The sequence below is a fragment of the Triticum aestivum genome, chromosome 5A (assembly GCF_018294505.1).
Source record: "Triticum aestivum cultivar Chinese Spring chromosome 5A, IWGSC CS RefSeq v2.1, whole genome shotgun sequence".
Classification (NCBI taxonomy): domain Eukaryota; kingdom Viridiplantae; phylum Streptophyta; class Magnoliopsida; order Poales; family Poaceae; genus Triticum; species Triticum aestivum.
This window is the reverse complement of record NC_057806.1, coordinates 1,128,742-1,200,356: the sequence shown is the minus strand read 5'-3', so window position 1 is coordinate 1,200,356 and position 71,615 is coordinate 1,128,742. Positions and strand designations below refer to the sequence as shown.

The following is a 71,615-nucleotide window of genomic DNA, read 5'->3' as shown; positions in this document are numbered from 1 at the left end:
GAGGGGAGAACCTAGTCCTATCAAAGACTAGCATCTTCTGGAAACCACCATCTTGCAGCAACAGGAGTAGTAGAGTAGCATAAAGTAAAGTAGTAGTAGTGTTATCAACCTGGGCCAGAGATCTTTCTCGACTCCCTGCGAGAAAGTAATCCCAAAGCCATACTATCCAGTTATCATCACAATCCATTACTCATCACAAGTATCCAGTTCTAGTTGTATCGATCGGGATACAACTCCAAGTGTCCGTTACCGTAGGACAGGCTATCGATGGATGTTTTCTTCCCTGCAGGGGTGCACCAACTTACCCACCACGCTCGATTAACTCCAACCGGACACACTTTCCTGGGTCATGCCCGGCCTCGGCCAAACAATACGCTGCAACCCGACCTAGGCTTAATAGAGAGGTCAGCACGCCGTACTAAACCTATGCCCCCAGGGGTCATGGGCCATCTCCCCAGGAACTCCTGCACGTTGCGTACGTGGCCGGTGAGCAGACCTAGCTACCTCCTTCAACAAGGCAGGTGCTTATGCAATCCAACCCGGCGCGCGCGGCTCAGTCGCTGACGTCTATTAAACTTCGGCTGATGTATAAGACGTAGAACGCCCATACTATGCCCACGTGATGGTTAGTGCTATTAGGCCAGAGGCCCCTCGGATCAAATATCCAAATCGTAGTGGATTAGGAGCACGCGGTAACAAGCAGAGACTCACGAAAGATGTGACCCCGTTTCCCCATCTCGAGGACTTGCAGCAAGGGCTAGGAATGCCCGACCACGCCTCATAATTATCTCGCGGGCACCTTCCAGGTCAACCCGACTCCACATCACTCGCGGGTACCCCTCAGGGTTGACCCGCCTTTCCAAGAAACAGCTGTAAAGTCCAAGTATCTGTGTGTCCAAACATCAAGGGGAAAACCCGAGGAATCACCCCCGGTGAATTCCACTCGATGTAATCATCAAGGTGAACGTAAGAGGAACCACCCCCGAGGTTCACACCTGAGGGTTGCACGACAGAGTCGTATCGAAAGTGGTTAAGGCGGAATCACCCTCGATGACCACGACCGAATAACTACACTACATGGTTAACATCAGAAGTGTTGTAGAGGTCTCACTCTCGGCACTCGATAGTAACCCAGTAGTGTCGAGCAGAAAGTGATGTGCGGTGTCGAGGCCTGGTCTTCGATCCCGTTGATCGGGCCTTCAATGATGAAGCAGGGGCAACAAGGACAAGGTGGGGGTCACTGATGAATCACTAACCAACCTATACTAAGCAGTTTAGGATAAGAAGGTAGGTAACAATGAGCAGGTTACAAAAGCAGGCTATGCATCAGAATAGGAGCAAACAATAACAGTAGAAAAATCTAATGCAAGGATGAGAGAATGGAATGGGCGATATCGGGATGATCAAAGGGGGGGCTTGCCTGGTTGCTCTAGCAAGGAGGGGTCGTCGTCGACGTAGTCGATCACAGGGGCGACATCGGTCTCGGGGTCTATCGGAGAGAAGAGGGGGAAGAAATAGTAAATATAAGCACACAGATGCAACGCTAAGCATGACATGACGATAAGCAGAACTAGGGTCGACCTAACGTAGTACTACACGTTGCAGACGGAGGGGATAAACATCCGAGGATGAATTCCCGACGTTAGGTGGATTTCGGACAAAGGAAAAGAGGGGGAAAGTTCCAAGTTCAGCATGCTAGGGGCATGTGACAGATGAGCGGACCACGTATCCGGATTCTTTGGATTTTTCTGAGCAACTTTCATGTAGAACACATTTTCATCGGAGTTACGGTTTAATTACTATGATTTTAGCAAGTTTAAAACATATTCTGAAATTATTTAAATTAACAGAAAAGGAAAATATGACGTCAGCAGAGTGTCAGCATGACATCAGCAGGTCAACAGACCCACTGACTGGTCAAACTGACCAGTGGGACCAAAGGGACCCACGTGTCAGCCTCTGTTGGCTTAACAGTGGATTAAACTAATCTAACAGGGTTAATTAGGGGAGTGGGCCCCCGGTGTCAGTGAGTGTTTAGGTTAATCTAATTAGTTTTATTTACAAATACGTATTGAGACTAATTAACAGAAGAGGGGCCCACATGTCAGGTCAACCATGCACAGTCAGCACAATTGACCCGGTCAACCAGTCAAGTGGGCCCGCGGGGCCCAGCTGCCAGTGACCCCGATGCGGCCACGTGGGCGCCATGTTAGCGCCGGCGCCGGAACAGCTCCGGCAAGGCTTTTCGCGGCGGCCGAACGCCGGCGAGCCTCGGGTTCGCGCTACGGTGGGTCTCCGGATGCGTAGTTAGGCGCGTTCGACGCGGCTCGACGTCGCGCGCATGACGGCGCTACCAGTTGGACTTGGGGATGGCCGGAACATCGCCGGCGGCGAGAGTAGCGGGGCCCGAAGCATGGCGAGCTCGCGCGAGACGCAAGCGGCGGCAAAAATGACGGCGCACAACTCCTACGACGACTACTCGAAGCGACGAACGCGTTGGTGAGCTCTGTGGACTGGGACGAGCCCTACAGTGAAGGTCGCGAGCTCGACAGCGGAGCCAGGGCACGGCAATGGCGGCACGGCGTGCACAGCTTGCTACGGCGCGGAAAGGGAGTAAGGACGGGGAGAGGAAGGGGGTGGAGCTCACTGAGCGGCACGCCGATGGCCCTTGGCGGTTTAGGAGCGCAGGGGAAGGCCTGTGGCTCCGGTGATTGCCGGTGACCACCGAGAAGGGGAAAAGGGCGATGCCGACGTCGCCGACCTCCTCGGCTCCAGCTGATGGACGAGAACGATGAAGCGGAGGACGGCGCACCTCCCAGGCTCAGTTGCCGAGCTCGGGGACGCTAGTGGCCGCGGGGACGACGGAAAACGGCGGCGATGGCGCTCGGAGGAGAGGGAGAGAGCTCGAGAGGGGATCTAGTGGGGAGAGGCAGTGGCGGTAGGTGAGGGGGGGGGGGTACTTGAGGCGTCGGGGCGTGGAGGCCTTATCCTCCTCGTCGACGGCGAGGTGGTTCGGCGGCGACGCGCGGGCACGCGCCCTGGGGCGGTTGAACAGGGGGAAGGGAGAGCGACCGGGGAGGTAGGTGGGCCGGCCTGCTGCGATGGGCCGAAGCCCAAGGGGAGGCCAGGGGCTCTCCCACCCCTTCTCCTTTTCTTTTCCTCTTTTTCTTTTTATTTTCAGCAGCATTTGCATTTTCTTTTTAGTTAATAATGACTTGCAAAATTATGCCACTGGCCAAAACAATTTCAAGAATTAGAGTGCACTGTCACAAAAATTTTGTGAGACTTTTGAAATAGTTAGCCAATTTTATAATTAAAAAGGCATTTAATTTATTGCTTAAACCCTTAGGTCACTGTTTTAAGTAGTTTAGACCACTTAAACCCTTTGCAAAAATGTTGGTTCACCACCATTATTAGTTGTACATTATTTGGCACATGATGAACATTTTAGTTTTCATGTTTGAGCAATTTTGAATTTCACTCGGAATTTGAAATTGAATTCAACTGGAATTAGAAATGAGAGAGAACCAAGGGTGACCAAACATTTGTTTAGCAAAATGATTAACTTAACCCCAGGGTTACTGTAGCATCATTACATCGGGGTGTTACAACTCTCCTCCTCTAAAAAGAAATTCTTGTCCCGAGAATTAAGAGGTAGAAGGGAACAAATCGGGTATTCAGCCCGGAGGTTATCTTCGCGTTCCCAAGTGGCTTCATCTTTAGTATGATTCGACCATTGCACCTTGAGGAACTTGGTAACCTTCTGGCGGGTTCGACGTTCAGCTTCTTCAAGAATGCGGATCAGATGCTCTTTGTATGTGAGATCATCTTGAACTTCAATCAATTCCGGATTCACTTCCCGTTCCGGATCCTTAAAGCATCGACGAAGTTGCGACAGATGGAAGACGTCATGGACGTGAGAGAACTGATGTGGCAACTCCAATTAATAAGCCACCAGTCCACGACGGGAGAGAATGCGGAAAGGACCAATGTAGCGCGGAGCTATCTTGCCCTTGACTCTGAACCGATGAGTGCCTCTCAACGGAGTGACACGCAGATATTTTCGGCTTGGTGCATACATATAGTATAATATGTGAGTTTGTTTATAATGTGTGTATGTAAACCGATATGTATTTACAGCGAAGGAAAGCTCTGACTTGAGCTGAGAATTGCCTGGAAGACATGCATGACGTGGCAGGGGGTATCCAGGAGAGAAGAGGACAAGGCCGCGTGGCACACGTGGTTAGCCAACTCCAAAATTGGATCTCATGACAAAAGGTAAAAAGAGGAGAGACAGCCACGCCGAGCACATGGGGAACGAGAGGCTGGCTGGCGTACAAGAGAAGAGAAACGCTACCTTCTTCTTCTTTTTGATCGATCGTGCCGTGGGTGAAGAACAAAACGAAACAAACCAAAACACCATGTATCCATCCATCATCCCTAAGGCCAACTCCAGACGAGACCTCATCCTGTCCGGATGCGTCTGTTTGGAGTAAAACAAACAAATCAGACGACCCAACACGCGGACGTAAACGGAATTTTATTCGTTTTATGTTCGCTTTCAACCCATCCCCGATCTAAATTTGAGCCGCTTTTGAGGTGAAAAGGACAGCGCACGGACAGGCAGGCCATGTGCGCGTGTCCTCCCCTGGCCTGCTCGTCGGTGGCACAGGGACCCCTTTTTTCTATCCGCCCCTTCCCACCCCTCCAGCCGCACCCCCTCCACTCTTGCCCCTCGCCGCCGCCGCCGCCACCATTGCAGCTGTGTAGCTCGGATGTGTGCTCGCCCAGCCCCCTTTCGGTCGATGCCCCCGAGCTACCCTACCACGCCCACCTGATTTACGCACCCGGCGGCCGGATTTAAAGCGGATCCGGTCGGGCTTGAGCTCGCCCTGAAGGCCACGCCGTGCCATGGACTGGCCGGGCACCGGGTCGGAAGGCCCCGACAAGGCCGCATTGAGGTGCTGACTCCGCCTATAGCCGCTTGAATCTACACCATCCGTGGTTCGCCGACAGATACATGAACAGCGGTCAGTCGGGCTCGGTGCTGGCCCAAAAGCTCATCGGCGCATCATTGCCACTCATTAAGTGCAACGACTGCCCAAAGTAGGTCTTACGCCGCGTGTCTAGAACGTCGGAACATCCCGCATGGGTGTTCATCAAGTGCTCAACTGATTGGGTATGTGCTACTTTAGTTTCGGTTGTGCTCTCGGATTTAACTAGTTGTGCTAACTTAAAATTTTAGAGAGAATTCCTTATTTGGCCCTTCCTTAAATTTTGCTTCCTTTTTTGGCCCAAAAAACGTGTTTCTTCCCTTTTCGACACTCTAACTTTATTTTGTTCCCTATGTGACACTTTCGTTAGCTTTGGCTAGTAACGATGTTAAGTCTGACCTAAAAAAACCATTTTATCCCTAGTGTAATATGTGACCCGATTATTTACATGCAAACACAGAGGTCTCATTGTTGAATAAACAAACAAAAAAAGTACTATGTGTATATTCATAAAAAAGTATTGCAAGGGAATAATAATAATAATAATAATAATAATAATAATAATAATAATAATAATAATAATATGAGTGAAACAATGATGACAATTTTTTTTTGCGAGATAAAAAGAACAATGACTACAGATCCAACCGATAAGAGCTAGCTTCTACCGATGACGTGAAGTAATAGACGAGCGTGCACTGTTCCAGGCAAAAATCGATTAAGCTACTAGAATAGAGGCTAGACATGAGACTGGATGCGAGGAAGCAACATCTACTTCTTTACACTCGAATAAAGAAAAAAGCACGCAAGATCGAGCCTTTACAGATCAACAATGAATGCATCGAGAAAGCACTAATCCAACTTACAGAAGCAGTCATGGAAGTTGGTTATCTTCTAAAATGTATTCTTGTGGTTATTGTTTTCTTTGGTCTTATTTTTCTAGTCAAAATTTGATGATTATTTTCATGTATAAAAAATCAATGATGGAAAAAGAATATCGGCTTGTAAAAAAATTTACACGAACAATATGCAGGCGGGATGTGTCTACGCGTTGGACGCACGGCCACCGCATCTTAAAAAAAGAAACAGACAAAATCCACAAGTAAAGAAACGTCCGTCTAGAATCGTGCGCTGGAGTTGGCCTAAAGAAAAAGATTGATCATTGGAAAGAGGAGGTAATTGGTAGGATAGGTAGAAAACAAGAATCGCTGAGTGGTAGGGTGCCCACCGTGGACGGTAGCCACGTCCGTTTCGCCTCGCCAAAAAAAGTATCGATTTTTTCGCTCGCTGCCACGTCCGTCCCTACCTCTACCGTCTCCTCCCTCCCTCCATCCGTGGACTCCTCCACTCCACCGGAGGCCGGAGCCGAGAGCGATAGATAGATACTTTGCTTTCCCCTCCCCTTCCCCCATCCCTTCCCTCTCTCCCAGGTCTCTTCACCACCACGCCGACGCGGCACCCGGCCGGAGGAGTTCAAGAAAGTCCAAGACCACTCATCAAGGGCGATGCCGCCGCGGCGGCCCAACACCGGCGGGGGCGGGGGCACCTCCTCGGCCGCGCCGCCGCCTCCGCCGCGCAAGGTCCCGCTCCGCTCCCTGCTCCGGGCGGCCTCCGTCGCCTGCGGGGTCCAATTCGGGTGGGCGCTGCAGCTCTCGCTGCTCACCCCCTACGTCCAAGAACTCGGCATCCCGCACGCCTTCGCCAGCCTGGTCTGGCTCTGCGGCCCGCTGTCGGGCCTCCTGGTGCAGCCGCTGGTGGGCCACCTCTCGGACCGCATCGCGCCGGCCAACTCCCCGCTGGGCCGTCGCCGGCCCTTCATCGCCGCGGGCGCCGCCTCCATCGCCTTCTCCGTGCTCACCGTCGGCTTCTCCGCCGACCTGGGGCGGCTCTTCGGGGACAACATCGTGCCCGGGTCCACTCGGTTCGGCGCCATCATCGTCTACCTCATCGGCTTCTGGCTGCTGGACGTCGGCAACAACGCCACGCAGGGGCCATGCCGCGCCTTCCTCGCAGACCTCACAGGTGCCACCGAATTCTCCGCTGCTTCCTTCCTTCCCCCTGATTGCTTCCTCTGCTTGCTTGCTTGCTTGCTGCTTTTACCAAAGGCAAAAAATTCGGGCCTGGGCGGTGCAGATTGATTCGATTCTGCACGATTGCTGCTTAGCATTCAGTTCAATTTTACACCTGTACTGGAGCACATACATGGTTCTTGGGGGCTTCACGATGGGGAATTCATTCTCCTGACTGATTGACAGATGAGATTGATAATTGGGATTCGCAATCCCTGCTACACGACGAGGGGTCAAGTGCAAAAACGATCCTCCTACCCATTTTTTTTGTTTAATATTCCTCGTCTCTCTCTGTGTGTGGCCGGAAGATTGCATTGCACTTGCACCTGCACACGAGAGAGAAAGAGGGAAGATCAATGTCGCTTTCCGCTTTAGGCCGAGAAAAAGGATTCTTGCTCCGTTGGTCGGCTTTGGCCTCTCAAGAATTCCTTTTTCTTCTTCTTCTTCTTCTTCTTCACATCATATTATTGAGTATTGTCAGCCAGCTGCCCTGTTTGTTACCAGCACACACTACACTACACAACAGACCAGACCAAACCTTTGAATACTACTATACTATATGCTGATGCCACACTAACAATGGGGACGTGGCACTCCATTACAGCGATGCAAACCTTTGAATAATCACGGGCGGTTGGTACAAATGTCGCCACCAAGCCTTGTCCTTTCCCTCCATACACCACTTCATTCATTTTCTATGTGTGCGATGGAGGATTGATGATGAAGGAGTGTGCGGGAAGCTCGGCCCGGCGGGTCGCTTTCGCCCTCGGATCCGGCCAATGCCGACCTGCCTGACCACGAGAGAGATATTTAAGCACTGCATTGCTACTACACTCTTTGCTTTCGTCCCTAACTGTTGCCAGATCTCGGATCTTAGGACACCCAAAGGCATCTTTGTTAACAGCCAGGTATTCTCAGAGGGGCCCCTGCCTGCCTGCCTTGACAGTGCTGCCTTGCTTCACTCTTTCGTCACGTGCACGGAAACATTACGCTCATGAATGAGATGGGGGGTGATGTGTGCTTGTTGTGGTAGCCACACACGCATTTCTGTCTTAAATGTAACATATATATATATATATATATATATATATATATATATATATATCTGAATTTATTACAATTAATTATACTTCCCTATTCAGAACATCCATTTATTCATATACCCGGCGTTGCTGTCTCCTGTTTTGAGTTTTGACAATCGAGTCTGGCTGCCCATTGCACATTGCACATTGATGATGATCAACAAGTGTGCGGGAAGCTACGATCAGCACGTCGCTTTCGCTCCTGGATCAGACCAGGCCAATGCAATGCCGACCAGCTTGGGAGGGAGACAGCTATTTAAGCATTGCAGTGCCAGATCTCGAATCATACGATGGGATGCCATCTTTTCTTTTCTTTTATTTTCTTTTCTTCTGTTTTTGTCAGCACTCAACGATGGGAGGGCCCCCTGCATGTTTGTTTTATTGATAATTGATTTCCTGCCTTACCGATGCTCTGTGGTGGCCGTGGTCTCCCAGTTGCCTGCCTGTCACTCTTTTAATGTGGTGCGACAAAATGTTTACACTGATGAGATGAGGGTGATGTGCTTTTTTCGTGGGCCACAACAGATTTTGTGCCGTAGCAAACACAAATGATCTGAATTTATTCTCTACTAAGAATATATAGCCATCACTGCTTTCCTGGTTTGACAATCGAGTTCTGCTGACACAAAATTTATTGCACAATCACTATTTCTGTGTCGTAGCCACACAAATGATCTGAATTTATTGATTTATTATCTATTCAGATTATATGACCATCACTGCTATCTTGTGTTTTGACAATTGAGTTCAGCTGACACAATCTTTATTACACAAGTTGTGAGCTTTCTCAGTGAACATCTGATCGGGGCCCATTTGCCCGTACAATCAAATCAGATGCACCCTCCTTAAACTTTCTCTGTTATCTGCTAGAATAGTGCTACGTAGTCCCAGCTTAGATGCATTTCTGCATGGTTAGCAAAATTTTAAATTGTTGTACCCAGCATCAACAGACTGTTGTCTGCCATGCTGTGATATAAGTTAGCTTCTTCCACCTCGAGCGTAAACTGATTTCTGACTGATCATTTATTTCTGTTTGCAGAGAATGACCCGAGGAGGACCCGGATCGCCAACGCCTACTTCTCGCTCTTCATGGCCCTGGGGAACATACTCGGGTACGCCACCGGGGCATACAATGGCTGGTACAAGATATTCCCGTTCACTATCACCGAGTCCTGCAGCGTCAGCTGCGCCAACCTCAAGTCTGCGTTCCTGCTCGATATCATCATCCTAGCGATCACGACATACGTTAGCGTGGTGACGGTGCAGGACAACCCTACTTTCGGAAGCGACGAGGCGGCGCCTCCGAGCAGCCACGAGGAGGAGGCTTTCCTCTTTGAGCTTTTCGGGTCGTTCAAGTACTTCACGATGCCTGTTTGGATGGTCTTGATCGTCACCTCGCTTACCTGGATCGGGTGGTTCCCTTTCATCCTCTTTGATACCGACTGGATGGGCCGAGAGATCTACCGGGGAAGCCCGGAGATCGTCGCCGACACCCAAAAGTATCATGACGGTGTGAGAATGGGCTCTTTTGGTCTCATGCTCAACTCGGTCGTTCTCGGGATCACATCTATTGGAATGGAGAAGTTGTGTAGGAAGTGGGGAGCTGGACTTGTATGGGGTGTCTCCAATATCATCATGGCTCTGTGCTTCGTGGCGATGCTTATTATAACATACGTTGCGCAGAACCTGGATTATGGACCTAGTGGAGCACCTCCAACCGGCATTGTCGCCGCTTCCCTCATTGTGTTCACAATCCTAGGAGCACCTCTGTCGGTCAGTAACAGAACTTTTTTCTTTGGCACTAATGTGGTTTTCTTTCCCTCCTATACATGTTATATGCATGGTCATGGTATTGATGATCCTTTTATTTTTGCCGTTGCAGGTCACGTACAGTATACCATATGCGATGGCTGCAAGTCGTGTTGAAAATCTTGGGCTAGGCCAAGGTAATCTTGCTTTTCACTAAACTGTTTGGCTGCATCATATTGGATCTGTGTTCTTAGTTCTTACATTTGTCCCTTTTTCCCCACAGGTCTAGCAATGGGCATTCTTAATTTATCTATTGTGATACCACAGGTATTTACTCCTTTTTCTATTATGTTTCCCGTTTGGAGTATAGTTGGTGTATATGCATATTTTATATGAAAATGTATCTGATTAAGCTTCCGGCTCCAAAGGAATTAAATGTAATAGCCAGTTGAACCATCTTAGTCATACAGCAATACTAAAAACTACTACTAATTCCATTGTTCTGTAGTCTGTACCTAATAACCAGGAGCATATGCATTCAAACTTGAAATCTTATAAAAATTATTATCATTTCCTGATCTTTCCACTGGTCTGTACCTATATAAACCAAGGAACCCTGTCTAGTAGGACAACACAAGCAGAAGCATGTGTTGTCTCAGAAAACCAAGCCCTTGAGCTTTTGCACTAGAAATCAATTAGCCGAATAACATAAAAACTAGAGATCTAAAAAACTAAGCCAAATGCTCTACACATGATCAACTTAGTTATAACCACAGTTCTCGGATAAAACATTCTAACAGTTCCTGCAGCCTTGAGAATGAGAAGTCCTCACGTTTCATGACTGCGTGCCTTATTTACCTAAAACTTGTGATCTGCACTAATTAGCAGAATTGAACCTGAAAACTTGAGTAGAAAAGTATAAGCATATGTTTTTTTAGGTGAAACACAAAAGTAGAAGCATATGTTTTTCTAGGGGAAACAGAAAGTTAACTGGAAGTGACCGTGCGGTACCTGCAGATCATCGTGTCGCTGGGCAGCGGGCCGTGGGACCAGCTCTTCGGCGGAGGGAACGCGCCATCCTTCTGGGTGGCCGCCGCAGCCTCGTTTGTGGGCGGGCTGGTAGCCATCCTTGGGCTCCCGCGAGCCCGGCTCGGACCGAAGAAGAAAACCACCCAACGATGATGATTCGAGTGAGCGAAGCGAGTATACAGAGACATTGTTATGTTGCAGACAAGGAAGGAAGGCAGGTTGGTCTCAAGTTGCAACCATTCATTCTTTGCACACTGGTTCCAAGACACTGGGAACGCTGCCTACACTACACTAGGCATGGGGGGTCTGTATATTGTCATCATCAAGTTGGGTTCGGTTCAAATTCAAGGCCAAAAGTAGGAGGGCTCTGGAATTTTCCTCCATGGGCCCTATCGTCGCCTTTTTTTCGCTTGTCGGTGTGAAACATGGTCGGTCATATGTTGTTGTATATCGGATATTTTGTCATTTTGTCGGAGATTATCAATCAAGCAATAAAAGTTGCAGGGTTTTGTTTGAGATTATTGTTGGCACTGGAGGTCCTCCCTGTCACTTGTTCATGATTTATTTCCTTCCTTCCTTCCTTTCTTGCACGACGATAACTGCCACACATGTGGGCGTTAAGGGGTCTGCCCACACGTTTTATATAGTGTCTAAAAGGACCAGCCCACACGCCTACGTGTGGGCAAAACAACTAGCATCCACACGCCTTTTTTTTCTCTTGCGGTCCTTCTCACACGTCTATGTGTGGGCAAAATGCATTACTCTCACACGATCTCCTCTCTCAGCCATCTACCTCACAGTCCTACACGCCCCAGCGTGACAGTCACCACGTGTCCCCGCAGTTGCCATGGTCTGGACCCTCTTCAATGTCCGTTTACCTGTACTTGCCATGTCGCCGAACTACAGTTGCTATGTCGGACAACTACAGTTGCCATGGTTGCTCAACTGCAGTTGCCATCTCAGGTCAAGTGCCAGATGCCATTTTGGACAACTGCAGCTATTGCCATGTATGATTTGGTTTACTATAGTTGCCATGATTTGAAAACTTTAAAGAAGTCAGCAAGGGGAAAGTCCGCTGCATTTTTTTTCTAGATTTTGCCTGGTCCAATTGAAAACGGCCGGAACCAAGGAAGTAGAGATATCTACAACCATCTGTTTTGCGGCAGCTACCGCTGTTGCGACTGTCTGAGGTGATTTCTTATCAACCGCAATCTCAACCTTCTTGTCGATGTTTTCTTCGGTTAACCTTCGTCTTTCCTTTCTCTCCTCCGTGTTCTCATTGTAGTACTTCTTCCACGTGGTGCCGTCTCCGACACCATGCACGCGTCCATACGACGCTCGAGTATCCACCGTGAGTCGTTTCAATATGTTCAACGCCCGGTTGAATGGAGTGTCCCACTTGGGCCTCGCCCACGCCTCAGACGGTGAGTCGCTTTCAGCCTCAATCCTATGCTGCTCTCTCTACAAAAGGCACAAGGATCGTTTACAAATATGCATGACTAGCTACGTGTAGTCGAATTGATCAGAAACTAAAATTACCAGCAGTCTCATGAACTCCGTCGTGAGCGCGTTCATCTTGAAAACCTTCTTCACTGGGTCCCAACGGTGCCGGGCCCTGAGGACGTCACGCTCCTGTGGGACGGTGAACTCCGCCAAGGGGTCTGCGATGCCCAGACTCGTGGCTTCCGCGTCCTCCTTGGACCATATGGACCTCTTTCCACCGTAACCACGGCTTCCGAGGTGGTGGCACCCAATGTTCCTCTATTGAAGCCCCTTCATGTACTTCGATTTTTTCGGCATCTTCGGCCTTGCAAGCCGCCTTGAATATTTCAAATTACTCTGCCGTGATTGTCGGATTATCCTTTACAATCTCGGAGTAGGGTTCCTTTTTGTCGATCCTTGCTTTCACCCTTGTTTTCCAGGCGGCCAACGCGTCGCTAAACTTGGACATGGCGTGTTTGTTTATCTTCTTCATTGTCGGGTCCTTATCTGGATCTTTATAATCCTTTTCATTTCGGCCCGGGAACAAGAATATCTGGTGCAGCTTCTTTAGGAGGGAGGGCCTCATATTATCTATCTTCTGTAGTTTCTCATCGCTGATGGTGGCGGTTGTCCATATGATGCAGCCTATTTGATTGCCGTAGCACGTGCGCGCTTCCTCGGGCGCGGTTGGCTCAAAATTGCCGTCGTCCACCGACGTGACCACCAGTCTAGTAGTCCTAAGTTTGTTAGGAAGTCGTTGCCTGTTTGCTTTTGGTTCTACACAGGCTCCACTCCCCGAGGCAGCGCCGGCCTCAGTCTCAGCGCCGGTCTCGATGCCTGTCGTGGTTTTGTCACGGCAGATGTCCTTAGCATGAGGACTTAGTCGCGAGGCCAACGCATCTATGTGGTAGCTTGAGAGGGGTTGAGCGGAATCGAGAGACGCAACACAAGACAGGGATATAGACAGCTTCGGGCCCCGGGAAACATCATCCGGTAACAACCCTACATGCTGTTTGAGGCTAGGTCTCATTATCATCATGAGGGAGTCGCCGTAAACCGGCTCTTCTCTTTGTGTCTAGCCCTAAGATTGTTTCTTCTTGCTTGTAGCTTGTCCCTCTTTGGGGAGCCCTGCCCCTCCTTATATATGTTGAAGGGGCGGGTTACATGTGGAGTCCTATTAGGATTAGGACTAGTCTATCTCTAATACAAACCGGATACAAGTCCTGGTCTTAATTCTTTGTAAGGTAAATATTTCTCATGCCTTTCCTCTTAAACCGGCCCACCATAGTATGAACCGGCCTTCTGGGCCTTGGGCCTTGTCATCCGTCTGACCCGCCCGCCGGGTTACCAGTAAGTCATAATGACCAAGAGGGTTGCTTGTAAACCGCCAGGTCAGGGCGGGTCGCCAGTAACTCGCCAAGTGTCAGCGGGGTCTTCAGATAAACCGCCAAGTCCGGCCGGGTTAACTTCCGGCCGGTTTACGCCGCGGGGTATATCCCCGACATTAGCCCCCAGTTTAATTTGGATTTATCCATGTTAAACTGATCCTGTAAAACAAATACAAGAACAAATTTGACAGACTATGCTTGTAAACCGGCATCTGATCATTCTGAAGTCCTTGTCATTTCCTTCTTCTAGAAAATCCGGGTCAATAAACCAGCTTCATACTCAAATTGCTGACGTTGGTTTCTCATAGAAAAATATTGTGAAGAATAATCCACTTGAGTCGGCTTCCAAAGCGCCGGTTTAAGAAATTTTGGTCTTGAAATACTCATCTGATATTCGGCCGGTTTGAAGATGTAGAACTTGCCGGTTTATCATTACCAAAATTGCCGAGTTATAAAAACTGATAATTCCGGGTCATGATTGTTTCTAACGCCGGTTTATGATTGTGGCCAACGTCAGTTCATGATTGTTGCCAACGCCGGTTCATGATTATTGATAATGTCGGGTTGTAGACACAAGGTCATAATAATTGGTGACACTGGGTCAATCTGGTTTGCTCAAAACAGAGAATTTGAAAATATTTCTCCGATAATAATATAATACCTGTAGCCCCCAAGTCTTGAGCAGAACAAAGTGATGGCTTAAGACTTGCTTCAATATAAATACTGCCACTTTTGAAGAAATCCATGTTGTTCATCCCAGTCACTAGTAAAAACTGAATACTCCATATTATGTAGCCCCCAAGGGCCGGGTTGTCATGCTTGCAGCAACCTGGGACTTTGTAATTGTCTGATGCTCAAAAACTTCAACCAGTGTAACCCCCAAGGGCCGGGTCGTTATGCAATAATAAGCAGGGACTTTGTAAATATAATCATGTAGACTTAAGAAGTGATGTGTAGTCCCAAAGGGCCGGCTCATTATGATGTGATGAGTCGGGTCTTCAATAAGGCCAAAAAAATGACTTTGCATTAGCCCCCAAGTGTCATGGTGCATGCTTGCAGCGACATGAGACTTGCATGGAATCTCAGTTTGAATAATGTAGCCCCCAAGTGCCGGGTCGTAAGCCTGCAGCGACTCGGGACTATTCCTTCCATTGTAGAATATATCCTTTGATAAAATAATAGCCATTGCGCTAAAGCGACTTTGAAAACCTCAATAATACCGGTTATTAATAACCATAATAAAATCCAGCCATGTTGGCTATTCAAGATAATATAATCCGGTATGAAAACCTTATTCATTCAATATCATAATGAAAATTCAGCCAAGTTTGGCTGCTTGAATAATATAACCCAATGATTTATAAGCGCATGATTCCAATGGTGCAATTCGAATATATACTGGCGACTTATAGTCCAAAGCCAGGCCGGTTTAATAAACACCGGTGGCGTATAATCATGCTTTATTCAACCTATTTCTGCATACAACAAGTTTAAAGTGTTCTGACGGTTTACCACCGGACGGGTCATAATGCCCAACATATAACCCAGGTTTATAACCAAGGCTGCACTTAAGAATAATCAAATATGAAATATATCATACCTGTGACATTGAATCACATTGTTGGTTTACCAACTTTTTGTAATAGGGGTAATAACCCAAATTTTGAGTACTGATAACTCCTTCCATATTGTGCCAGTTTATGATAAAACCGTACCGGGTTTGTGATAAACACCGGATTAACCATATATAATACTGGTGACTTGTAGTCAAACCAGACCAGGCTGATAGTCTCCGGATTATAACTTGATCGTGTACTGACAACTTGTAGTTGAAAGCCGAGCCGGGTTGATAAACACCAGTTTACTCCATAATAGGATGGTAACAGAAAATCAAACCGGGCAGATAGCCTCCGGATTAAGATTTGACCGTGTTCAGTCAATTTGTAATTTGATAGTCGAACCGGTTTAAGAATTGTCGGTTTAAAAACTCAACAAAAGAAATATTTATCAAAACAAAATTTCAAGCAAAGGCAATGATAAAACCATTTGCAAAAAGAGGCTATTGAGCCGATCAAATGGCGTTACCATGGTCGGACACGACCAAGCCCCCGATAGGCGTAGCTATGGTTCAAGTCAGCCAGGTCCCCAAATGAAACAGTGGCATTATGCCGATCAAAAGGCGTGGCAACGGTTCGAGTTCGACCAAGCCCCCAAGTGATTCTGTGGCCTTAGGCCAATCAAGAGGCGTGACTATGGTTCAGACGTGACCACAAGTCCCCAAGTGATGCATTGGCATTATGCTGATCAAGAGGTGTAGCGATGGTTCGGGTTCGACCAAAGCCCCCAAGTGATGCTGTGACACTAGGCCGATCAAGAGGCGTGACTATGGTTCAGGCGTGACCACAAGTCCCCAAGTGATGTTGTAGCTTTACGCCTATCAAAAGGTGTTGCTATGGTTCGGATACGACCAAGCCCCCAAGTGATCAATAATATGATAAGCCAATAAGGCAGGATACCCATGTTTGAACCGCGCATCATGGCAGCAGGTCCTCTTTGGCACCCTTTAACTTTTTGCAAGAGATAAATCCTTCTTGAACCGGGATTTTGAACCGGATATTGAGAGCTTCAAAGCTTTGTGGGAGATATCTTTCCCTTGAACCGGATTATAAACCGGAATCTTCATTTTCAGCCAAAAACTTTCTGACAGCCTTCCAACTCGAACTTGCGAGAAGTTAATTCCTTTTTGAACCGGACATTTTTAAACCGGATTTGAGCCAGATACCAAGGGCTTCAGCTTTGTGTAGGAGACAGGATTCCCCTTAAATCGGATTATAAACCGGAAGCATCATTGTGAGCCGGAATATTTCTGACGACCTTTAAATTTTCATCAATATAGCAGTAGCCCCCGGGACCGGGTTATCTTTCCCTCCATCGTCCTGGGTTTCTTAAACCGGCTTAAACTGGCAAGATTTGCTGAGTCATGTCATCATAGCCCCCGAGTCTCAAAGGTCACTCGAGGAGTTGGCTTGAGACTCTCCATATTTGACCGTGATATAAACCACAATAACTTGTATATCATTGATGTTGATAGCACGATGTGAATCCACAGAAGGTTGAGGTGACTGCAACAGGTTATAAATGATCCCGTATGAGCCGTGTCAGCAACTCGGCCAATGGTTCCTTCCAACTGGCGATTTGAAGTTAACCAAACTGTAGTGGCGGCGACTTGTGCGCCTGCTCATTGAGCCATCCAGTGCAGACGGCGGTTGATAATAAATAATAATTTGCCTCCATTTTGTTGAAAGAAAACCGGGCTACCCAAGTTGTGACTTGCTCAAACAGCTCATGCAGACAGGTGCGGCCCAGTGTGTTGATGTAGACTAGGCCGCGAGAGACGAACGCCAAAGACGACCTCAGCATCAGGGGTGGCATAGATGAGTCGGCCACGACGCTGTACGCCGGTGCGGACAAGCAAGTTGTCCTCCTCGTTCTAAACCGGCACGGACGCGTGAACCGGCTGCGAGAGCGGACGGGCGAGTCATCCGTGGTGTTGTAGGCTGGTGTGGATGCGCGAGTCAATCATAGGCGCAGTCCCAGCTAGTTGATGTAGACCGGACCATTGCATGATGAGTGGCGTGTTTGCCTGTGATGTTGGTCAGCCCCCGGCATGTTGATAGTTGAATGCCCATCTATTAAGAACCGTGGTGCAGATGGGGAAAATCGGCACCGGTGTCGTAAACCGGCACGGACGGGCGAGTTAATCGCGGGCGCGGTCCCAGTAAGCTGATGTAAACCGGGCCACAGGGATGACGACTTGCACACGTTCATTCATCGGGTGATATGACACGGACGAAACGCCGGTGCAGAACGTTGCTAGCGTGTTCTCCGTGCCCGTAATATGACGCCTTATTTGTAATGAGTAATTGTCTTGCATCAAAAAATACCACATGCCAAAGTAATTGTTCACATAAAAATTAATATATGCTATGGAAACAAAATCGGACGGATATCACCTGATGTTTGTGTCTGACAGATGATCTGTACGCCGCGTCAGAGGCATTTCGGTGGTTCAGACAGACCGGCGAGTCCTGGCGACTCAACACGGCAGAGGCAGCTCCACGTGGCCCTGACGATTTAACACGGTGGCGACGGCGACATTGGGATGAAGCCTTTTCATAATTGTTTGTGTACTGACACCTCTTTTTCTTTTGTTCGAGGGGCAGCCAACTTGCCGTACCACCAACAATGAGTAGTCTCAGACCCTTCTTAATTAAAAATGGTCTTGAGCCTTTGAAACTTGGCATTCAACTTGTGCAGCACCTTGCTAGGAGACTCCTTAAAAATCTGTGCAAACCAGAGTAACGCGGGCAGTGAAGAGCGCTGCGGCGGCTCGGCGGGACAGCAACAGTGGGCGGCCCGTGGCGGCGACTCAAAGCCCGGTCGGTGCGGTGGCTCTGTAATGGCTCACGGCAGCGGCTGTGGACTCAGCAGGGACCGGGTCTCGTGCAACCATGGCAACAATTTCAGGCAGCTCGACGGCGCGTGACAACGACGGTCGAGCAAGAAGAGGTCAACAGAGATGCAGTAAGGCGCAGCAGAAGCAACGCTCAGAGGCGGCGGGTCAAACTTGAAGCAGGACGACCACAACGGCGGTTTGGAACACCGGTGGGGGCGGCTCGAAGGCCGCGACGGTTGTAGCAGAAGCATACTGGTGAAACGGTGGCTCAGTAGAGGCTCCGGCAGGACCAGGCGGCTCAACGCGGGACAGCCCGGAAGGCGACCGGACGGCTCACGGCGCTGGGCGACTCAGCGGGCGACGGGCTGCTCGCGCCGGGCCGGCTCAGTGGCTCGGCGACCGGCGGTTCGGACGACGAGGGCGCGACGGCGGCGACCAGCCTAGAGGTGATGGGAGGTCGTCTTTGGCGGGTTGGCGAAAGCGATGGTGCGGCCGGCTTCGACGAGGTTGGAACGAGGGAGGCGCCCGGTTCAGTGGCGGTGAATCAGGCGCATCCAACAGAGAGGCGACAGGTTGAATCAGGTCGCAAGAAATCAACTCCCATCGCGGCTCAGTAAACAGGCGTGGAGGCGCTGCGGCGACTCTGGCGGAGGATCGAATCCACGTCCACTTTCGTACTGGGGCCGGCTTAATCGACTCTCGTCCGTGTCCTCCTTGCAGTCGTGGTCAGTCGTGGTCTCATCGACGTGGTGATTTGACAGCTTGATGGATTCGGAGATGTGCACAACCCGCCGAGAAAAATTGACCGCACCCGCCGGATTGCACAGTGACATGAAGATTAAAATCCTGTTGGCCGTTTGTCTCGGCAGATTGCCCGACGACGGCGACGGACCAGTTGTAACCCTAAATTTCTTGAACCTTTAATCGTTACAGATCTCAAATCCGGACTGATGAACTTGAAGTTGGTACAAATCCCTCCAAACCAGCTCATCCGGAAAATTGCAAAACTTCTTGATCCTTGGGAGAGATCCCTCCAAGAACTCAACACCACCATGCGCGGGCCCCACGGTGGGCACCAACTGTCGTGGTTTTGTCACGGCAGATGTCCTTAGCATGAGGACTTAGTCGCGAGGCCAACGCATCTATGTGGTAGCTTGAGAGGGGTTGAGCGGAATCGAGAGACGCAACACAAGACAGGGATTTAGACAGCTTCGAGCCCCGGGAAACATCATCCGGTAACAACCCTACATGCTGTTTGAGGCTAGGTCTCATTATCATCATGAGGGAGTCGCCGTAAACCGACTCTTCTCTTTGTGTCTAGCCCTAAGATTGTTTCTTCTTACTTGTAGCTTGTCCCTCTTTGGGGAGCCCTGCCCCTCCTTATATATGTTGAAGGGGCGGGTTACATGTGGAGTCCTATTAGGATTAGGACTAGTCTATCTCTAATACAAACCAGATACAAGTCCTGGTCTTAATTCTTTGTAAGGTAAATATTTCTCATGCCTTTCCTCTTAAACCGGCCCACCATAGTATGAACCGGCCTTCTGGGCCTTGGGCCTTGTCATCCGTCTGACCCGCCCGCCGGGTTACCAGTAAGTCATAATGACCAGGAGGGTTGCTTGTAAACCGCCAGGTCAGGGCGGGTCGCCAGTAACTCGCCAAGTGTCAGCGGAGTCTTCAGATAAACCGCCAAGTCCGGCCGGGTTAACTTCCGGCCGGTTTACGCCGCGGGGTATATCCCCGACAATGCCGGTCTGAGTCTCAGCGCCGGTCTCAGTCTCAGTGCCGGTCTCAGTGTTAGCACCGGTCTGCGTGTCGGTCTCAGTCCCCGATGCAACCGGTGGCCCCAGCAACAATATCGGTTGATCATCGGCAAGGCTCAAAAATTCATCTGCCGCCAGGTAGACGTCGTTGCAATAACCAGAACCATGTCCTTCATCGTTGCTAGCCATGTGTCCTACGATTAAATCTAGTCAATTAATTCTAGACCTAATAAAATGAATAATGACATAAAAAAGGCCTATGTTTTGCAGGAACGTTGACTCCTTCCCGGTGCGGCAAATCCCGGGCACTCGATATGTCCTAGTTTGTAGCACAAGTCATGCCGAAATTCACGGAAAATTTCGGCATGACCTTTGCTAGAAAGTGGACAAATCGAGAACCTAAAATTTGCCGGAACGGAAATAAATCAACATTCCGGCAAAACATATGCCACTCAGCTTCATTCCCTGGAAACAACAAAAGGCCACTTGGGAACAATCGAAACATGGGCAAACACAGTTGAGGAATTTGCATATATTCTGACCACTTCAAATTTGCATGTCCTAGCGTTTGACACTTCAAGAAAATCTACACAAATCTCATGCTCTCTCGAACTCAATTCAAAAACCAAATATAGATTATATTTAGTTAAGTACTGAACTAAACTTTACTCTAAACTAAACCCTACTACCCTAATTAACATCTAGTTAAACAAACTCAATTCAAAAACTAAACCCTACTGAACTAATTAACATCTACATTATCTACTACTTAACATCTATTATTACCCTAACTAAAAAACATCAACATTATCTACTACTTAACATTAACATCTATTAACTAAAAAGGATGGGTGGGGGCTTACAGAGAGGGGAGAGACGGTGGCGGGGAGGTGCTCGGTGATGGAGGTAGGGGCGGCGAGGGCGAGCTCAGGATCGGGACACGGCGGTCCTGGCGGGCTCGGGGGCGGTGAGGTCGAGGGCGGTGGCGGTGAGGTCGAGGGAGGCGACGGTGAGGTCGAGGGAGACGGCGGTGAGGTCGAGGGAGGCGACGGTGAGATAGAGGGCGTCCCAAGAGGCGGTGGCGGTGAGGCTGGGCGGCCTCGGGCGGCGGCCGTGAGGATGAGCGCGGTGTCGACGCCGGCAGGAGATGGCGGCGAAGTGGGGGCGACGGTGAAGTGGGGGAGACGACGGCGAAGCAGGCGAGGGATTGATTTGGGGGAGAAGTGATGGCCGGGAGGAAACCGTTTTTGGTTAAGTCAATAGTAACGATAGCGCGTTACAGAAAACGCGCTATAGCTAAGTTAGCCATAGCGCGTTTCAGATAACGAGCTACTGCTACGTCTTCCTCATTTTTCCCTTTTTCATTTATTTTTCTTTATATTATATATTTTTTCTTTCTCCTTTTTCTATTTCTTTCATTTTCATTAACTTTTCTATTCGTTTTTCATTTTATTTTATTTTCGTTAGCAGTAGCGCTTTAAGCATAAACGCACCGCTATAAGTATATTAGCGGTAGCGCGGTTTCTGGAAGATCGCTACTGCTATGTGTAGCCCATCGGCTAAGTGATTGGAATTTTAGTAGTAACGAGTTTTCTGTGATACGCGCTACTGATATATGTCCATCTGCAGCGTGCTTATTTTGCACGCGCTACTGCTGTCTAGCAGTAGCGTGCTTTTTTAACAAGCGCTACTGCTAAAGTTCTGTGTATAACGTTTTCCCTAGTAGTGTGTATGTGCACCACAATATCCCATTGAGGTAAGATAAGGATATTTCACAACTGTTGGCCTGTATTTTGCCACTTTCATCAGAAAATTAATGTCATTGTTTAGTGCTATACTTGTGCAACCTAATTGACATGCCAAATCTTACATTGAAGGCGAAGCTTGTCTGTTATTGAACCAAGTGATGAAGGGGAAGAACAAGCGGAAAAAAAACAAAAATCAACTCCTGGTGCTGTAAAGAAGCACTGGAACTGTGATGACACAAGTAATGATATAGTTTTGCATCTTAATTTATTGCTATGGCTGGAACGAGCAATTGTTTTGCCACTGATTTGATGCCACTCTTAATGTAATACGTAATTATCTCTACTTGTGCAAACAGGGATCTTATTTGAAGATACCATATATTTTAGTGGAACTGCACAAGAAAATGTTGGAAACATTAATCTAATCGAGGAGTATATAGTAAGCATGGCCACCACAGTAGATAGCAACAGATGGTTCCGGAGAAGTGCTTCATCTGTATGCTCTAGACAATAAGCCTCCTGACAAAGGTGGATACTCGCCCACTGATTTCATCCATATGATTGAGCTTTGTCATCTCTATTGGTGTTGTGCTACTGTTTAGATACTGTCATCAAAAAGTGGTATTGTCCTTGATAAGTGCTTCATCTGTGCTGTTTTAAATATTTTCTTTCCTTTTTTTTCGAGCAAACAGGGATGCTAGCATTTAGTTATCCTCTTGTCTTTGCACAACAGGATCATCCTCCTCTGAAGAAGAACATGAAGTACGTGAAGTGACTAGTTTCGATTATGCCAGGATGAAGAAGCCATGTCTATCTTCTCATCAGAAGGAGCAGTTGAAGGATGGTTACATTACCCCCCACAAGATCAAACTAACTTCAGCTCAGAAGGACTGACAAATCTCCATTTTCTTGCTATGATGCGCGAGTACAATGTTGTTCTAGGATTCTTTCCGGTGAGTTCCATTTTTCTAAAAGTGTGCTCTACATGGACCATGTAGGTGCCTGTTTAAACTGTCAATTCATAGTACAGTTTGTTTTATACTAATCACTTTTTTTGTATTTGTGCAAACAGGGGTGCTCAGCTTGATTTCAATGGGAACTGCACAAAATGTTCATGAACACATCGAATCATTCATTTCCACCACAAGAAAGGAGGTGTCGATAAGTTCAAGGCATTGCAACATATAAGGGCGAAATCATACAAGCTACACGCGAATTTGGTTGATTTTGGTGGAACTGCACAAAAAGAACAGCTGGCTTATTTAGCACGAGGTGCCATGTCAATGTCCGAACTGATGGCAAACCCTGCCCATTCCACAATCGTAGGCATTTGATATTTTGGAATGGGAAAACCTTGTCAAATTTTGCTCATTGATTTTAGCAAGAAGAAATGCGTTTGATATTTTCGAATGGGACGCCCTTTGCTGTCAGCAGCGTCGATCCATTTTTTCTTTATTCTTTAATTGTGAAGTAAATATTGACTTTGACATGTGAATCACTGAGATGCATAATCATCGATTGTTTTGAATGTTCTCTATGAATTGCCAGGCCTGTGTGTTTGATTGCAATGTACAGGAACGCTAAAAAGCTGCCCAAACTCTTTGTACTCCTTCTGTTCCTTTTTACTTCGAACATTGTGAAAGTGCATACTTTTTTCTATAAGATTGGTCAAAGTAGAGATACTTTGACTGCAGACAAAACTTGTATGCAGACTAGAAAGGACCGGAGGGAGTACATGTGAAACTACTGCAAACAAGGTGATCACCCTGGGAATAATGCTAGTACGTATTGTTTTGCATGTTCTCCATTGGGACGTCGTCGTCCTCTGGTTGCCTGCCGGCTAGCCAGTCAGCAGCAATGGCTGCCATCTCCTTGTGGTTCGTCGTCCTCCCGCCCTGAAGAGCACTGAAGCGTGAGGAAGCCATGGTGGGCAGTAGTGGTGTGGACAGGAGAATAGGAACGGATGCGGATGACTGCGGCTATGGCCAGCGTAGCAGTTTATATAGCAATGGTGGGCTACGGAGGAACGGACGTGTGGCGCCGGAGTAGCCGCCTCGGCAACTGCGTATCATTAATGTGGGCGGCAGAAGGACGGACGGACGACACTTGTGTCGGTTGAAGGCGGAGCAATCGCATGCACCGGGAAGCGGGGCGGGCGGCGCTGACCGTTTCGAGCGGAAAGCACACGCGGGCGAGGGAGGCGGTCTGGGTGGGCTAGGGCAGGTAGACTCGTGCTTGGCAGCGGGTCGGTCCAGCAGCCAGACATGCTGGCTCGTCAGCTACCTCGTCGAGCTGAGCGACGACAATCAGACGATGGACGTAGCTTCCGACCAGGAGCCAGCGCCATAAGCCGGTTCATGCCGTGTTCACCATAGAGCAGGTGCGGCCGCACTTCGACGCCCTAATGGCGGAAGAGCTACCAGCGCAGGAGGACCTGTGCTGCAACCTCCGTCACCTCAAAGAGCACCGGTGAACAAGCGAACGACAATGCCGTTGTGGACATGTGGCCCTATGATCCTGGCTTCCGGAATGAGCAGCGGGCGCTGTATCAGACCATCCGTAGGGCCCGCGAGGCCCTCTCCATCGTCCTTCGAGTTGTTGCGCTCGCCGTGGCACCGCCGTCTCGCGTTGTCAACATGGTCAACGTACATGAGGATGAGAAGATGACTTTACTTGGAGAGGATGACTGTGGGGACCCACCAGTACCATAACCACACGTACGCAAGTGCCTCCTTATTAGTATATAAAACTATATATTTTTTTGCTTCCTCCTGGTTTCCTGACATCACGGTCCCACATCATTGTCAACCTATGTAGTCAATAAACGAGAGAATTGCATAATAAGCGGCCGACAGCTGGGACCAAGCAGCTCGAGCAGTATTTTAGTTTTTGAGGTGCGAGCACTGCAGAGTTTTTCTTGAGCGATGTTTAGCCCAGATATTAATTTTTCTCCTCTGAACAACAACGAAAACATGTTGCAGCTATTAACTAGGCGGGTTGTGGCCCGTCTAGACCAGGTCAGATATTCAGCCCAGATATTAATTTTTTTCAAGCTGAAAATGGCTAGCCCAACTATACTTTTTTTAGAATACCCAGGCAAGGTCAAGTTGTTATTCTCCGCCCCGCTGGGCAGTAAATCTTTTCTAGGAGGGATGCATTAGGTTTAACAAGAAAATGAGTTTTAAGAAATAATAAATGGGATGTAATTATAAAAACTAGACAGTAACTATAAAAAATGCACCAAACAAGTAATTACTTTATAAAATATTATTTTTGGATATTGAAAATTTTAATTTCATTAATTGTTGCGAGTGCTATGTTTTGTTGGATTTTTACGTAACATAAATTTATATTGAAATTGTATTTAATCTGACTAGAAATTTCGGTATAAAAATATTTTAGATCCCATCAAAATGTGGGAAATTTTATTGAATTCTGTTTTGAACGGTTGGTTGAAATGGGCTGTACTTTTAACAAACTATAAATGGGTTGTAGTAAATTTCATTAGAATTCAAAAATTGGCTGCACATTCTTACAAATCTCAAATGGGCTATAAGTTCTCTGTCACACACTTGTGGCCTTACTAAGTTGACGCGTCCCCTCAAAAAAAATAATTGACGCGTATGCATTGTCAACTTATAGTCAACACACGGTTCTAGCAGCAGTGGCCGTTGGATGTCCATCCAACGGATGCTGTGCTTCTTCTTTAATCTCGGATATTCTAGCTTCACCCGCCCAAAAAATGATTCCTCCCCCTGACATCTAGGGCGCACCATTTCGGAAACTGACCTGTGGGCCTACTAAATTGACACGTACCAAGGGCTTTGTCAACTTAGTCAATGTAAATGATTCTAACTGCAGTGACCGTACGATGTCCATCCAACGGCCGTCGTGCTTCTTCAATCTCTAGTCTTCTTGCTCCAGCTGCCCAAAGCAGCGCCGGTCGTGCCACCTGCTCCTGCCTCCCGTGGACGGCTGTGCTGCCGCATAGGCCTCACCGCCCCCTACTACTCCCATCGCTGGCCAGGCCATCCCTCTACTCACCCACACCCCCTGTTATTCCGCGGCGATGGCAGCCTCACACCGCAACCGAACCAGTGAACCCTCGTACTCCTCTCCGCGCGGGCTTCCACTGCCACGTCTTCCCGGCTCCGTGTCGTCCCCTTCCTAGGCCTCGCCGTCGTCCACCGCCCTGGTGCTCTCGGCGCGGCGTCGTCAACGTGGTCAAGGAACGACTTCCATCGGACATGGACTATATGTGCAAAGGCTGACAGCTGGGTCCACGACGGCAGCAAGGAAGTGCCTCCTTATTACGCGAAAAATAATGATTCCTCCACCTCATAGCAGGGACCCACCGGACGGGCCACCGTATTTCGCGAGAAAAACGTTTCTCCCCTGACTGCTAGGACCCACCGGACGGCCACCGTATTGCCTGAAAAAACGTCCCCCCGCTGTCAGCTCGGACCCACCGGAAGTGCCTCCTTATTACGCACAAAAAAAATGAATACTCCCCCTGCTGGTTGGGACCCACCTTGGTGGGAGGCTGCCTTGTGCGCCTACTAAGTTGACGGGGATGGAGTGCTTTGTCAACTTAGTCAATATGAACGATTCTAACTCCAGTGAATGTACGATGTCCATTCAACGGCCGTAGTGCTTCTTCAACCTCTGGTCTTGTTGCTCCAGCCGCCCAAAGCAGCGCCGGTCTTGCCGCATGCTCCTGCCTCCTGTGGCTGGCTGTACTACCGCGGAGGCCTCACCTCCCCCTACTATTCCCACCGCTGACCAGGCCATCCCTCTACTCACCCACACCCCCTCTTATTCTACGACGACGGCAGCCTCACACCGCAGCGAACGAGTGAACCCTCATACTCCTCTACGCGTGGGCATCCACTGCCGCGTCTTTCTCGGCTCCGTGTCGTCCCCTTCCTAGGCCTCGCCGTCGTCCACCGTCCTGGTGCTCTCGGCGTGGCGTGGTCAACGTGGTCAAGGAACGGCTTCCATCGGACATGGACTATATGTGCAGAGGCTGACAGCTGGGTCCACGACGGCAGCAAGGATGTGCCTCCTTATTACGCGGAAAATAATGATTCCTCCACCTGACAGCAGGGACCCACAGGACGGGCCACCATATTTCGCGAGAAAAACGTTTCCCCCTGATTGCTGGGACCCACCGAACGGGACACCGTATTGTGCGAAAAAACGTTCCCCCCGCTGTCAGCTCGGACCCATCGGAAGTGCCTCCTTATTACGCACAAAAAAAATGAATACTCCCCCTGCTGGTTGGGACCCACCTTGGTAGGAGGCTGACTTGTGCGCCTACTAAGTTGGCGGGGATGGAGTGCTTTGTCAACTTAGTCAATATGAACGATTCTAGCTCCAGTGACCGTACGATGTCCATCCAACGACCGTAGTTCTTCTTCAACCTCTGGTCTTGTTGCTCCAGCCGCCCAAAGCAGCGTCGGTCTTGCCGCATGCTCCTGCCTCCCATGGCCGGCTGTGCTGCCGCGGATGCCTCACCTCCCCCTACTATTCCCACCGCTGGCCAGGCCATCCCTCTACTCACCCACACCCCCTGTTATCCTGCGGCGACGGCAGCCTCACACCGCAGCGAACCAGTGAACCCTCGTACTCCTCTATGCGTGGGCATCCACTGCCGCGTCTTCCCCGGCTCCGCGTCGTCCCCTTCCTAGGCCTCGCCGTCGTCCATCGCCCTGGTGCTCTTGGCGCGGCGTGGTCAACGTGGTCAAGAAATGGCTTCCATCGGACGTGGACTATACGTGCAGAGGCTGACAGCTGGGTCCACGACGGCAGCAACGAAGTGCCTCCTTATTACACGGAAAATAATGATTCCTCCACCTGACAGTAGGGACCCACCGGACGGGCCACCGTATTTCGCAAGAAAAACGTTTCCTCCCTGACTGCTGGGACCCACCGAACGGGCCATCGTATTGCGCGAAAAAACGTCCCCCCCGCTGTCAGCTCGGACCCACCGGAAGTGCCTCCTTATTACGCACAAAAAATGAATACTCCCCCTGCTGGTTGGGACTCACCTTGGTGGGAGGTTGACTTGTGCGCCTACTAAGTTGACAAGGATGGAGTGCTTTGTCAAACTTAGTCAATATGAACGATTCTAGCTCCAGTGACCGTACGATGTCCATCCAATGGCCGTAGTGCTTCTTCAACCTCTGGTCTTGTTGCTCTAGCCGCCCAAAGTAGCGCCGGTCTTGCCGCATGCTCCTGCCTCCCCTGGCCGACTGTGCTGCCACGGAGGCCTCACCTCCCCCTACTATTCCCATGGCTGGCCAGGCCATCCCTCTACTCACCCACACCCCCTTTTATTCTGCAACGACAACAGCCTCACACCGCGGCGAACCAGTAAACCCTCGTACTCCTCTACGCATAGGCATCCACTGCCGCGTCTTCCCCGGCTCCGTGTCGTCCCCTTCCTAGGCCTCACCATCGTCCACCGCCCTGGTGCTCTCGGCACGGCGTGGTCAACATGGTCAAGGAACGGCTTCCATCGGACGTGGACTGTACGTGGAGAGGCTGATAGCTGGGTCCACGGCCGCAGCAAGGAAGTGCCTCCTTATTACGCACAAAATAATTATTCCTCCACCTGACAGCGGGGACCCACCGGACAGGCCACCATGTTTCACGAAAAAATGTTTCCCCCTAACTGCTGGGACCCACCAGCTACATCTTCGCACGCAAGGAAGTGCGTCCGGGTAAAAAAATGATTCGCCCCCCTGACTGCTGGACCCACCAGCTACATCTTCGCACGCAAGGAAGTGCCTGACAGTTGGGACCCACCTGGTCGAAGCGTACGTAGCATTGTCATTCTGGTCGCGAACATGTACGTACATACTGGTCGATGTAGAGGCGCGCACGTGTCGTAGTAGAGGCGCACACATAGCATGTACACGTACGTACAACGGCCAGTGTGCAAGAAAAAAATACGGCCACGTACATACATACGGGAAGGGTCTCGAACGCCTACTCGCGCATACGTACGGCCAGGGCTCGTGTACATGGCTGGGTCGGAACGGGGAAACAGCGTTATCGTCGAGTTCATGGGGAGTCAACTGGCTGGGTCAGAACGGAATGCGTCGTCGTGTTCATCGGGAGGGCTTGGACGGAATAGCCGATGGAAACGAGACCTGGCGTACCGCAGAATGGAGGAAACAACCTTGTGTTTGACCGGGCACGTTCAAAATGGGATCCTGTTCATCTGGAGGGGTCTGGCGTACCGCAAAACGGAGAAAACGGACCTCCTACGGTCGAAATGGGGTCCTGTTGATCGGGAGGGGTGTGGCGTACCGCAAAACGGAGGAAACAGACTTGTGTTGGAGCGCTACGGTCGAAATGGGGGTCATGTTGGCGTACCGCAAAACGGGACTCCACGGAATACTGTTCATCTCCACCGTCGACCCCCTCCAGCCTCCACGGGCTACTGTTCATCCACCCTCGACCTCCTCCAGCCTCCACCTGCGACTGTTCATCCATGGGTTCCTGTTCATCCAGCCTCCACCGCGCGCTACTCCACCGGCTACTGTTTAACCAGCCCTTTCCACGGGCTCCTGTTCAACCACCCCTCCACGGGCTCCTGTTCATCCAGCCCTCCACGGGGTGGTCCTGTTCATCCTGCCCTTCACGGGGTCCTGTTCATCCAGCCCCAACCGGCTCGATCGATCGGGGTCCTGTTCATCCAGAGGCAACACCACGGGGTCCTGTTCATCCACCCCCACCGGAAACTGTTCATCCAAACCCCCCAGCAACGCTCACTGTTCATCCAGAGGCAGTATCGATCGGCTTCAGTTAGCAGTAGTAGCGAAGGAATCGCTCAATCTGGTTCAGTTAACAACCATCGATCGATCGCTCGGGTTCAGTAACGCGTAGCCTGCAGTGCAATCGCTCGGGTTCAGTTAGAGCCCAATGCCTCGCACCCACGCGAGTGCGTGTACGAGAGAAACGCGCATCGCTCGGCCCCGACCACCCACCGTAACCGGGAACACCCCGATATTTTCCTTGCCCTCGCTTCTACAACGGTTTTTTCCGTCATGGACGGCCCAAAGAATGTCATGCAGCTGCGTCTCCGGCCCGCCCAGGACGAAAAGCTCATTTTCTGTCATGATTTTTTGTCATAGAAGTAGGACCCCATCACATCTATGATGATACCGGGTTTTGTCACAATTATCATCACAGAAGTGTCATAAGTATGACAGAAAAAATTTCGTTCGGCCCAAAATGTCACGGATGTATCTTTTTTTTTGTAGTGATAGTGTGGTGCTATTTGGTCTGTTCTTGATGAATCTGGACCAAATAGTTTTAGTACCGTGTTTTAGTACCGTGTTGTGCCAGTAGTTTTTTTTCGAGAAAACACAAAAGACCTTTGTGTTTCATTTCATTGAAAAGGAAGGAGTTTGGGTTACAATCCTCCTAGGAGGCAATCATACAATGCAAAAGGGTGAAATCAGTGTACATCGGTCTGGTGTGTGAGAGCACGAAGCCCCAGTGCTCCGGCTCTGGCCCAGAGGGCCGCTTCCTCCTTGATCTTGGTCATCAGTGCAGCAATTGAGGGGCTGGCTCTCTCGAAGTCACAATCATTCCGGTGTTTCCAAATCATCCAGGGTATGAGCAGGGTCGCGGAGGCGAGGCCCTTGCACATGGGCTTTGGCGTGAACCTGTGCAAACATTGCAAGTTGCTAAACATGTTGGAGTTATGTTAACCCTTTATTGACTGAAATCGGTTGCTCTTTACAATGCACGAGTATAGTTCCATTATTTGTGTGCTGCCATATACTACATGTCAAAGTACATGTACTACCCAGCTAAAGTGTATTGATATATAATACTTGAAGTTGACAATCTACAATACTTGAAGTTGACAAATAGTTGCACACAAGGTTTAGGAACACTCTTGCGGCGTTTTTAAACGCCGCTTAAGTGGTATGGACAAAGTCAACGGTGAGAGCAAAAAAACAGGAATCAATATATATTTGAGACTGCCCAAGGCAAAAAGCTACTCCGTAGGTGTTAACAAAACTACGATAAAAGGCATCCGTTGTCTCATGTAGCATAACTAGCCATGTTTTCCTTGTCAATACCTTTCTTAAATTTAAGACCATGGGAGCTCAATTTTTGCTGTTTGGTAGTGATGTAAACGCTCTTATATTTTTTTACGGAGGGAATCCGCTTAATAATTTCTTGTTCCAGCCCCACCATGCATCCTATTTTATCCTGCAGGGAAGAAAAGCTTTGAGCCTGTTAAAGTGTATGTACTAGTTAAACCTGCTGTCCTTGAGTTGGCAGTAATCGATCACCTTATCCTAATTATCTAATTCAGTTTGTTTAAACTTTGCAGATCAAAAAGCATGCTAGCTAGCTAGCACCCCTTTGATCAAAAAGTTGAGCCCGGCCGGCGAGTATGATCAAAAAGTTGATGCAAATTAAAGCTCAAGGACGGACGAACTGTAGTAGGGTATTACATATATACAGAGACCATTGAACTACTCAATGCTGGCTACAATACAATGTATGTTGAGAATGGAACGATCGATCGGAATAGAATAAAAGCAGCAATCATGTGCTTTTCTTTTCATTTTCCAACGAAATCATCAAAACAAAAACCTGAGAAATTAAGCACAACCATACAAGCATCCTTTTGATCAGTACAAGCTTCACACTCTGTTTTTTTTCCTTTTCCAACGAAATCATCATCAGAACAAAAAGGGACCTGAGAAATTAAGCACAACCATACGTAGCATATAAGAGTATCACACACAAACAAACCTAGTGTTGTTGTAAGCATTTGATCATGCATGACACGGATCAGGGGAGGATGCAACCATACCATACCATATGTTGTTGCAAGCATTTGATCATACTCCAGCGCAGGGCAGACGCATATAAATCAGGGGAGGAGGCAGTTGGCGGTGATGGCGCGGTAGAAGCACATGCGGAATGTAGGAGCGTACACGAAGATGCTGGCGTGGCACTTCCAGGCGAAATGCCCAACGCATGGCAGTAGTTCGTCGCTGATCTCTACGCCGATGCAGTGGTCCTCCTTCTTGGCCTCCTTGTCCTTGGCCAAGCACTTGTCCTGCAGGACGGCACCGAGGAAGCATGGCTGGAAGGTAGACTCCCCGGTGACGGTGTTGATGGCGAAGCACGTCAGTGCGGCGTTGGCGACGCAGGCCGTCTTTGCACTCTTGGTGCTTACGCCGACACATAGTTTGTCCTCTGCCAGCGCCCGTGCCAGCGCCCGTGCCGGTGCCGGTGTGGCGGAGACGCCGGCGCCGCATATGAGCACTAGGACAAGGAGGGACTGGAAGGTGGTGGCCATCGAGCTTAAGCTTGGTTGGTTTCTTCTTCTTCTTCTTCTTCTTTTTTCTTTAGGGGAGGGAGGAGGAATCGAGCTTGGTTTCTTTCTTTCTTTCTTGGGTTGATGAAGAGACTTAGCTTCAGATCCCCATATTTATAGTTGGGCTAATCGTCCATGGAAATTTAGATTTCTCATTTTTGTTTTTTTTGACGTCAGCACACAATGCAAGCCCAACCTAGTACTGAACATAATCTCATAGCTTAGATTCTAGCGAAAGCGACACAATATGCACAAGGCCATAGTTTAGATTTTGGTGAGAGCGACATTAGGTACCAGATCCAAAGTGGTGGATTGAATTGAATGAAGAAAAAGAAAACATCATAATCCATCCTAGAAAGAAAGTACATATAGTACTGAAATAAAAGTATGTTGGCCTCCTTATATTTCATGGCAAAAATACTCGGCCAACTTGAAAAACACTCTGCAAAGACCAGAAACTCATGTGGCTCTTCAAGACCTTCTAGATTAGTTCAACTTGTGTGGGCTTGATATGTTTGTGTTCATTCGCCCAAATGTTCCTACAAAAATCATCAGGGAATCGTCGACCAATAGCAGATGGATTCTCAAAAGAGAAACATGCACCCAAACTCAATGCGGTGTATTTCGACTCAAAAACAAAAATTATTATGTGATCAACAACTCTTTAGATGAAGTATAAACATTTACGATGTACAGCACGAAAGATATCTCCCAAAAAGCACTTTGACTTTGACTCCACCTCTCACAGACATAGGAGCTTGGCAAACAATTTCATCGCCATGAGCCAAACCACAAGTACAGATCTGAAACCAGACATTAGAAAGGAAGCATTTCATCGCCATGCACTGAATGAAGGTCACATGCTAACCTATACTATGGCTGAGGACCACCCTACCTTGCCCCCACAAAGAGACCACCATACCAGATTTATCCACATGCCGATAACGAGCTAAAAATGAAGAGAAAAACCATACCGGATTAATCCACATGCCGGTAACGAGCTAAAAATGAAGAGAAAAAAAACATAATATACATGCTAGCTGAAAACATTAAAAAAAAACTGCGATGTGATTACTTAGGTGGTGCCAAACTATATCACCAACGGGCAACATTTAACTACACTAGTTATGTCTGGAGTACTGTTATAGTAGTAAAGTTCACAACAAAGAAGAGGATCCACGCTTCACTCATGTCGGTAACCAATAAATTAGGGATTTTTCCTCTTTTTCCTGGACAGCTCAGATCCTGTTGGATGGCCTCTCTGTCGAGACCATTGAGTTTGACGACAGACTCCACTTGCCCTTTGAGCGTATGAAGCTCCCTCAACCCGTAGCAACCATGACACTGTAGTTAGTTTCACAATCTTTGTCGACAAAGACAACTATTTATGTCACGATTGATTGACAAAACAAAAGCCGAAACAGAGGGTACGTGTCTGAGGCCGATATAACGTCACAATCCTACAAGTATATTATCATCAAACAGAGGAGAGGAGGCTTTCCCTTTTCCTCCTGGCTGGCTAGATTCCAAGCTCAACCCGGCCCAACCAACGTACACACGTACTCATCACACTTGTCCATCTATCCATCGTTTTTCTTTCTAACTTGCATCTTCCCTCTCAACAACCAACCACTTTGGTTTGGTACTAGTGATTTGGTTGGGGCCTGTCATTGCTGGCCTCTTGAGAGGAAATTACGCGCGCATTTCTTTTTCTCAAAGGAAAAAAAAGAGAAAAAAATGGCCTTACTTGAACATGATCTATTCTAAAAAAACCCTCATCTTCATCTTAAAATTTTTAAAAAATTTCTCGTATCACTTGAACATCACATCCATCTCAAAAAGAAAGAAAAAACCCTAAAAAACTTTACGCAGAAAGAAAAAAAAATCTCACTTTCATCTACCAAAAAAAATGTCAAATAAAAATATGAACACCACATCCATCTCCAAAAGAAAAAGAAAAAGCCTAAAAACTTTTCTCAAAAAGAAAAAGAAAATTGCCACTTCCAAAAATAATCTCTAAAAAAACTTTTCTCAAAAATAAAGTTTCACTTCCATCTTTCAAAAATAATCTCAAAAAGAAAATCCAACAGTTTATCACCGCGGCCAACCAGCATGCACCACGTGGCCATGCAGGCTGGCCGCCATTCTCCCACGCGTTAATGTGTGTGATATGAATACGCTTTCCTTTCTTCCCTTTATAAATCCAATAAAAGTTGATTTTTTTTGGATAAAGGATGCTTTTGTTAACTTATAATGTAGCATCAAGTAGATACAAAAGTGAACTTATGGTTAAGTTTCAAGACTGAAAAGATTTGGAAGGCGCGCGCAAAGCTTAAGGCTACTCATAGTGGGGAGTATCATATATTAGTATTATACATATGATAGAGTAGTATCATAGATTATCATTTAATAGATTATCATAGCATAGTATCATATATTACTAGTAGTGCATAGTATCATAGAGTACTACTCCCTTCGTTTAGGTGTGTAAGTCATCTTACGTTGTGCACCGCGACCAAGGCGGAGAGGAAAACGAGAAAACTTAATGTCTTTTTGCTAATTAATAGCATTGCATGCAATGAACTAACCATTGCATGTCATGTTTGATAGTCTCAAGTCATTGAAAGCATGCACGGCCCACATCTTTTATTGGTTGATATGTCACAAAACAAGAAACGAGGAGAGAGTTAATGTACCGTGCCTAAGTGTTTTGGGATTATTTGGTTTTCGTAAGGTGACTTACACACCTAGACGGAGGGAGTATCATAGATTATCTTATTTATTGTCATGCATGACACAAAGCAGCATATCATTTAATATGATAGGGTATTGACCTATATTACTCTAACCCTCTCTCTCTTCTTTCATTTTCTTTGCCACACCAGCGTGTTTGCTATTCCCAAATACATGATAGTACCTAAAATACCACCATTATGACTAGCCTAAATGTAGGTTATTTTCCTCGCTCGTGCTTCGTGTACACATTCTTACCGCCCATAATAATCTAGCCAGGAATCCGCATCGGCCATGCTGCCCCCGATTTTGACCAACCGAATAACCATCCCTTCCGACTGTTGAGTATATATTTTGTGTTCCATGTATATTCGTATTGTAGCCCACTTCCTAGTTGTGTATAGTTGATGTTAATACCTACCCTGTAATTATATATACGTGCACCGGTACCTCATCAATACATCGATTATTGTATTGCCAACTTGTCCGTCTACACCCACCAACACCCACGGCTCACAACACACTCCCACTTAAAAATCGAGCCCACCCAACACTAATTCTCTTCACACTACTCCAGGGTGTGACTGAGTCAAAATCGAGGGACACAATCCAAAATCAACGATCCCAATATTGGATGCGAGGCCTTTAAAATTATGATGCATGGTGATATAGAAGATGTGTTCCTGATTTTCTTCCCCCATAATACAATACGACAACAAGGCAAAGCTGAAAGATTGAATGGACTTTTTACACAACTCCTTGCATTTCCTATGTTCCATATTATATTATTATTAGTAGGAGGAGGATGTAGCAAGGATCTTTGTGCCACACTCCTGATCCGATGCTCTGAACGTCCTTGAACTACATATTTATCTACAAATATACAATTCTAATCCTTGCCGATCGATCAGGGAGCTTGATTGACAGCTGATATACGTATAAAGAAGAAGAAGAAGAAGAAAAGAATGAAAGAATTGTTTGATCCTTCCTCTCTAGCTCTAGCTAGGCTAGCCAGTTGTTGAGGTGGTGAGCACGCGCGCGTGTCCTCATCAATGTCAATGTCAGAGGGAGGGAGGGAGGGAGGGTCAGAGTGCGACGATGGCGAGCAATGCGAGCACGGCGATGACGGCGCCCCACGCGGCGGCGGCCCTGGCGGCGCCGGAGTCGTCCTGGTGGGTGAGGTCGTGCCGGCCGGTGTCGATCATGATCTTGAAGCGGCAGGTCCCCCGCGACGGGTTGGTGGTGGTGACCACGGAGAGGTTGTTGAAGCCGCAGGATCCCTTCTGCTGGCTGGCGGACTGGAAGAACTGGTTGAAGGCGTAGGAGACGTTGCCCCGGACGTCGAGGCCGCCGCAGGAGGAGCCGGGGCTGAGGCTGGTGCAGTCGGCGTACTGGCACGCGTACCCGACGGCGCCGATGATGGCCGGGTCGGTGGGGCTGGCGTCGGGGCGGAGCACGCACCACTGCTTGGAGAGGTACCTGACGCCCTTGGCCGGCACGATGCCCTTGCCGCCGGCGAGCCGGAGCGCGTACTTGGGCGAGCCGTCGTAGTTGAAGACGCCCCAGTGGCGCTCGAAGTTGCCGGGGTCGACGCTCTTGGCGTCCTTGTCCAGCAGCGCGAACACGTAGACGTCGGGCATCTGGGGCCGGCGCGGGGTGCCCTTGCCGGCGACGATGCGGTCGAAGAGGCCCTGGTTGAACTTGTGCGCTCCGGCGGCGTTGGCGTTGGCGTCGCCGTCGGTGGGCCATCCGATCTCGCCCACCACGACGGTGATGTTCCCGAGGCCGTGCTTCTCGAGCGCGGCGACGAGGGTGTCGTAGTTGGCGTCGAAGACGTTGGTGTAGAGCACGTTGCCGTCCTGCACGCTGGCCTGGGAGGGGGGCGCGCCGGGGGCCGGGAAGAAGGCGTAGTCGCGCGGGAAGTTGGCGTCGGCGTCCATGGAGAGGAAGGGGTAGATGTTGATGGCCAGCACGCCACCGCTGTCGAGGAGGAAGCGAACGAGGCTGGTCATGAGGGCCGTGATGTCCGGGCGGAAGTCGCCCGAGGAGGGGCGGACGTCGAGCGACTCGTAGACGTCGGCGTTGAGGGGCACGGTGACGCGCACCTGGCGGGCCAGTCCGGCCTTGACGAGCGCCGCCTGCATGTTGTGCACCGCCGGGAGCGTGGCCGCCGAGAGCATGTTGCGCACCTGGCGTGGTGACGATGATGATGTTCTACCGGCGCAGGGCTTCGTCTAAACTCCGCGACGATATGACCGAGGTGGAATATGGTGGAGGGGGGCACCGCACACGGCTAAGGAACGATCCGTAGATCAATTTGTGTGTCATGGGGTGCCCCCTGCCCCCGTATATAAAGGAGCAAGGGGGGAGAAGGCCGGCCCTAGGAGGGGGCGCGCCAAGTGTGGAGTCCTACTAGGACTCCCTAGTCCTAGTAGGATTCCACCTCCCTTGTTGGAGTAGGAGAAGGGGAAAGAGGGGGAGAGGAAGAAGGAAAGGGGGGATGCGCCCCTTGTCCAATTTGGACCAGAGGGGGGGGGGGGGGGGCAGGCCTCCTTCCTTTTGGCCTCTCTCCTCTACTTCCGTATGGCCCAATAAGGCCCATATACTCCCCGACGAATTCCCGTAACTCTCCGGTACTCCGAAAAATACCCGAATCACTCGGAACCTTTCCGAACTCCGAATATAGTCGTCCAATATATCGATCTTTATGTCTCGACCATTTCGAGACTCCTCGTCATGTCCCCGATCTCATCCGGGACTCCGAACTCCTTCGGTACATTAAAACTCATAAACTCATAATATAACTGTCATCGAAACCTTAAGCGTGCGGACCCTACGGGTTCGAGAACTATGTAGACATGACCTAGAACTATTCTTGGTCAATAACCAATAGCGGAACCTGGATGCCCATATTGGCTCCTACATATTCTACGAAGATCTTTATCGGTCAAACCGCATAACAACATACTTTGTTCCCTTTGTCATCGGTATGTTCCCTTTATCGAGCAGAATTATATGATTTGGTCTTTGTTATCTTGTCTCCATGCTGGAAGAAATGGGAATATATGCACTAGTTTTTACATTCTTTTGTAACTAGGTAGGGTTATTGTTGTGAAGGGCTTAAAATCAGAGAATGGTTTGAGTTGTCGATTGTTTTTGTGCTGAGATCAAAATGCATGTGATTAGATAATGCGGTACTCTGGCATGATATAGTGACTATTCATCATGGTTATGCTTCCGTTTCAATTGTGATTCAATGAATACGCTTCTTGGTAGTATTGGTAGGTGATTCTTTGTCTTCTTTGATAGGATTGAACAAGAAAAGAGTGATATTCTCTACATGATTTCTTACCAAATGTTAGTGATGTGCTTTGTGGTACTGATAAGAAGTGTGGCATGCTTGACCTATTCCCATGTGCTGGTGCTGCGTGCAGTGAATATAGGAATACGATGGCTTGACTGATTGTGACTTGCCACAGAGCTTATTTTAACAGAGCATCATGGAAGAAGCTTGGTTTCAAGTTGGTACGGTCTACTAGGTGACGTTTGATTTTATAGGCCTTTTTTCACCAAGGCATGGGCTTGTGTAGTGTTGTCTTGGTGATGTGCAATGTGTAGTATTCCGTTCTTAGATGGTGAGGGATGATGTTGCATTGCTGAATGGGTTCCAGAACATACATTCGAGAATTTTTTTTCATTTGGTTTGGTCAATATTTATCATGATTTGCTTAAATCATATGTGTCGTGGAGTAGCTTCAAATGCATGTGTCGTGCATAGTGCTTATCTACCCTGAATACATGATTACATTCTTTACAGCCATGGAACTTTGCTCACTTGTTTCCCCAAAGTTGTTCTTCTTCATTTGTGTTCTCCCCAATGCTGCAGAGGTGGCGTAGGTAAGATAAGGCACTCCCTTCCTCTCCTATGCTTCCTCTTCTGTTCTGTGTCTCCATGGCCATCGAGCCATGGTAGGTTCTATACTGGCCATGCAAATTTCTAGGGTTTGAGGCTATGGTGATGGTATGTTGTGATAACTAGTGCCACTATTTCTCTTTTGCTCTTTGTGTCCACATCCATTGTGTCGTGGTGAGCTCCGTGCTCGCCATCGTGCCATGGAAAGCTCTAGTCTTTTGGGCTATGGTGATGGCCGCCCTTTGCGTGGATTTAGCCCCGGAGAATAAGTTTTTTAGTTTGACTTGTGGTTTATAGAATCAATTAATACACAATCCAGCACTATTTCTGGTTTGTCTACCGGATTTTTTCATTATTTCCATGCAGACTATGTATGCGATGCACTTGAGACTTGACCTCTACCTTTCAAGTTTTGATAAGCTCGAATATTGTTATGCTATAATTTTGTGTTTTGTACATTCGAGAGAGATCTGACTAGGCTGTTACAGGTTGAGGGAACTTGATAAGCTCAAGTGACATGTGGAATTTGGTTTGCCAACTAGAAGGCGCTCGGCATCGAGACGGTCCAGCAGTCCGTACACGGTGTGATGATAAAACTTCCATGAATGCATCAGCTACAACTACTTGGGTGAGTCCCTGATCTGGGCTCCCATTGTATGCGTCCTACATCTTGCTTATCAACCCTCAACACATGGTTACATTCTTTAAAGCCATGGACCTTTGCTCACTTGTTTCCCAAAGTTGTTCTTTCTTCATTTGTGTTTTCCTCTTGCAGATGCGATCGTTGTTGTGATAAAGCTGCAGTGGTGGTGTAGGTAAGATAAGGCGCTCCCTCCCTCTCATGTGCTTTCTCTTTCGCTCTGTGTGTCCATGGCCATCAATCCGTGGTAGGTTCTATGCTGGCCATGGAAATTTCTAGGATTTGGGGCTATGGTGACGGTCTGTTGTGATAACTAGCGCCACCATTTCTCTTCTTCTCTTTGTGTCCACGACGTGTCATGGTGAGCATTGTGCTCGCCATCGCGCGATGGCAATCTGTAGTTTTGTTGGGCTGTGGTGATGGTCACCATTTGAGTGGATTTAGCCCTGGAGGACTAAGTGTTTTAGATTGCCTCATGGTTCATAGAATTTATTAATCCCCAATATGGCACTATTTCTTGTTTGTCCACTGAATTTCTTCATTATTTCTGTGTAGACTATGTATGCTTTTTTGCCAGTTGCAATTAATTGTTCGCGGTATTTGTTCTTGACCTGCATATTTGGAATCAACTGGCCAGGAACCAGTCAAATTTTCTTATTTGTAAGGAAGGTATGGGGGAAACAAATAATACCCTTTTGACATTTTATGAGATAAAAGTGAGATAGAATAATCTGCCATGTGAAATCATCATATATTCCCTATCTGTGTTGGGCATAAACCAGTCATATCTTCCTAACTTAGTTCTTGCCGTGTATCTAGAAACTGGTTGCCTGAAGCTATTCCCCAACTTCATTGACCTACTGATATAAACCTTGATGGATTTTAGGTATTTCTTAGCTTGGTTGGCCTACTGAGATGAACACTTTTTCTTTTTTGTGAGACTTTGAGAACAGAGTCGTTGCTCTATTTGTAAGGTGTGCGGATGCATATTTGAGTCTTAGACTCCGCGGTGTCTCAGGTTGTTTCTTCTATATATAAAAAATGCCGCCAAGTGCTCCTGTTTGGTCCCCCTTTTCATATTCTGAAACCTTGAAATATAACTTCCTGTAATTTTGTTATCATTCTGCATTTCAAGAACCACCGATTGTAAAGTTGATTTGTAAATCGTTTACGCAATCTCTCGTGTTGTGCATAAGTGTTAAGAGTGTAAAGTTTCATCCAATTCCTTTTTTTTCATGAATTTTAGGTTATTCTTTGAGGTCTCCTAATCTTCTACAACCTCGGCAGTGGTGGCTGCCTCTTCTTGGTTCAGGTAAGCCCTTGATGTCCTATCTCTCTCTTCCTCCGACATGGTGTCTGGCCATCAAGCCATTGATTTAGTGTTCAGATCTACGGTGGTGGTCTTTCGGCGGTCCATCAAGCCATTGATGTTCGTCCCTATTAGCTGGCTGCGTTGATTGTTTTGAAATGTTAAGCATTTTGGGCAGCTAAGGGTTTAGTTGGATTCAAAATGTGAAAACTAAGCCCTCGAACTAACCAAATGTTGTCTCTCAGCTATGGAGCAAAATTATATGATTTCGTCTTTGTTTATTATCTTGTCGCCTTGCTGGACGCATGATGGTAACCATTTGAGTGGATTTAGCCCTGGAAAATAAGTGTTTTAGATTGCCTCGTGGTTTATAGAATCACTTAATCCCCAATTTGGCACTATGTCTAGTTTGTTTACTGAAAATTTTCATTATTTCTGTGTAGACTATGTATGCGATGCACTTGAGACTTCTGTACATGCATGCCTCGAATATTGTTATGCTATAATTTTGTGTTGTGTCCATTCGAGAGAGACCTGACTAGGCCATTGCAGGTTGAGGGAACTTGGTAAGCTCAAGGGACACGTGGAAGTTGGTTTGTCAACTAGAAGGCGCTCGACATCGAGACCGTCCAGCAGTCTGTACACGGTGGGATGATATGGGCTTACATGACTGCCTCCTCAGCTACAACTACTTGGGTGAGTCCCTGATCTCACCTTCGTCCTTTGTTTGTTTTAGGCACTAGCTTTTGAGCTATGGCCATGCCTTGCTCTTTTCCGGCCATCGAGCCAACGATCTAGTGGTTGTTGTCTGTCCTATGGTGCTATGATGTTAGTGTTTTCATGTTCAGGTTTAGTCATTTGCTATGTGTTAATGATGATGGTGATTCTTGCAAATGATGTGCAAGGCAAATTTCCAGAGTTGGATGAAGAACTGTCATACTGGAAGTTACTTGGTTGCTTCTAGTTGCTATTGTCTAGTAGATGATAACTGATTTACTATGATTTCTTAAGCTATCTCTAGTGTTGTGCATAAGTGTTAAGAGTGTAAAGTTTCACCATGTTTTCCCAGGTAATTTAGCTTATTCTCTGAGGTAGCCTAATCTTCTACAACCTCGGCAGTGGTGGCCACCTCTTCTTGGTTCAGGTGAGCCCTTTATGCCCTCTATTTCTCTCTTGCTTTGAGATGGTGCCTGGCCATCACGCCGTTGATTTAGTGTTTAGATCTGCGGTGGTGGTCTTCTGGCGGGCCACCACAATCATGTAAGGTTGTTGGATTGATTCTTTCGAAATGTTAAGAATTTTGGGCAGCAGAGGGCTTAGTTGTATTCAAAATGTGAAAACTAAGCCCTCAGCTATGGATCAAAATTACTCCATCCGTTTCTAAATACAAGACCTTTTAGAGATTTCAATACGGATTATATGCGGATGTATATAGACACATTTTAGAGTGTAGATTCACTCATTTTGCCCCGTTGTAATCAGTATTATAATCTCTAAAAAGGCTTATATTTAGGAACAGAGGGGGTACGATTTAGTCTTTGTTTGTTATCTTGTCGCCTTGCTGGACAAAATGCGGTGGTTTCAGTCCTCAAAAAACTAGCAGCAGTGTTCACATGAGCGGCGGTATGAAGGGTGATGAAATAGTAGATCACTTCCATGTTTTTTGTATTAATTTACATTATTTGTCTTGGCTTGGAAGTTTCCATGTTATTGTTAATTGTTTATAGTATTTCTTCTTGACCTGCATAGCTGCAATAAACTATCATGAACCAAATGAATTTTATTATTTTTAACGAAGGTTTGGGAGAATCAAATAGTACCATTTTGGCATTCTGTGAGGCAAAATAGTCATAGAAACAATCAGTCCTGTGTAATCAATACATTTACCCTATCTCTATTGGGCATACACCGGCAATATCTGCCTAACTTAGTCCTTGATATGTATCTAGAAACTGGTTGCCCAAAGCTATTTCTTACTCGTTGACGTACTGAGATAAACATTGGTGGATTCTAGGTATGAAACCCACTTTTCATATTGTGAGGCTTTGAGAACTGAGCAGTCACTCTATTGCGAACCTGTGCAGGTGCACGCTCGTGTCTCAGACTCCACAGGGCACCCAGGTTGTTTTGTCTATAAAGAAATGCCGCCAAGGGGCTCCTATTTGGTCCCTTTTTTTATATTCCGAGACCTTGAAATATAACTTCGTGTAATTTTTGTTATCATTCTGCATTTGAAGAACCACCAATTGTAAAGTTGATCTGTAAATTGTTTAAGCAATCTCTTGTGTTTTGCAGAAGTATCAAGAGTGTAAAGTTTCATCCAGTTCTTTTTTTCCAGGAAATTTAGGTTATTCTTTGAGGTCTAATCTTCTACAACCTCGGCAGTGGTGGCTGCCTCTTCTTGGTTCAGGTGATCCCTTGATGTCCGATCTCTCTTTTGCTCTGAGATGGTGTCTGGCCATCAAGCCATTGATTTAGTGTTCCGTTCTGTGGTGGTGGTCTTCCGACGGGCCACCACAATCATATGAGAGTGCTGGATTTTTGTCCTAATTAGCTGGCTGGATTGGGTGTTTAAAACTGTTAAGCATTTTGGGCAGCAAAGGGCTTAGTTGCATTCAAAATGTGAAAACTAAGCCCTCGAACTAATCAAATGTTACCTCTCTGCTATGGAGCAAAATTATGTGATTTGGTCTTTGTTTATTATCTAGTCGCCTTGCTGGACCAAATGGGAATATATGCACTGGTTTTTGACATCATGTTGTAGCTAGGTAGGGTGATTGTTTTCAAATGCTTAAAATCAGAGAATGGTTGGTTAGAGCTGTTGATTGTTTTGACCCGTGATCAAAATGCATGTGATTAGATAATCCGGTACTATATGTCAGAACATTTGGTCATGATATAGGGTCTGTTTTGCTTTTGCCCAGGTTGGCCCTGCCAACGCACGGGCGAGCCAAAAAATTGGCATTGCTTTTCTGCGCCTGCGTCTTGCCGTCGCGTTGGCAAGAAATTGAACCGGAGACCCGAGGGCAGCATTGACAACGCATGGGCTTTGATCCAAACACCGCTGGGGCAGTTGGTCAACGCCAATTATTTGGCTTGGCAGGCTGGGGCTTCGAACCAAACTGGCTCATAGTGACTATTCATCATGGTTATACTACTGTTGGAGGTGTGATTCTACGGATATGCTTCTTGGCAATGTGAGTATTGGTAGGTGATTGTTTAATAGGATTGTACAAGAAAAGAGAGATATTCTCTACTAGATTTCTTACCAAATCTTAGTTTTTGTTCTTTGTGCTGCTTATAAGAAGTGTGGCATGCCTGACCTATTCCCATGTGTTGGTGCTGTCCGCAGTGATTATAGGAATACGATGGCTTGACTGATTGTAACTTGCCATGGAGCATATTTTAGGAGAGCATCATGAGATAATCTTGGTTTCTAGTTGGTACTGTCAACCAGGCGAAGTTTTGTTTTATAGGCCTTTTGCCACCAGGGCATTGGCGTGTGTGGTGTTGTTTTGGTGTTGTGCAATGTGTGTATTATTCCGTTCTTAGATGGCGAGGGATAAAGTCGTATTGTTGAATGGGTCCCAGAACACATACAACTATTGTTTTCAATTTGGTTTTGTCCATAATTAATATGATTTGCTTAAACCATAGATGTGTTGAAGTAGCTCCAAGTGTATGGGTCGTGCATAGTGTTGATCTACCTTAACACATATTTACATTCTTTAGAGCAATGGACCTTGGCTCACCTGTATATATTTATTTTGTCAGCATGCACCTCTTGTTGTTGACGCATTAGAGAGAGGACCTGACACGTCCCGGCTGTTTCTTTGAATATTACAGGAGATTATAGCTACGGGGAGAAAAAAAAAGGTGGAAGTCGCAGGCTAAGGGAAGGGAAAGGTGATACTCCACATGGGATCGATACCAGGCTGATGGGCTCGATCTCAGCTGGGCAGTCGAGGAAAAACAGGGGAAGGAAGGAGGTGAAATTAAGGCCCAAGTTTTGTTTGCCACAAGACTTGTTCCTTCAAGGGGCCAGGCCATATTTATCTTGCTGCCGCGGACACATGTTTTTTTTTATGGTTGGTTTATGACGATTCACAACAAAAGTTGGCATGCAGGCAGGTTGTATGATTAAGTTTGTGTGGTCTGCACTTTGGGTTGTTGTTGATGTGTTTGTGAAACATAGATATATATGCAATCAAAGTGGGTGTATGTCAAGTTTTCTTTGTTTGGTATCGAACCCAAGGAGCGTATACATATATACTTTGAAGTTGTCGATCGAAATGGTTGTATGTATTGAACTCACTCATCTACTGGTCCTTTCCTTGCTTATTTATATTTGTGGAATTTGCCGTGCCTCATTGGATTTATTGTGTGCCTAATTATCAAACATCATTTTTTGGAGGAACTTGGCATATATAGATTGAATTGATGATGAGTTATGTATTGGCTGCCCCAAGTTGGGTTAGTTATATTAGTTCCCCTGTATGTAGAATGTATCCGAATGTATGTTATTTCTCCCTCGTCAATAATCCAGTGAAACATGCATATTCATCTGTCCATCATCAGGTTTGGGTATCTCTTGTACAGAATGAACACAAGTTGGCACCATGCATCAAAGGAAGAAACTTAACAATTAGCCGATATACATGCAAGCATCAAAAACACACTTTGATATGCATATACTCCCTCCGTCTCATAATGTAAGATGTTTTTTTGACACTATATCAAACAATTAGTTGGACTCTTTTCTCTCTTCTCTCTTCTCTGCCTTCACGCTTTGCTTGCCAGTGATTTGGCTGGATGCCCTGGTTGATGGAGCAAGGGTATTCCGGCTCAAAAAAAAAAAAAAAAAGAAACCAGAAGCTCCTTAATTCTCTCGTCTACGCACGCGCGCTTCATCTCATCTCCGTTGTGATCCAACCATTGGCTAATGCTTCCATCCACGTCTAGCGGAAGCTCCTTAATTCTCTCCTCCACTAAACTCCCTTTTCCTTTCCTGTGAATGAAATGAATGTGTGTCTAGGGATGCCCATCAGGGAGGGAGCGATGGAGGGCCTTGCTTGCGCCACCTCACCGATCCGTGGCACTTTGTCCATGGAGCGCGCCCCTCCTAGCTTGTTCTACTCAGCACGCCCGTGGCCATCTTGTCTTATATATACAACAAGTAGTCATGTGTCCGCGTGCGACTTGGACTTGGATCCGGCTCTGCTCGTTCAATTCAATTTCCCACTGTAAGCAGTTCAGTTTAATTTTATGGTCCGACTGTCCGATTCCGCCGTTGATTCTCACAGACACAGGTCGCGCGCGGTTGAAGATGGGAGCGGGCGGAGATCCAATCCATCATCGTCGTCGTCATATTGATTTCCAACGGTAAATCTCTAATTCCGCCATTGTTTCGCGGTTCCTCTACTCTGAATTTATAGATGCGGACGGGAAACAAGAGATAAGATGTGGCGCATTCGATCAGTCAGTCAGTGCGGTTTCAGTTTCAGTTTCAGATAGGTTGGCCAAGGAGTGCGGTTTCAACTCTGCATGCAGATCAAAAAGCATGCTAGCTAACTAGCTAGCACCCCTAGCTTTGATCGAAAATGTCAAGGGAGCCGAGCCTGAGAAGAGAGATGCGATGCAAACTAAAGTTGAAATCTTATAAAAATTATTATCATTTCCTCATCTTTCCACTGGTCTGTACCTATAAACCGAAGGAACCCATGTGTTGTCTCAGAAATCAATTAGCCGAATAACATAAAAACTGGAGATCTAAAAAACTAAGCCAAACGCTCTATACATGATCAACTTAGTTATGACCACAGTTCTCAGATAAAACATTCGAACATTCTAACGTATCATGACCACTCCGTGCCTTATTTACCTGAGACTTTTGGTCTGCAGTAATTAGCAGAGTTGAACCTGAAAACTTGAGTAGAGAAGTATAAGCATATGGTTTTTTTAGGTGAAACACAAAAGTAGAAGCATATGTTTTCCTAGGGGAAACAGAAAGTTAACTGGAAGTGACCGTGTGGTACCTGCAGATCATCGTGTCGCTGGGCAGCGGGCCATGGGACCAGCTCTTCGGCGGAGGGAACGCGCCATCCTTCTGGGTGGCTGCCGCGGCCTCCTTTGTGGGCGGGCTAGTAGCCATCCTGGGGCTCCCGCGGGCCCGGCTCGGGCCGAAGAAGAAAACCACCCAACGATGATGATTCGAGCTGAGTATACAGAGACATTGTTATGTTGCAGACAAGGAAGGAAGGCAGGTTGGTCTCAAGTTGCAACCATTCATTCTTTGCACACTGGTTCAAAGACACCGGGAACGCTGCCTACACTACACTACACTACACTTGTCATCATCAAGTTGGGTTCGGTTCAAATTCAAGGCCAAAAGTAGGAGGGCTCTGGAATTTTCCTCCATGAGCTCTATCGTCGCCTTTTTTTCGCTTGTCGGTGTGAAACATGGTCGGTCATATGTTGTTGTATATCGGATATTTTGCCATTTTGTCGGAGATTATCAACCAATCAATAAAAGTTGCAGGGTTTTGTTTGAGATTATTGTTCATGATTTCCTTTCTTTCTTTCTTACTTTGGCCTTGTTGACAAGGGAGGCCTCAGCACGCCTGTACCGAGACATAATACATCTAGCCTATAGCGTGGACATATTGGGCAGGTCTAACACTGTAGCTGCGTGCAAGTTTTTTTTAATTATTATTATTATATTTTCACTGTTTTTGTTCAGGTCTTCTATGGTTTTATCTTTCACTTTTATTTTTTTTCTTCGGTTTTCACAGGATTTCTTAGTTTTTTTTAAAAACATGTCTAATTTTTCTTACACGTAGTATACTTTTTGTAGTGCACAGAATGAACATTTTACATACTTGTTTAACACTTTTTAAATACATATGTATTGATACCTATTTTTTTCATATGCATTGTATATTTTTGGTATATATCTACAACTTTTTATAACACTTCTAAAGTACATGATTAACATTTTTTATATGCTTTTTTTTGAAGATTATTTTCTTGAATATGTGTTAAACAATTTTATATACACATTGTTGAATGATACAAAAACATTCTTAATTGTGTGAATAATTTTTTCAAAATTGTATAAACATGTTTTTTAAATGCCACGAATATATTTTTGAAACTCGTGAGTATATTTTTAAATGCAATGCATTTTTTGAATGGTATGAAACATTTTTTTAATGCTATCAACATTATGACAAAAGTTGCAAGAATATGTTTTTGACACTACATAAACGTTCTTTTAACGACAATGAACGTTAAATATAGTATCTTTTATTTTATAAATAAAAGTAACAAACAGAAAAGGAAAAATATTTGTGCACATCCAAAAAAGACGGTTCTTACGTGCGCAGGTTAAAGTCTCCGGTTGTGCACTGGGCATGGCCCATCGAATAGGTGGTGTAGGCAAGCTCTATCCCGTCTCGCGTCAGCGGGCGCCCTCTTATGTGACCCGTTCTGCGTCAAGTTGCTGCGCTTCCACACAGGGCTCTTCATTGGCGGGCTAAGTGGGCCGCGCCGCGCGTTTCCTTTGTGCCGCGGGCGTTTCCCTGGTTCGAACTGTTTTATTGTTTTCTCTCTGTTTTTGTTGTTTTGGCTGCTTCATTTGTTTCTGGTGTAAACTAAAGCATGTAAAAGCTTAGACAAGCACATGCTCCCTCGCTTTTAAAACAGTAAAAAAATGTTAGAGCTTCTCTAGAAACTTATTCTGCTGTTTGAACCTTCTTTACAACTGCAATTAACCAAGAAAGTATCATTGGGGCAATGTGAAGAAAAAAACATTAAAATGTATCTAAACAGTACATAAAAGCTTAGAGCTTTACAAACTGATTCTGCTGTTTTTTACCTTCTTTACAACAGAAAGTGAGCAAGAAAGTATCACTGGGGCAACATGAAAAAAACATAAAAATGTATTATTAAGGAAACATTTTTCCATGGAAGTATTGCTTTCTGTTGAAATGTTTCCTTGCAGTGGAATTTCGGAAAAAAATTTATATGAGACCAGGTCTCACGGTTAGCACGTGAGACCCGCCTTGATGGATGACACGTGGCATTCACAAATCACAAAGCATCTAATCTGCACCCCCTCTGAATCGGGGAGGGGGCAGATTAGATGCTTTGTGATTTGTGAATGCCACGTGTCATCCATCAGGATGGGTCTCACCTGCTAACTCGTGAGACCTGGTCTTCTAGAATTCTTTTCCTGGAATTCCCCTTGAAGTTAAAAGTAATAATATCGATGAGACCCTTCTGAATAAAAGGGAAAAAATGTTAGTTCAAAATGGGGAAAAAATATTTGGATAGGTAAAATGTTAAGGAAAAAAGAAATATGGAAATACATGTTCCTTCCAAGGAAAATATAGGTACAAAAATGTGTGCATTGGTATTCTTTAGGTGAAAACAACTACACTATCTATTATTATTTAGTAACATAAACTGCAGATCATGAACCTACCTAAGCAACTTCAAAAAAAAAAGAACTTACCTAAGCTGAGTTCATATGTGGAAGGAAAATGATTAGCCTTCAAAGCTTCACTTGAATATGCAGAAACCCCATCGAAGAAGAAATTAATTGCAGTGTTCAATAGAAAGAACAAGGTCTAAGGAAGTAATATTTCTCTCCTGTACATGCGTGAAAAGAACTAGAGAACTTACATGTCCCTATAGGGAAGGAGTTACCAATGGCAGCTGAATTTCATTGTCCTTGCAAGCGATCAAAAAGGAATTTCTTACGTAGAGCTTGTAGATTGTCCTTCAATTTTCAAAATAAATTGCAGTTTAGTTTTGGTTATGTTCCAAAGATTGACCAAAAAGCAAAAAAAAGTGCCTTCATTGAAGAAATTGGTAGGTACTTACTTTAGAGAAACCCTCCATTCTGAGACCTTCGTAGTTGCTAACGTACTGAAGAAGGACAATTTTGGAGTCATACCTGAAAAAGAAAGTGATGGAAATTTCAGTGAATTTAAATTAGTTTCTATCTGTTGTCTGTGGATAGAACAAAGAAGTTGCTTATCAGTCATATAAGACAAGGGAGAGTTCCATGGAAAATGCACCTGAAATTGACCTTGGGAGCTGGTACAAATCTCGACTTAACATTTCCTATATTAAAAGAACTAGTATTTCTGTATGTAGTAGCGGAAAAAGCCTTGAAGTTGTAGATTACCGCACTAATTGTTGGTAAAAATGTATCATCACTGTAGCAAGGGTTCATAATATCAAAAAAATTGGCTCTGAAGTTAGTGACGATTAATATCCATTGTTTTTCCTTGAATACATGCATTTTTACCTACATAATTGTAGAAAGGAACAACTATTATTCTAAGCTCGGTGAAAATTAAATCTATGATAGTACTTTGGATAAAATATGTTCTTACCATGGAAGCATTCAATAAACTAAAGCCAACATTAGTTTCCTGTAAGATTAGTTGGTTTGCAGGATCTGAATGATTTAGCATTGGGTTCATTAGTTTCTCCTCCATGGTTGTTTTCCAAAAAATGATTGATCGTTAGAAAAAGGAAAAGATCATTGAAGTGAAAAAGACAACAGATGAAAATAACACAAAATATATGTTGATCATGTCGTCGATGCTAACTATGTATTCTACTAATTCAATGTTTAGTAGAAGGCCTTTTCTTCCTCGGCTGAGCTAGTTTTTATTCTTTAGTTTTCCAAAACAGCCAAGAACCCGAGGATTTATCCAACCACCAGTCTTGAATGATAGAGTCATAGTTTCTAGCCCACCCACACTCCTTCAATCTCGAATATCCTTTGGATGTTCATGGCAGAACAACAACATCAAGAAAGTAAACAAAAGCATGAAAAAAGTGAGGATATCATATATTTGTTTATGTTCGAATGATGTAGAACATAGCTGTAAGTTAACTTGGAAAGAAGTCCAACCAAGGATTGGTAGAAATCATTCTCTATTTTGAAAAAATGACCTGCTTACTTGCCTTTTTTATTCTTCAATTACTAGTGTCCCAAATTTCAAAAATTTCTTCACACTGGGTCCCGAAAGAGAAAAGTAGAAGAAACCAGGATCCTGAAAGAGAAAAGTAGAAGAAACCAGGATCATATCCGACGGGGGCGGGGAAGCAGGGAGGGAGGGAGGGTCAGGAGTCGACGCGAGCTCTTTGTGTTCCGTGCAGAATGACGAGGATGTAAACATTATTGTTGGTAAGAATCTAGACCAAATAGTTCCTTCTGGGTTTATGTTATTGCCAAGGTCCGTGATTCTCTGTCACGCCCAATATGCCACCCTATCCTAAAGGAACTCGAAAGTCCCACCAAGGATAGAAGCGCATATTGGAGATGCTTTTGCAAGGTGGATATCATTACATCGTACCATTACATAATAGTTAGGGGTACATACAAAAAGGCATACAATGCCGCATGAATACAATAATCTCATACACAAGAGCAACGTCCGACTACGGATGAAACAAAAATATAAACTCAAACGACATCCACCCTACTAGCCCAGGTTGCCGACCAGGAACCTATCCCCTGAACAAAGAAGAAGTAGAAGAAGAACTCCAAGACAAACAAACATCGCTCTCACATCATGATCATCACATTACCTGTACCTGCAACTGTTGTTGTCGTAATCCGTGACCCACGAGGACTCAGCGATCCCATTACCATGGGTATCAAGACTAGCAAAGCTTAATGGGAAAGGGATGGATAAGTGTTGAGGCTGCAGCAAGCGACTAAGCATGCTATGGTGGCTAACTTACGAGTACAAGAATAAGATGAGAAGCTACGCAAACGGTCGCAAACTAGTAATGATCACTAAGTGATCCTAAACTACTTACGTTCAAACATAACCCCACCATGTTCTCTTCTCGACCCACTCGAAAAGAGACCATCATGGTTACACACGCGGTTGGGTATTTTAGTTCGAATCTGGTGTCAAGTTCTCTCCAACCGGATATTAACAAATTCCCATTTCCCACATGACCGCGGGCACGACTTCTGAAAGTTTAAATCCTGCAGGGGTGTCCCAACTTAGCCCATGACAAGCTCACGATCCGTGGAGACAGTCCTCCATCGCGGGACATCCGATCAGACTCGGGATCCCGGTGCACAAGACATTTCGACAATGGTAAAACTAATCCAGCAAATCCTCCGGCGTGTCGACACCCTGATAGTAGCCATGCGTATCTATTCTTAGGACACGTCCGGATGAGCAGTACATACGGCAACCAAAAACCCCGGGTGAAGGGGTGGCACCGCAAGTGGCTCTGTTTGGGACCAACACCATCTGCGCTGGCCCCTCCCTGCTATGTAGAAAGAATCCTCAGGTTCATGATGCCCTATGCCAATTAATTTTTAGTTCAAGTATTATTATGGCAAATGTAAAACCAATGTTGGGTCTTGCTGGAAGAGTTTTATTCAAAGTGAACTGTTAAGAGGGTCCCATACCCCTCACCGTGTTAGGGACGCAAAATCAAGGAACATAACACCGGTATGACAGAAACTAGAGCGGCAAGAGTGGAACAATACACCAGGCATAAGGCCGAGCCTTCCACCCTTTACCAAGTATATAGATGCATTAATTAAATAAGAGATATTGTGATATCCCAACACAATCATGTCTAACATGGATCAATCTTGAACTTCACATGCAACTAACAACGCTATAAGAGGGGCTGAGCAAAAGCGGTAACATAGCCAAACAACGGTTTTCTAGGAAGGGTGAGAAGGTTAAAGGCTGACATGGCAATTTGGGGGGCTTGATAAACAAATGATAGGTAGCGCAACATAGCGATAGAACGAAGCAACTAGCATATCAATGATAGTAGTGAGATCCAGGGTAACGGTCATCTTGCCTGAAATCCCACTAGGAAGACGAATGAGTCCATGAAGAAGACGATCGGGAGTAGAAGAACCAAGCGTAGTCGAACAAATCCTCATGATCGCAACGAAACAGGAACTATCGAGAAGAACCAGAAAGAAGCAAACACCATGGTAAACACACAACACATAAATATGACATGATGCTCAACCAAGTATGATTCATGACAAGAATATATGATGCTACTCATGGGAAGAGATGATGCATACAAGAACGTCACATCAAAGCAAGTTTAAATGAGGCTGGAAATAACATATAACAATTCCGGTAAGTCTGCATATGCAAATTTCAAAATTGGTCCAGATCTGAAAAAACATTAAGTTGACATTGTTAAACATCAAGTTAAAGTGCACCATGATGATCTAAACAAAACTCTAGTCAAGTTACATATAAAGTTCATTTAATTCTGAGCTACGACCTAGAAGATATGAGCAAAACAAGTTAAACATAGCATTGATGCAAAATGCATTCAAACTTCAAGAAAACACACTCAAAACAAGGATTCAACATGACATGATGAAACTACATACAATTCTAAGCAAGTTTCATATAGAGCATGCTCAAAACGGAGCAACGGTGCAACACATACACTCCAAACAAGATACAACAACAATCTGCCCAAAACAGCAACTAGGCACTTTGCAATCATCAAAACGACATGCTACAGGAATCATATGAGCACAAACTTGACATGCACTTCATGTACAGATAACATAATTCAAATAAGATTAAGGTTCAAGTTCATAGAAATCAAGATTAAACCAATATGATAAATGCAAATAACATAGGAGCATATACATGAGCAGAGTTAATAAGAAGGCATGTTGGAGGCATGAAACAAAGATGCTACAGCAACTATACATAGCAAACAATGGCATGGCATCTAAGTACACATAACAAATAGAATATAACATCCAAGATTCATGTATATATAGCTCATGGATTAGTGGGAACCAACAAGACAAGATTGAATTTGGAAAAAGTTTCAACAAGTGTAAAACATCAACATTATGATAGCATGTTTTCAAGCATGGAACAGAGGCATATGATATCCAAGATTATCAAACATGGCATGTGAACAGAGAACTCATATCATACGTTTAATCATGTAGTTGGATCATATCCAAAAGAGGCATGGATTAATTAATATAAGAACCACAACATAGCATCATGAAGTTAACAGAAATCTGGAACAACATATAGGCATATTCATGGCAATGAAAACATATTCTACATGACATATATAGGGCATCAAAAGTGATGGAATGATAGAGAATAACATGTACATCAAAACATGTCAACTAAGCATCTCCAGATAATGCATGGATTAATTGGTAGCATCAAGCAAACATGGCAACATGATATGACAGAAACAGACTTGACAGCACATTAACAGCAAGTAGCCCACTTCACAAGCTTGATGCACTCACTATAGGGCATATCAAAATACATGGATTGCACCACTGCATAGATGACATAAGTATGCTCCTAAAACATGTAGACATGATGCTCAAAACAAAATTACACAAAAAGATATAAAAAAGACAAATAGGCAAGTTACAACAGTTTCCAGCAGTTAACAGCAACATGCACTTTTGCAACAGAGATTACCATGTCAATATGTACTATAACATGAATGCAAAGCACACCAACATGTAGATCATGAAGACCAGAACATGTGCATATCAAGATCATCATCATAGGATCAATAGAGACAAAGTTACACCACTCACAAGATGTATACATGATGTTAACAAGTAGTAGATTTCAGTAGTTTATATCACTTAGCAGTTTTGCAACACAGATTAAGGCATCAATTTGAAAAGTAACATGCATGCAAACTACTCCATCATGTAGAGCATCAGGAGATGAACATTCTGACATATCATGTATGCAAAATGGAGCAACGAGCATGAAGTTATCACAAGTCAAACTGCACACATAATATGATTTTCCTGGGGACAGCCAAAATCACCTCGCAGAAACGGGACATAGAGGTTCCGGGGACGAGACGGTGCAGGACGGCGCCGACGCCGTTTGGTTCGGGGACGAAGCAGCTCAGGTAGGGGCCGGATGGGGCCGTCCTGACGGGAGGACGAGGCCGGCCGGCGGTGGTTCCGGCGACCGTGGGGCCGGAGAGGCCACGGAGGAGGCCGGCGGCATGGGGCGAGGCGGATCCGGGCGGGACCAGCCCGGATCTGGCCAGAGGAGGTCCGGCGGCAGCACTAGGAGGCGAGGGGAGGCAAGCTCCCCGAGCCTTCCACCCTTTACCAAGTATATAGATGCATTAATTAAATAAGAGATATTGTGATATCCCAACATAATCATGTCCAACATAGAGCAATCTTCAACTTCACCTGCAACTAACAACACTATAAGAGGGGCTAAGCAAAAGCCGTAACATAGCCAAACAATGGTTTGCTAGGAAGGTTGAAAAGGTTAAAGGCTGACATGGCAATTTGGGGGGTTTGATAAACAAGTGATAGGTAGCGCAGCATAGCGATAGAACGAAGCAACTAGCATAACAATGGTAGTAGTGAGTTCTAGGGTAACGGTCATCTTGCCTGAAATCCCACTAGGAAGAAGAACGAGTCCATGAAGAAGACGATCGGGCGTAGAAGAACCAAGCATAGTCGAACGAATTCTCACGATCGCAACGAAACAGGAACTATCGAGAAGCACAACAGGAAAGAAGCAAACACCATGGTAAACACACAACACATAAATATGACATGGAACAAAGTATGATGCATGACAAGGATATATGATGCTACTCATGGGAAGAGATGATGCATACAAGAACATCACATCAAAGCAAGTTTAAATGAGGCTGGAAACAACATATAACAATTCCGGCAAGTCCCCATATGCAAATTTTGAAACTGGTCCAGATCTGAACAAACATTAAGTTGAAGTTGTTAAACAGCAAGTTAAAGTGCACCATGATGATCTACACAAAATTCTAGTCAAGTTACATATAAAGTTCATTTAATTCTGAGCTACGGCCTAGAAGATATGAGCAAAACAAGTTAAACATAGCATTGATACAAAAATGCATTCAAACTTCAAGAAAACACACTCAAAACAAGGATTCAACATGACATGATGAAACTACATGCAATTTTAAGCAAGTTTCATATAGAGCATGTTCAAAACAGAGCAACGGTGCAACACATGCACTCCAAACAAGATATAACAACAGTCTGCCCAAAACAACAACTAGGCACTTTGCAATCATCAAAACAACATGCTACAAGAATCATATGAGCACAAACTTGACATGAACTTCTTGTACAAGTAACATAATTCAAATAAGATTAAGGTTCAGGTCCATAGGCATCAAGATTAAACCAATATGATCAATGCAAAATGCAACTTTATAACACAGGAGCATATACATGAGCAGAGTTAATAAGATGGCATGTTGGAGGCATGAAACAAAGATGCTACAACAACTATACATAGCAAACAAGGGCATGTCATCTAAGTACAAACAACAAATAGCAAATAACATCAAAGCTTAATGTACATATGGCTCATGGATTAGTGGTAACCAACAAGACAAGAGTGAATGTTGAAACAGTTCCAGCAAGTGTAAAACAACAACATTATGATAGCATGTTTGCAAGCATGGAACAGAGGCATATGATATCCAAAATTATCAAACATGGCATGTGGACAGAGAACTCATAGCATACTTCAAATCATTTAATTGGAGCATCTCCTAAAGAGGCATGGATTAATAAATATCAAGCTCACAACATAGCATAATGAAGTTAATAGAAATCTGGAACATCATATAGGCATATTCATGGCAACGAAAACATATGCTACATGACATATATAGGGCATCAAAAGGCATCAAATGATAGAGAATAACATGTACATCAAAACATGTCAACTAAGCATCTCCAGATAATGCATGGATTAATTGGTAGCATCAAGCAAACATGGCAACATGTTATGACAGTAACAGACTTGGCAGCACATTAACAGCAAGTAGCCCACTTCACAAGCTTGATGCACTTACTACATGGCATATCAAAATACATGGATTGCACCACTGCATAGATGGCATAAGTATGCTCCTAAAACATGTAGACATGATACTCAAAAGAAAATCTCACAAAAAGATATAAAAAAGACAAATAGGCAAGTTACATTAGTTTTCAGCAGTTAACAACAACATGCACTTTTGCAAAAGAGATTACCATGCCAATATGTACTCTAACATTAATGCAAAGCACACAAACATGTAGAGCATGAAGAGCAGAACATGTGCATATCAAGATCATCAGCATAGGATCAACAGAGACAAAGTTACACAACTCACAATATGTATATATGATGTTAACAAGCAGCAGATTTCAGCAGTTTATATCACTTAGCAGTTTTGCAACGCATATTAAGGCATCTATTTGAACATTAAGATGCATACACACTACTCCATCATGTAGATCATAAGGAGAATGAACATTTTGACATATCATGCATGCAAAACGGAGCAACGAGCACGAAGTTATCACAAGTCAAAAATGCACACATAATATGATTTCCTGGGGACTTGGCCAAAATCACCTCGCAGAAACGGGATAGAGAGGTTCCGGGGACGAGATAGTGTAGGACGACACCGACACTGTTTGGTTCGTGGATGAAGCAGCTCAGGTCGGGGCCGGACGAGGCCGTCCCGGCGGGAGGACAAGGCCGGCCGGCGGCGGTTCCGGTGACCACGGGGCCGGAGAGGCCGCGGAGGAGGCCGACGGCATGGAGCAAGGCGGATCCGGGCGGGACCTGCCCGGATCTAGCCGGAGGAGGTCCGACAATGGCGCTAGGAGGCGAGGGGCGGCGAGCTCCTGGATGGCGGCGGCAGCGGCAGGGACGCGGGGCGGCGGCGGAGCTTGCGGGCGCCGGCGCGCGGGACGGCCGCGAGAGGCGGCGCACGCAAGCGGCAGGGCGGACACTACTAGGAAAAGGCTTATACATAGAAGTTTACCAGTAGCGCGTGCTTTGGACCCCACGCTACTAATAAGTACCAGTAATGTCTATTATAAAGCGCGCTACTGGTAGAGCTTAGCAGTAGTGTGGGTTTCCTGTGGGCACGCTACTGGTAAGTTAGCATCACCACACCCCCCGGCCAAAAAATAGTAGCAACGTTGGTACTCTAACAAGCGCTACTTTTAAGAAAATAGTTGTAGCGCCTGTCCACCTAGACGCGCTACTGCTACTTCTTCTATGTGTAAGCTTTTACTAAGAGCGTGGGTTTGGACAAGCGCTATAGCTAGTTTTACTTACCAGTAGATATTTGGCTGGCACACATAGCAGTAGCGTGCTTTGGTGGCCCGCGCTACTACTATGGTCGCCAGCCATAATATCTGCCACCTTTTCCCCCTCTTCTTCCTCCCCCTTTCTTTCTCCCCCCTCTTGCACTTGCTTGTTCTTCAATGCTTCCCCTCTTCTTTGCCCTACCCCCTCCATTAATGCCCTCCCTCCTTCCTCTTCCTTTCTTTTGCCCCTCCTCCCATTCTCTTCTTTGCCCCTCCACCACCCCTCCATTAATACCATCCCTCCTTCCTCTTCCTTTCTTTTGCCCCTTCTCCCCTTCTCTTCTTTGCCCCTCCACCAACCCCTCCATTAATGCCCTCCCTCCTACCTATCATAGCTCTCTCTCTCCCTAGCTAGTTGGAGCTATATTTATGTAGGTACCTCACTATCTAGAGCTACTAGCTAATTATAAGAAGGTGCTCGATATCCCTCTTGACAAATAGGTGAGCAAAAAAATAGTTGTGCAAGAATGGAAATATGTGTGTTTGCGATTAGGACCGAAAGTATGTGCGATATGAATATACCGAATTGTGTGTGGCATGTGAGTGACATGAGTTGCCTATGTTTTGCCGAAATGTCGATTCTATTTCGTTTCGGCGAATTTCGGGCAAACACAATATGCCCTATGTTTAGGCAAGGTCATGCCGAATTTTTGTATGAATTTGATCCATGCATGCATATATACGTGGTTATAATATTTGCCCCGCGCGCAGGTGATCATGAAGGTCAATGGAAGGATGGTGGAAAGATACTGGCAATCCGCAGTGGATGACATGTATGAAAAAAGACTGAAGGATGTTTTATATCAGTGTCAAAAATGCAAAGGAATAGATAGGCTCGACCTCTTTGAGGGTGGTACATTCAAGGCGCACCTACTCATGCATGGTTTCAAGATGATGATGATGATGAGGACGTCGACGGGGCAGGAAATAACGACATGGGGCCACCAGACGAAGAGATGACCGATTATGTGCCCGAAGAGGAAGACGGCCTCAGAAATGTCGATGGCGAAGAGGCAGTTCAAGGCGGAGAAGACGTGGACACGCCGCCGTCTTTGTTGCTACTAAGTTTAGCCATGCGGGACCCGCATGTTCGAGACCTGCTTCGCAAGAAGACGACTAGCGACAGAGCTGCTTCTAGAGAGGAGGCCAAACATGCGCAACTGGAGGTAGACTCGATGACTCCTTTGTATGATGGTTGTAATCCGGAGGTGACCCGCTTGAGTTTCACACTAGAACTTCTAAAGACGAAGGCAAAAAACAAATGGACAGATGCAATCCTGGATGAGTGTAACGCCCCGGATTCGATGCGCCAGGTGTCCGCTAGTTATTCGCCGTCATTGCCATGTCATTTGCTTGCGTGTTGCACTTTGCCATGTCATCATATGCATTTCATATCATGTCCGTATTTCCTCAAAGTGAGTAATCCCTTCCTTCAGAGTTTGTTCGTGATGAATAAATTCTAGTTCCAAGTGTTTTCATCTTTTCTTTTCCGGAGTTCAAATTTCCTCGGCCATTTTGTCGGAACCTCCATCTAAATCATCGCAAGGCTCATCTTATTCTTTCATCCTTCATTCTATCTCATCACCTTTTTTTGTCATCGGCGTTCTTTATGGTGGTTCTTCATGATTTAATTCATTCTTCAAGAGTTCATCAAGATCTTGTTGGTGGAGTTCAAGTATCTTTTCTTCTCGCGTCTCGAAGTGTAATTAATTCTTCGTATTCTTTTGATGTGGAGTTTTGCATTTCCTCGTTCTTCTAAGCTATCCAATCATTTCCGTTTATGGCCGGTTATCACCTGATGATCTTGAGATGTTACCTATAAGACCACAACAAGCTTATTCTTTTTGTTGTTGATTTTCTCAACAACTTCGTTCAATCTTTTCTCGCAAAGATGCTTTCAATTTCATTCGTGGCACAAGTTGTCATTTGTCTTCTCCGTTCTTTTCTTTCCACTATTTCAATTATTCCGGAGGCATTGTGTTGTTCCTCTCTTCAAGTATCATTCCATCCTCTCAAGCTCGTATTCTATTCCTCCATGTTTCAGTCGGAGTGCTGCCTAAATCCTTTCAGTCTTATTCGTTTCATATCTCGTTCTAACCGGAGTGGTTTCATAGTCTATCGGATTCCGTGAGCTTTCGATTCTCGTCATTCTTGCCGTTCCTCTCTTCTTCTCGAGTGCTCTCGATTCTTTGCTTCTTCTCTTGAGTTCTTGTTTCACCTCATCCCTTTTCCCTTCCATCTCGGTCCTAAGATCTCGGGACGAGATCTCTTGTTAGTGGAGGAGTGTTGTAACACCCCGGATTCGATGCGCCAGGTGTCCGCCAGTTATTCGCCGTCATTGCCATGTCATTTGCTTGCGTGTTGCACTTTGCAATGTCATCATATGCATTTCATATCATGTCATCATGTGCATCTCATTTTGCATACGTGTTCGTCTCATGCATCCGAGCATTTTCCCCGTTGTCCGTTTTGCAATCCGGCACTCCTATGTTCCCCCGGCGTCCCCCTTTTGTCTCTCATTGTGAGCGGGTGTTAAAAATTCTTGGAATGGACCGAGGTTTATCAAGCGGCCTTGGTATAGCACCGATAGACCGCCTGTCAAGTTTCGTGCCATTTGGAGTCCGTTTGATACTCCAACGGTTAACCGGGTAACCGTAAAAGCCTCTTTTGTGTGCAGCCCAACACCCCTCCAAAGTGGCCCAATAACCCATCCAAAACCCCTCCATGATCTCGTTCGTTCGATCACGATCGTGTGGACGAAAACCGCTCCTCATTTGGACTCTCCTAGCTCCCTCTACCTATAAATATGCCCTCCCCCGTCCAAATCGCAGTCCAAACCCTAAAAATTCCCCTCCGCGCCGCGCCGGTCATGTCCGTCCGCGCCGGACGCATCTCCGCCGCTGTCCGTAGCCAATGGCGCGCGGCCACGTGGCCTCCCGCGTTGCCCCCGCCGCCGCGGCCCACCGGGCCCGGGTCGGGCCCGCCCAGGCCCGTGCGCCGCCAGCGCTCGCCTCGCTCCTCCGCCGCCTGCGCCCGCCGGCGCCGCCCCTCGCCGCCCGTCGCCCCGCCGCCCGTCGCCCCCTCGCCTCCGCCGCCGAGGCGCCCGCGCCGCCCCGCCGTCCGGCGCTCCGCCGCCTCGCCTCGCCCCGCGCCCGGTGCCCTGCCGCCGCCCCGCCGCCCGGCCTGCTCCTCGCCGCCCGGAGCTCGCGCCGGCGCCGGCGCCCCTCGCCGGCCTCCTTCGACCGCCGGAGCGCCCGGTCCGGCCGCTCCTCCGCCGGATCCGGCCTCCCCGGCCCCGATCCGCGCCGCCCGCGTCGTCCCGTCGGCGTCCGCGCCATCTCCGGCCGTCCTCGTCATCTGTGCAATCGAAGGTTGACCCCATTTTTTTCGCCAAGTCCCTGATATTTTTGCATAATGTTGCCTAGTTCATCACATCATAAATACGCATCCGTGGCTCCGTTTTGGGTGCATAGCATATCAAATTGTTCGCCTCAACGAGTACTTCATTTCATTCTATTGCATGATGTTCATTTGTGTCCATCTTGATGCCTGAATATTCGTTGCAAGAGTGCTATATGATGTGAACCTGCTGAAACTGTTATAACTTGATGATTTGTCTTTTTCGTTGCATTTTGTGTGTGCATCCTATGAGGTTGATGTCTACATGTGTTTTGTACTACATCATGCCATCTTCACAGTGGTGCCATCCATGTATTTTTGTGAGTCTTGTACAGAGTGGATCGAGCTCGTGAAGTAGGGTACTTGCTGTTGCTGTTTTGCTAGTCTGAATCTGTTATATTATGATGCTATGTTAACCTGCTGGTACAAGTCATTCTATGCATAATCTGGAGATGTTCACTAAGGATGTTTTGTTATACATGTCATGATCTATCCATTCATGCCCCTGGATGCATTTATAGCCTGCTGTAGCTTGTTGTTATCTTGCTCCAAAATTGCTAAATAATGTTGTTGTCAGCCTGTTAACATCAAGTTCAGTTTTGCCATGTGCTTTGCTAGTGATCCATGCACCCTATGAACTTGCTCTTGCCATGCTAAGCTTCATTAACATGTTTTCTTACTGTTGGTTGCCTTGCCATGCCATGTATTGCCCTGTGGTGAGTGGTTCAAGCTCACCAACATGCCTACTTATTGTTGTTTCTGCCATGTATGAAACTGTCATATCTTTTGCCATGTTTACATGGGTGCCATCATATTTTCTGTGCCCTTTTGGCTCATGGTCAGTAAGGGACTTTTGTTATATGCTATTAGTAGAATCATGTTATGCCTTGGTTTATCATGTTAAGTTCCTGTAGCATGTTGTTTGATAGCTCTAAACATTGCAACCTGATGTTATTTCTGCAAAGTCTGAAACTGTTAATATATGCAATCTTGCCATGTGTGTTTGAGCATGTTCTAGTGATTTCTGGAGATAGCTCAGTGTTCATCTTTTGTCATTCATTACCTGTACATCATGCCCATGCCTTTTTTTCTTATGTTGGGGTGCTGTAGCTTGTTGTTTTGATGCTTGCTAGATGCCTAGTTGCTGTTTTGGACAACTTGTCCTTTAAACTTGTATAGAGTGTATGTGTTGAACCGTTGCCCCGTTTTGAGTGTGCTCTATATGAAACTTGCTTAGAATTGCATGTAGTTTCAGATTATCATGCTGCATCCTTGTTTTGAGGTGTTCGCTTGAGGTTTGAGTGCCTTTTGCATCAATGCCATGTTTAACTTTTTTTGCTCATATCTTCTAGGCCGTAGCGCCGAATCTAATGAACTTTATATGTAACTTGACTAGAATCTCATGTAGATCATCTTGGTGCATCTTAGCTTGTTGTTTAACAACTTGAACATAAGGTTTATTCAGATCTGGACCAACTTTGAATCTTGCATATGAGGACTTACCGGATTTGTTATATGTTGTTTCCGGCCTCATTTAAACTTGCTTTGATGTGTTGCTCTTGTATGCATCATCTCTTGCCATGAGTAGCCTCATCTAGATTTGTCATGCATCATGCTTGGTTGTGCATCATGTCTTGTCTATGTGTGGCGTGTTTACCTTGTTGTGTGCTTCTTCTCGATAGTTCCTGTTTCGTTGCGATCGTGAGGAATCGTTCGTGTACGCTTGGTTCGTCTTCGTGGCTTCATCTTTTTCATGGACTCGTTCTTCTTCCTTGCGGGATTTCAGGCAAGATGACCGTCACCTTGGATCTCACTACTATCATTGCTATGCTAGTTGCTTCGTTCTGTCGCTTTGCTGCGCTACCTATCACTTGTTCTTCAAGCCTCCCAATTTGCCATGTCAGCCTCTAACGTTTTCACCCTTCCTAGCAAACCGTTGCTTGACTATGTTACCGCTTTTGCTCGGCCCCTCTTATAGCGTTGTTAGTTGCAGGTGAAGTTGAAGATTGCTCCATGGTGGATATGATTATGTTGCGATATCACAATATCTCTTATTTAATTAATGCATCTATATACTTGGTAAAGGGTGGAAGGCTCGACCTTATGCCTGGTATTTTGTTCCACTCTTGCCGCCCTAGTTTCCGTCATACCGGTGTTATGTTCCCGGATTTTGCGTTCCTTACGCGGTCGGGTGATTTATGGGACACCCTTGACAGTTCGCTTTGAATAAAACTCCTCCAGCAAGGCCCAACCTTGGTTTTACCATTTGCCTCACCTAGCCCTTTTTCCCTTGGATTTCCGTAGCCCGAGGGTCATCTTTATTTTACCCCCCCGGGCCAGTGCTCCTTCGAGTGTTGGTCCAACCTGAGCGATGTTCGGCGCCCCCTGGGCAACCAGGGTCTATGCCAACCCGACGTCTGGCTCATCCGGTGTGCCCTGAGTACGAGATATGTGCAGCTCTATCAGGATTTATCAGCACATTGGGCGGCTTTGCTGGTATTGTTTTACCATTGTCGAAATGTCTTGTAAACCGGGATTCCCAGACTGATCGGGTCTTCCTGGGAGAAGGTATATCCTTCGTTGATCGCGAGAGCTTATCATGGGCTAAGTTGGGACACCCCTACAGGGTATAAACTTTCGAAAGCCGTGCCCGCGGTTATGTGGCAGATGGGAATTTGTTAGTGTCCGGTTGTAGATAACTTGACACCTGATTCGAATTAAAACGCATCAACCGTGTGTGTAGCCGTGATGGTCTTTTCTCGGCGGAGTCTGGGAAGTGAACACGGTCTTTGGGTTATGTTTGACGTAAGTAGGAGTTTCGGATCACCTCTTGATCATTGCTAGCTTCACGACCGTTCCATTGTTTCTCTTCTCGCTCTCATTTGCGTATGTTAGCCACCATATCATGCTTAGTCGCTGCTGCAACCTCACCACTTTACCCCTTCCTTTCCCATTAAGCTTTGCTAGTCTTGATACCCATGGTAATGGGATTGCTAAGTCCTCGTGGCTCACAGTTTACTACAACAACAGTTGCAGGTACAGGTTATGCGATGATCATGACGTGAGAGCGATGTTTGCTTGTTTTGGAGTTCTTCTTCTTCTTCTTCTTCGATCAGGGGATAGGTTCCAGGTTGGCAGGCTGGGCTAGCAGGGTGGATGTCGTTGAGTTTCTGTTTGTGTTTCATCCGTAGTCGGATGGTACTCTTATGTAAGATGATGTTGTATTCGTGTGGCTTTGTATGCCTTTTGTATGTATCCCCATCTATTATGTAATGTTGATGTAATGATATCCACCTTGCAAAAGCGTTTCAATATGCGGGTCTATCCTTGGTGGGACCTTCGAGTTCCTTTTGGATAGGGTCACATATTGGGCGCGACAAGTTGGTATCAGAGCCTCGACCGACCATATGAGCCCCCTTGATTGATCGTGTAGTTTGGCCGTTGTTGAGTCTAGAAGAAAAACTATTTTCGGAGTCTAGTTATATCGGAGAGTAGGAATTCTTTTTACTCCTCAGCCTCTTCGTCACTCTGGTGAGGAATCTTGACATAGGTGTTTTGACTTACTCCTCTTCCCCTTCAAATTTTTCTTTAGGATCACGCAGTTGGTTTTCTGATCGTTGGTTCTCAGCTCTTTTATCCAGTGCATTTCTCGTCAAGTTGACTCGAGCCTCTTCTTCTTTGCCAAGTTCAATCCTCAGTTGTTTTCTTTTCCCACCCGCCCTCCCCTTTTTCTTCTCGGAACCGGAGTCCGTAATTGAGTATCCATTCTACTCGTGCGAAGTCTTTGCTTTCTTTCCTCAGTGAATTCAACTGGTGTTTTCTCTTCAGTTATTCATAGGTTTTTCCCTTCCAAGTTGCCTTTGTTTTCCCGCCCTCCCACCCTCTTCTTCCCAGAGTTTGAGTCTGTCTCGACCATCAGTTTTATTCGTATGGAGCCTCTTCAGTCTTCCCTCAATTGTTTCAACCGGTGAATTCTCTTTTGTTTGACATTCTTCATCTCTTTTCCGGTGAAATCAATTCAAGTTTTTTTGGGTTGATCATATTCTTTTCCACGGCTCAAGTGTTTTCCCTTCTTGTTCGCCTCTCGCCAGTTTATCCTTCCGGAGTGCTCAAGGCATCTCTAGAGATTCGTCTGTGTTCGAATTAATTCGAGGTTGTCACCTCATTCAAATATTTCAATCATTCCGGTGCATCATCTACCTTTTCAACAATCCTTTCCAACAGTGTTTTCTTTTAGTGGGCCCTAACCCACAGGTCTTTTCCCAGGATCTTACCTGACTCTTCTAATTTCCTGGAGCTATTCTCAAATCCTTTTCGAAGTTTGATGTAAGTATGAATTTCATCAGTCGGATCTTTTCCAAGATCAATTTCAAATTCTTTTCATTGTTGCCTCAACCTCTTTGCTTTTCGTTCTCCCGGTGTATCTCAGTAATTTTGGTGGCGTTTCTCGTCGTCCTTCTCAACATTTGAAGATCGAAGAAGAGTTTTTTTCCTCTCAATCTTGCCCGTTCTTCCGAAGATTCATGGTTCTAGCTTCATGTTATCCTCGCGAATTATTTCAGTTTGTCAGATATTCTTTCTTAACCATCCGGAGTATGTCAGGAGTTGTTTTTCCATTTCTGTTCACCGGAGGCCATCATTCCAGAAGAATTCTTCGTCCTCACATTTCAGCTACCGTTATCCAATTATTCCGGTGCTTCGTTCAAGTGTTCTTTAATCAGCTCATGATCTCTTTGTTCTTTTGCATCTAAATCCCCTCTAGCATTTTGGTTCTTCTAATTCTTCCCGGTGATTCATTCTCTTTCATCAGTCATTTCCAAATTCTAACGGTGGTTCTTTCAGATTCCGTTTCTTTGATTATCATATTAATTCATTCGTTCTTTTCAATCCTACCGGTGGTTCATGAAGACCTTCTCAAGTTTGCGATATGTCACTTCTCAATCCTTCTCAAGAAGAATAAGTAGTATGAAAAATCCATTGCTTGTCATCTATTTAATTTGATGAAGGGTAAGCATACAATAAATCTTATTCGTATTTCCTCAAAGTGAGTAATCCCTTCCTTCAGAGTTTATTCGTGATGAATAAATTCTAGTTCCAAGTGTTTTCATCTTTTCTTTTCCGGAGTTCAAATTTCCTCGGCCATTTTGTCGGAACCTCCATCTAAATCATCGCAAGGCTCATCTTATTCTTTCATCCTTCATTCTATCTCATCATTTTTTTTGTCACCGGCGTTCTTCATGATTTAATTCATTCTTCAAGAGTTCATCAAGATCTTATTGGTGGAGTTCAAGTATCTTTTCTTCTCGCGTCTCGAAGTGTAATTAATTCTCCGTATTCTTTTGAAGTGGAGTTTTGCATTTCCTCGTTCTTCTAAGCTATCCAATCATTTCCGTTTATGGCCGGTTATCACCTTATGATCTTGAGATGTTACCTATAAGACCACAACAAGCTTATTCTTTTTGTTGTTGATTTTCTCAGCAACTTCGTTCAATCTTTTCTCGCAAAGATGCTTTCAATTTCATTCGTGGCACAAGTTGTCATTTGTCTTCTCCATTCTTTTCTTTACACTATTTCAATTATTCCGGAGGCATTGTGTTGTTCCTCTCGTCAAGTACCATTCTATCTTCTCAAGATCGTATTCTATTCCTCCATGTTTCAGCCGGAGTGCTACCTAAATCCTTTCAGTCTTATTCGTTTCATATCTCGTTCTAACCGGAGTGGTTTCATAGTCTATCGGATTCCGTGAGCTTTTGATTCTCGTCATTCTTGTCGTTCCTCTCTTCTTCTCGAGTGCTCTCGATTCTTTGCTTCTTCTCTTGAGTTCTTGTTTCACCTCATCCCTTTTCCCTTCCGTCTCGGTCCTAAGATCTCGGGACGAGATCTCTTGTTAGTGGAGGAGTGTTGTAACGCCCCGGATTCGATGCGCCAGGTGTCCGTTAGTTATTCGCCGTCATTCCCATGTCATTTGCTTGCGTGTTGCAATTTGCCATGTCATCATATGCATTTCATATCATGTCATCATGTGCATCTCATTTTGCATACATGTTCGTCTCATGCATCCGAGCATTTTCCCCGTTGTCCGTTTTGCAATCCGGCACTCCTATGTTCCCCCGGCATCCCCCTTTTGTCTCTCGTTGTGAGCGGGTGTTAAAAATTCTCGGAATGGTCCAAGGTTTGTAAAGCGGCCTTGGTATAGCACTGGTAGACCGCCTGTCAAGTTTCGTGCCATTTGGAGTCTGTTTGATACTCCAACGGTTAACCGGGTAACCGTAAAAGCCTCTTTTGTGTGCAGCCCAACACCCCTCCAAAGTGGCCCAATAACCCATCCAAACCCCCTCCATGCTCTCGGTCGTTCGATCATGATCATGTGGGCGAAAACCGCTCCTCATTTGGACTCTCCTAGCCCCCTCTACCTATAAATATGCCCTCCCCGTCCAAATCGCAGTCCAAACCCTAAAAATTCCCCTCCGCGCCGCGCCGGACATGTCCGCCCGCGCCGGACGCATCTCCGCTGCCGTCCGTAGCCAATGGCGCGCCGCCATGTGGCCTCCCGCATCTCCCCCGCCGCCGCGGCCCTCCGGACCCGGGTCGGGATCGCCCAGGCCCGTGCGCCGCCCGCGCTCGCCTCGCTCCTCCGCCGCCTGCGCCCGCCGGCGCCGCCCCTCGCCGCCCGTCGCCCCGCCGCCCGTTGCCCCCTCGCCTCCGCCGCCGAGGCGCCCGCACCGCCCCGCCGTCCGGCGCTCCGCCGCCTCGCCTCGCCCCGTGCCCGGCGCCCTGCCGCAGCCCCGCCGCCTGGCCAGCTCCTCGCCGCCCGGAGCTCGTGCCGGCGCCGCCGCCCCTCGCCGGCCTCCTCCGACCGCCGGAGCGCCCGGTTCGGCCGCTCCTCCGCCGGATCCGGCCTCCCCGGCCCCGATTCGCGCCGCCCGCGTCGTCCCGTCGGCGACCCCGCCATCTCCGGTCGTCCTCGTCATCCGTGCACCCGAAGGTTGACCCTGTTTTTTTCACCGTCCCTGATATTTTTGCATAATGTTGCCCTGTTCATCGCATCATAACTCCGTATCCATTGCTCCGTTTTGGGCGCATAGCATATCAAATTGTTCGCCTCAACGAGTACTTCATTTCATTCCATTGCATCATGTTCATTTGAGTCCATCTTGATGCCTGAATATTCGTTGCAAGAGTGTATATGATGTTAACCTGCTGAAACTGTTATAACTTGATGATTTGTCTTTTTCGTTGCATTTTGTGTGTGCATCCTATGAGGTTGATGTCTACATGTGTTTTGTACTACATCATGCCATCTTCACAGTGGTGCCATCCATATATTTTTGTGAGTCTTGTACAGAGTGCATCGAGCTCGTGAAGTAGGGTACTTGCTGTTGCTGTTTTGCTAGTCTGAATCTGTTATATTATGATGCTATGTAAACCTGCTGCTACAAGTCATTCTATGCATAATCTGGAGATGTTCACTAAGGATGTTTTGTTATACATGTCATGATCTATCCATTCATGCCCCTGGGCGCATTTATAGCCTACTGTAGCTTGTTGTTATCTTGCTCCAAATTTGCTAAATAATGTTGCTGTCAGCCTGTTAACATCAAGTTGAGTTTTGCCATGTGCTTTGCTAGTGATCCATGCACCCTATGAACTTGATCTTGCCATGCTTAGCTTCATTAACATGTCTTATACTGTTGATTGCCTTTCCATGCCATGTGTTGCCCTGTGGTGAGTGGTTCAAGCTCACCAACATGCCTACTTATTGTTGTTTCTGCCATGTATGAATCTGTCATATCTTTTGCCATGTTTACATGGGTGCCATCATATTTTCTGTCCCCTTTTGGCTCATGGTCAGTAAGGGACTTTTGTTATATGCTATTAGTAGATTCATGTCATGCCTTTTTTTGTCATGTTAAGTTCCTGTAGCATGTTGTTTGATAGCTCTAAACATTGCAACCTGATGTTATTTCTGCAAAGTCTGAAACTGTTAATATATGCAATCTTGCCATGTGTGTTTGAGCATGTTTTAGTGATTTCTGGAGATAGCTCAGTGTTCATCTTTTGTCATGCATTACTTGTACATCATGCCCATGCCTTTTGTTATTATGTTGGGGTGCTGTAGCTTGTTGTTTTGATGCTTGCTAGATGCCTAGTTGCTGTTTTGGACAGCTTGTCCTTTAAACTTGTATAGAGTGTATGTGTTGAACCGTTGCCCCGTTCTGAGTGTGCTCTATATGAAACTTGCTTAGAATTGCATGTAGTTTCAGATTATCATGTTGCATCCTTGTTTTGAGGTGTTTGCTTGAGGTTTGAGTGTCTTTTGCATCAATGCCATGTTTAACTTGTTTTGCTCATATCTTCTAGGCCGTAGTGCCGAATCTAATGAACTTTATATGTAACTTGACTAGAATCTCGTGTAGATCATATTGGTGCATCTTAACTTGTTGTTTAACAACTTGAACATAAGGTTTATTCAGATCTGGACCAACTTTGAATCTTGCATATGAGGACTTACCGGATTTGTTATATGTTGTTTCCGGCCTCATTTAAACTTGCTTTGATGTGTTGCTCTTGTATGCATCATCTCTTGCCATGAGTAGCCTCGTCTAGCTTTGTCATGCATCATGCTTGGTTGCGCATCATGTCTTGTCTGTGTGTGGCGTGTTTACCTTGTTGTGTGCTTCTTCTCGATAGTTCCTGTTTTGTTGCGATCGTGAGGATTCGTTCGTCTACGCTTGGTTCGTCTTCGTGGCTTCATCTTCTTCATGGACTCGTTCTTCTTCCTTGCGGGATTTCAGGCAAGATGACCGTCACCTTGGATCTCACTACTATCATTGCTATGCTAGTTGCTTCGTTCTGTCGCTTTGCTGCGCTACCTATCACTTGTTCTTCAAGCCTCCCTATTTGCCATGTCAGCCTCTAACGTTTTTCACCCTTCCTAGCAAACCGTTGCTTGGCTATGTTACCGCTTTTGCTCAGCCCCTCTTATAGCGTTGTTAGTTGCAGGTGAAGTTGAAGATTGCTCCATGGTGGACAGGATTATGTTGGGATATCACAATATCTCTTATTTAATTAATGCATCTATATACTTGGTAAAAGGTGGAAGGCTCGGCCTTATGCCTTGTATTTTGTTCCACTCTTGCCGCCCTAGTTTCCGTCATACTGGTGTTATGTTCCCGGAATTTGCGTTCCTTATGCGGTCGGGTGATTTATGGGACCCCCTTGACAGTTCGCTTTGAATAAAACTCCTCCAGCAAGGCCCAACCTTGGTTTTACCATTTGCCTCACCTAGCCCTTTTTCCCTTGGGTTTCCGGAGCCCGAGGGTCATCTTTATTTTACCCCCCCGCCCCCCCCGGGCCAGTGCTCCTTCGAGTGTTGGTCCAACCTGAGCAATTTCCGGTGTCCCCTGGGCAACCAGGGTCTATGCCAACCCGACGTCTGGCTCATCCGGTGTGCCCTGAGAACGAGATATGTGTAGCTCCTATCGGGATTTGTCAGCACATCGGGCGGCTTTGCTGGTCTTGTTTTACCATTGTCGAAATGTCTTGTAAACCGGGATTCCGAGACTGATCGGGTCTTCCTGGGAGAAGGTATATCCTTCTTTGATCGCGAGAGCTTATCATGGGCTAAGTTGGGACACCCCTGCAGGGTATAAACTTTCGAGAGCCGTGCCCGCGGTTATGTGGCAGATGGGAATTTGTTAATGTCCGGTCGTAGATAACTTGACACCTGATTCGAATTAAAACGCATCAACCGCGCGTGTAGCCGTGATGGTCTCTTCTCGGCGGAGTCCGGGAAGTGAACACGGTCTTTGGGTTATGTTTGACGTAAGTAGGAGTTCAGGATCACCTCTTGATCATTGCTAGCTTCACGACCGTTCCATTGTTTCTCTTCTCGCTCTCATTTGCGTATGTTAGCCACCATATCATGCTTAGTCGCTGCTGCAACCTCACCACTTTACCCCTTCCTTTCCCATTAAGCTTTGCTAGTCTTGATACCCATGGTAATGGGATTGCTGAGTCCTCGTGGCTCACAGATTAGTACAACAACAGTTGCAGGTACAGGTTATGCGATGATCATGACGTGAGAGCGATGTTTGCTTGTTTTGGAGTTCTTCTTCTGCTTCTTCTTCGATCAGGGGATAGGTTCCAGGTCGGCAGCCTGGGCTAGCAGGGTGGATGTCGTTGAGTTTCTGTTTGTGTTTCATCCGTAGTCGGATGGTACTCTTATGTAAGATGATGTTGTATTCGTGTGGCTTTGTATGCCTTTTGTATGTATCCCCATCTATTAT

General features: G+C 46.2%; 2 protein-coding genes and 2 long non-coding RNA genes across 14 annotated transcripts; 3 read left to right on the top strand and 1 right to left on the bottom strand.

The window, feature by feature from the left end:
• Positions 1 to 6,333: 6,333 nt before the first annotated feature.
• LOC123101907 (sucrose transport protein SUT2) lies at positions 6,334 to 11,439 on the top strand. The gene is made up of 5 exons (XM_044523147.1): positions 6,334 to 7,016; positions 9,185 to 9,918; positions 10,028 to 10,091; positions 10,178 to 10,221; positions 10,912 to 11,439. The coding sequence occupies exons 1-5, from the start codon at positions 6,500 to 6,502 to the stop codon at positions 11,074 to 11,076; spliced, it is 1,524 nt and encodes a 507-aa protein (XP_044379082.1). The 5' UTR covers positions 6,334 to 6,499; the 3' UTR covers positions 11,077 to 11,439.
• Positions 11,440 to 35,806: 24,367 nt separating this feature from the next.
• LOC123106247 (glucan endo-1,3-beta-glucosidase 5-like) lies at positions 35,807 to 37,153 on the bottom strand. Its single transcript, XM_044528463.1, has one exon. The coding sequence runs from the start codon at positions 37,031 to 37,033 to the stop codon at positions 35,939 to 35,941; it is 1,095 nt and encodes a 364-aa protein (XP_044384398.1). The 5' UTR covers positions 37,034 to 37,153; the 3' UTR covers positions 35,807 to 35,938.
• A 754-nt stretch (positions 37,154 to 37,907) lies between these two features.
• On the top strand, positions 37,908 to 44,682 carry LOC123101905 (uncharacterized). 11 transcript variants are annotated; one of them, XR_006448638.1, is made up of 11 exons: positions 37,908 to 38,378; positions 38,671 to 38,750; positions 39,255 to 39,394; positions 39,542 to 39,581; positions 40,653 to 40,718; positions 41,268 to 41,411; positions 41,785 to 41,859; positions 42,800 to 42,836; positions 43,054 to 43,125; positions 43,640 to 43,912; positions 44,562 to 44,682. It is a non-coding gene; the product is annotated as an uncharacterized lncRNA (long non-coding RNA). The 11 variants fall into 11 exon arrangements; XR_006448645.1 differs by lacking the exons at positions 37,908 to 38,378; positions 38,671 to 38,750 and adding exons at positions 41,564 to 41,668; positions 42,665 to 42,729 and having other exon boundaries at positions 38,833 to 39,394; XR_006448640.1 differs by lacking the exons at positions 37,908 to 38,378; positions 38,671 to 38,750 and adding an exon at positions 42,665 to 42,729 and having other exon boundaries at positions 38,831 to 39,394; positions 41,564 to 41,859.
• Positions 44,683 to 45,652: 970 nt separating this feature from the next.
• Positions 45,653 to 47,270, top strand: LOC123106246 (uncharacterized). Its single transcript, XR_006451248.1, has 3 exons — positions 45,653 to 45,958; positions 46,042 to 46,097; positions 46,757 to 47,270. It is a non-coding gene; the product is annotated as an uncharacterized lncRNA (long non-coding RNA).
• The last annotated feature ends 24,345 nt before the right edge of the window (positions 47,271 to 71,615 follow it).

Excerpts from the sequence above, each read along its gene's own strand:
- LOC123106247 (XM_044528463.1), bottom strand. The coding sequence starts at position 37,033 with ATGCTCTCGGCGGCCACGCTCCCGGCGGTGCACAACATGCAGGCGGCG.
- LOC123101907 (XM_044523147.1), top strand. The coding sequence starts at position 6,500 with ATGCCGCCGCGGCGGCCCAACACCGGCGGGGGCGGGGGCACCTCCTCG. Across the intron at positions 9,919-10,027 it reads TCCTAGGAGCACCTCTGTCG|GTCACGTACAGTATACCATA; the intron begins GTCAGTAACAGA and ends TTGCCGTTGCAG. Across the intron at positions 10,222-10,911 it reads TATCTATTGTGATACCACAG|ATCATCGTGTCGCTGGGCAG; the intron begins GTATTTACTCCT and ends CGGTACCTGCAG.